The sequence below is a fragment of the Pimephales promelas genome, chromosome 10 (assembly GCF_988280905.1).
Source record: "Pimephales promelas chromosome 10, fPimPro1.hap1.1, whole genome shotgun sequence".
Classification (NCBI taxonomy): Eukaryota; Metazoa; Chordata; class Actinopteri; order Cypriniformes; family Leuciscidae; genus Pimephales; species Pimephales promelas.
In genome coordinates this window covers 17,027,909-17,099,997 of record NC_142778.1, presented here as the reverse complement: position 1 = coordinate 17,099,997, position 72,089 = coordinate 17,027,909, and the positions used below count along the sequence as shown (strand labels likewise).

The window sequence follows — 72,089 nt, the reverse complement described above, 5'->3', positions numbered from 1 at the left end:
ATTGGCCGTCCAGAGCAGTGGACATGTCAGTTAAGACATGCTGTGTTTGGCATAAGCTTTGTCCTGTGCGTCTCCAGCATCCTGGTCAAGACTATGGTGGTAATAGCTGTGTTCAAGTCATCTCGACCAGAAGGCAGAGGAGCAATAAAATGGTTTGGAGCTGTTCAACAAAGATGCACAGTTCTGGTCCTAACAGCCCTCCAGATTGTGATTTGTGCAGTCTGGCTATCAACTGCCTCTCCAACACCTCATAAAAACAACCAGTACATCCGCTCTAAAATAGTCTATGAATGTGCTATTGGCTCAGTGGCTGGTTTTTCTCTTCTGCTGGCATACATTGGACTACTGGCAGCAGTAAGTTTCCTGTTAGCCTTCCTAGCGAGAAATCTTCCAGATAATTTTAATGAGGCAAAGTTCATCACTTTCAGCATGTTGATCTTCTGTGCTGTGTGGATTGCATTTGTTCCAGCATATGTGAGCTCACCAGGGAAATATGCAGTAGCTGTGGAGATATTTGCCATTTTAGCTTCCAGTTTTGGATTACTGATAGCCATATTTGCTCCAAAGTGCTACATTATCCTTTTGCATCCAGAGAGAAACACAAAAAATTCCATAATGGGAAGAGAGACACAAAATAAATAGTTTTCCATTACAGTGATATAGAAATGTAAACTCTTATTTTTACAACTTATCGTTTTAACTGTAATTTCATCTATATGAACAAACGTCCATTTCTTTGCTTTATTTGTCATATTGCCTTTTATATATTGTCTCTGCTTCAGAGGTTTACCCCCTTTACATGTTCAATCTTATAAAATTGTTTTATTTAATAATAATGAAAATAATGTTTGCCAGAAGAGCTTGATTATAGAAAGTCAATTTGACAGCTTGAATCAAAAAGTTTCTGACATGGGTCATTTAATTCATTTGTGTCCTTTCCTATAAGAAATGTATCCTACGGTGGTCCAGTACTGCATAACACAATGAAAATAAAGCTGCAAGCAGTGATGACAGGCCCAAGCCGGTGGCACCGCCACCTGATGTCTTTAGGCTAACTGTGCACAACTGGCAATATTAATGTAAAACACGAAAAATGAAAAAGAACCACATTAAAGTTGTCTGAATACGCCGTATTTACTGAAGCAGCTGGTGCCACTATGACCATGAACCCCAACAGCCACATCCTTGAGCTTGTTTAAATTTAGATGGATACCATGTCATTGAATCTCATAGGTTTAAATTAATGCCTTTTGCATTAGGACAGTTTTTATCTCAAGGTCTTTTTTATATTTGTGCGTGTGTGTGTGTAATAAAATCATTTAGTTCAGTTAGAGAACGGACACCACAATTAAAACTTGAGCTGAATGAGAGTTACAGCAAAGATCTGAAACAGTAGTCCAATTTCATTAAACATGAGTGAAGAGCTGACTGAAAAGATGATGACGGAATATTTTGAGTAAAAGAGCTTATAAGCTCTTTTTTGTTGTTGTGTTTTCTATTAAGTATAATAGGCTGTTGAACTCACAATTCAAGCAATCGGCCCCAAAATTGAGCTAATTTCAAAGTGAAACTAAAAAGTGCATGGCCATTCGGCAAGGAGCGAGCAGAACAGAGTGAATGTTTTTTAGTTCATTCCTTCTTCCATATGAATTAATTGAAAAAGTGCGCTCTGCTCCATACCATTGTCAAGGTCCGTGCGAGTATTTTACTTTCACTTTTATATTAGCGATTTTAAGGCCTCTGCCAGTGTCACATGTTAACTGGTGGGTCATGTGCATAGTATATTAATAAATACAATAGGTAGCTGATTTTGAACACAAGAGTGCAGTATAGCTCTGTGTATAACTTTATTTTTATTTTATTTTATTTGACCAAATAATACTATTACTATTATTAAACTTATAAACAATTCTTAAAAAAGAATAAAATAGGTTTAGTTCTGATAATCCCTCACTATAGCAAAATCGATTGAGATATCCCTTTAGGCGCCAGAGGTTTTTTCCTAAAATGTTCGATTTTGACATCTTAATTTCAAAAGGCTATATCTTAAAAGTGATAAAAGATAGAGACTTTTTGTTAATTTGAGAAATATTAACCCTCTGAGACCGACGGCATCGTCGACGACGCCACAGGCCACCTCCGATAAATGTTTACATAACTCGATGACAGATTTATCGATTTTCTTACCGTTTTTTTTCCAGCAGAAAGCTAACGAGCTAGCCTTCACGGGGGTGTCTTCGGTGTCTTTCTAACCTTTACAGAAGGTTTTCTATCCAGCCTGGAACTTGTGCATCCTTTCAGAGGTTTTCAGCAATAAATCCAATCGAGTATATCAAACTTTGATACTCCTGAAGTCCATAATTTATAAATATTCCGTCGTTTTTGCCGCTAGCTCGATGCTAGCTGCCATTTTGGATATCACGTGATGTTTTCACGTGATGGTTTTTGACCAATTACAGGCTGATCCATCGTAAACATTGGTGTGCGTCATTACGTATGAACCAAGCACTGATATAGTGGAGAGAGATGGGGGGGCAAGATGGCGTCTTGCTGACTAGATCTGTAATTTGCACCTTTTAGGGTTAAGAAGGATTTTGGTGGGGTTTTTTTGGTCAACAGGTCGTTACTTTGTTCTAATGGCGGATGGTTTTATTCGCTAAAGACTGTGAAACAAAAGCTGGAACCCGCATTTGAGTTTAATGGGCAAAAAACGAGCTAATAGGAACCTGCGCGCCTCGTGGAACTTCGACAGTCTGATGTCTCGTTATTCTCTTGACCAAAATATGGATGACTCCGTGCCTGAATCTGGAGAAGCCTCCATCAGATCACAAAATGATATCGATGCTTGTGCTACACCCAGCAAAAGTCCTCCTGGAAAAAAGAAAAAAGCTGATAGTGCTGTATCGCTTACTGAGATATTCGACGCAATTCAGTCCCTGAATTCTAAGCAAGACGCGTTTTTTCAAAAGATAACCCGCATCGAGAGCTCCATTGATGTCACAACTGCGGCTGAGAACTCTTTGTCTGACACCGTCAATCGACTCCTTTCAGATGTTGCCACTCAGGGTGAAAAGATCGGTAAGGCCGAAGCTTCGATTCAACATATGCAACAGGAAAATGTTTCTCTCATGTCTAGAGTGGAAGAGCTAGAAAGGTACAGCCGCAGATGGTGTTTGAAATTGCTTGGAGTGAAAGAACGCGAGGAAGAAAATGTCCGAACGATTACCATCAATCATCTTGCCAGGGTAGTCCCGCGAATCAAAGACAAGCTGGAGGAGGCTGTGGATGCCCAGTAAACAATTACCGTCTTTCAACGTTGAAATATGGTTGAAAATAAGTCGGTCCACCTTGGACTGGTTGACAACGTGATTTCAACTGATCATCTGCTAAAACAACGGAGAAAACATGTTCTCAAATAAATGTAAGAGTTTTACACATTACGTTATAATATATATATATATTATACATATATATATATATATATATATATATATATATATATATATATATATATTATATATATATATAACTGCGATTGAGCTAAGTGCAATACTTGGAAAGAATTCCTACACCCCAGCTGGTGGCGGTAATGCATCATTAAAGTTAGTTGCCAACCGCCATCGAAGTAATGAGGAGGCGCGTGCATGGTGCCTGCGAACATACAGCAGAGAAAGTGCACGAATCTGTATTACACCCATCAAGCCAACCGCCAGAAGCTGTTCACGAGTCGTAAGCAGCAGCTGTGTAATGTAAGTATGACAAAATAATTGGCTATGATGGCAAAATAAGTGTAACGTTGTAAACATTTACCTTATTTTAACAAAACTGACTTTTTTATTGTACTGTAGACATTTTAGGTCGCTATCCGTCGCGACAAAGAGCTAAACTGCCACAGAAGTAGAAATCAGGACTGCTATGGCTGAGACACTTAAACATGCTCCCGGGAGAGCTGGAGGTGGAGGTCGCAAAGTGTGAATTTTTTTTGGAATGTGAAATCTTGAAATGTTGGTTACTGGTTTATTTTAAAATGTGTCGGTTTAATAAAGCTATTCTAAGCTAACTCTTTAAAGCTTTGTTTCATTCATATGTTTATCTAAAATGTTTTTGGCATATTAGTGTTGGGACTTGAGAATTGACAATTGTCAATAGGCATTGGGTAAATGTTGAAGATCGACTTGTTTTCAACGTTGTAAAACTGAACAAATTTGACGTCTTTTCCATTTTCATTTTCAACCTTCAATGGACCATAATTAGACGTTGAAGATTGACCTGTTTTCAACGTTGAAAAGTTGGAAAAATTTGATGTCTTTTCAATTTTCATTTTTAACCTTCAGTGGACCGTAATTAGACGTTGAAGATTTACGTCTATTCAACGTCTAATAGACGACTTTTTGCTAGCTGGGTGTGGTCCATCGTGTAGGCAAACATCGGTCGGAGGGCTCGCCGCGACACATCATCATTCATTCCGCCATGCGTAGATACCGCGACATCATATGGATGGAAGCTAAGAATTATCTACCTCAGAGAGAATGCGCTCTATGTCAAGGAATCCCTCTCCAAAGCTAACATTAAAAGTCGAAATAAACTTTGGCCCCTTGTCCTGGCGGCACGGAAGGAAGGCAGTCCTCCCAGAAAAACGCGGAGTTTTTTTGTGATTGTTGCGGGCAAAAATCCTTGATTACGCGGCCCGTTTTCTTTAAAAATGCGATGGAATATGCAGGATATTTATGCAATTTTATGCGATAAAATTGCGGGAACTTGCAAAAATTGCGGGTACTTGCAAAAATTGCGGGAACTTGCAAAAACTGCGGTTTGATGAAAAAGAGAAAAAAAGTGATTCCCCCAACACCCTGTTCTCACTAGGCTACTACCTTAATGTAAAGAGTAATTTCTTATTACTTCCTTTGATAAGCAAGCATTCTACATCATAGAAAGTGCTGGGAATATTTAATTTCTCATCTTGTTTTATTTCAGACTGTAACGAGTGTAAATAAGGTGTGGCCCCTTTAAGAGCTGCGCGCTCCCTGTTGAACTGTGTGCGCCTCGAACACCCCATGTGTGCGGGTAATTTCTGTTTGATGCTACTTCCTTTATCTTATTTTGTGTATTAAGTAACGATGTGACGGTACAACGTGTGACAGACAGTTATAAGAGTTCGATTTGTGAGATGTCAATCCCCTACGTGAGTCTGTCTGGCCTCTGCAATACAACAACTATAATTAGCCAACCAACCTATCCAAAAAAAAAATATTTTTTACAAAAAATATTGAAACATTAGCCACCAATATATTTTATTCAGAGAATTCAGATTATGCAGCTAAATGGGAGTTATTCAAATTCAAATCCAGAGAATTAGCTATTAGAAGAAGTAAGGAATTAAAAAAAGAAAGAGATTGCATCGAAACAGAAATATTAAACAAAATTGATAATCTTTGGAAAGTTGGGTCGCTCTCTCAGATGGGAGAGCGATACAAGATCAGAGATACAAGTCATCAAATTAAAACTTGATGACTTGTATATCAGCAAGGCTAGTGGAGCCTTTGTGCGTTCAAGAGCTAGATGGATAGAAAAGGGAGAGAGGAATACAGCCTATTTTTTTGCACTTGAAAAAAGGAATTTTAAGAGAAATTCCTTGTCTGCATTATTAACAACACCTTATGCAAGGATCCCAAACTAATCTCAGTGTTTGTCAGTTCCTTTTATGAAAAACTTTATCAGTCTAACTTTAATTATGACTTTTGTAAATCATTTATTATTGAAATTCAAGATTTTATTCCCTTAATTAGTGATGACTTCAAAAATCTTTGTGACTCCGATCTGTCAGCTCTCCAATATATGAAAAAGGGTAAGAGTCCGGGTCCAGATGGGCTTTCAATAGAATTTTACCAACACTTTTGGAAGATATTAGAAGATCCCCTTTTTTATTGTTCAATGAATGTATTAAAAAAAGGATTTGGTTACAACTATGAAACAAGGATTAATTTCCCTGATTCCTAAACCAGATACAGATGCCCAAAATATAGATAATTGGAGACCTATTACTCTTCTAAATATAGACTATAAATTATTTGCTCTAGTGTATGCAAAAAGATTAAAATCTGGATTAAATGAAGTAATTAATGAAACTCAAACAGGTTTTATGAAAAATAGACACATTAGTAATAACATTCGCCTTATAATTGACCTTCTAGACTATTCTGATCAAATTGATTCAGGGGCTCTTCTTGTTTTGTTAGATTTTTGTAAAGCCTTCGACACCGTCGAACACGGCTTCTTACTTCAATCATTAAAAGCTTTTGGTTTTGGTAATAATTTTATCGATGTTATAGAAATGTTTTACAAAGATATTAATAGCTCTATTATTCTTAATATGGGAACCTCTAAAAGATTTGGGATCCATCGTGGCATAACGCCAAGGCTGTCCAATCTCTCCCTTTCTGTTTTTATTAGTGGCTGAACTTCTTTCTGTTCACGTTTTGAATAATCATAACATTCTGGGACTTAAGATATTTGATGGAGAAATAAAAATTTCTCAATTGGCAGATGACACTACTTTATTTCTGAGAGATAAATCACAAGTCAAAACGGCCCTGGAATGTATTTCCAAATTTTCTAAATCCTCTGGCTTAATGTTAAATCTAAATAAATGTGAAATACTATTTATACACAATTCTATAGATATTATTGTTGAACATATACCAGTAAAGGACTCTGTTCAATACCTTGGCATTCATATTTCTAAAAATAAACATATACCTGAACAATTGAATTTTATGCCCAAAATTAAAAAGACTAAAAATATTTTGAATAACTGGTTACAAAGGGATCTGACTTTGTTTGGGAGAGTTTTGCTTTCCAAAGCTGAGGGTCTTTCCAGATATGTTTACCCAGCTCTCTCCCTTTATGTCAGTGATAAAACTTCTAAAGTCATTAATAAAACCTTTCTCGATTTGGAAAAATAAACCTTGCAAGTTAAAAAAGGACATTATTTCCGGCAAAAAAATTGATGGTGGCTTAGAGATGTTAGATTTTTTTTGATATTAACAATACCTTTAAACTTAATTGGTTAAGAAACTGTCAGAGGAATGCAAATTCACTATGGTTCTTTATTCCTCAGTCCATCTTCAAAGAGCTTGGAGGCTTACCTTTTCTATTGAGATGTAACTATATCCCTGGGAAATTACCAATTAAACTATCCACATTTCACCAGCAAGTGTTATTAGCTTGGAAAATTGGTTTCCATCACAATTTTTCGCCTCACAAAATGCTTCTCTGGAACAATTGTCTTATTACCTCTTGGAAAAAATCTTTATTTTTACACAAATGGTTTGAAAGAAATATATACTTTGTCATGGATTTGTTTGATGAAAATGGAAATGTTTTGTCTTATGAAGCATTTATGTTTACCTACAATTTCCCCATTCCAGCGAGAGAGTTTCAGCTAGTTGTAAAAGCAATTCCAGATGGGTTAAAACATTTAATGAAAAGTCACCTTACTTATGGAAGTAACGAAAGGAAACTTCCCGAGTTAATAATTGATGGCATCAAACTATTCTCTCATTCCTGTAATAATAAAAATATAAGATTAATTTTTCAATCCAAGCATAAAATCTCTCCTAGAGGCAAATTTTTTTGGAATGCACTAATTGCTGATATTCATTGGAAAGAGGCGTGGTTAAATCCATATAAATTTTGTGTGCTGAATAAAGTTAAAGAGGTACATTTCAAAATACTTCATAAAATCTACCCATGTAAAGCTTTGTTATCCAAATTCATGGACATTGACAACAAATGTTCTTTTTGTAATGTTTAAGAATTTTGGTCTGATGTTGGTCATTTTCTTTTTGCCCCAAGAAAAATTTATTATAAATTGTCTCTAAAAGATGTTATTTGTTCTTATACACACAGAAGCAAATTGTGTGAATATGTGGTGAATTTCTTTGCGGTTTTACCGCAAATTAGTTCAAATATCCTCAAATCTAGAGCGAGCTTGCATGCGAGACAGATGTTGAGCTCCTAAAGGCGCAAACGCAAAGCCAGCACGCTTTCCTGGAGTGAAAAGGAGTCAAAGTATGTTCCTCTCTGCACTCTAAGCATTCTGTTATCACTCGTGTTCCGTCCACTACAGCTTTTCCAGTCTTATTCACAGGAAAAACAGCTCCGTGTTCAACTGATTTTAAAAGATAATCTTATGTATAAGATCTATATCTATATATAATAATAATAAATATAACAAATAGTTAATAATATATATATTAATAAATATATATATTGTATAGTATATTATAGTATATGTATTAAATAGTTAATAATAATAAATATTATTATTATATATATATATATATATATATATGCCGCACACGCGCACGACAGCAGAGCACAGACGGTCGAAACAGTGAACGAAAGACCTTGCGTATCTTTCGCAGCGACCCCACCGCCCAAAACCCCCTCCCCCCACGCCACGGAGAATTTTCACGTCATGCTAAACTCAAAAGTTGCCAGCTCTGCAGTATAAACATAAAAAGCTTGTTTAACTTAAAGAGGCACTGTACAGACTGATCAGTGTATGACAAAGTACCACAAAAGCGATTAAAATAGACAGCTCTGTATACTCTTGCGCTACTTTGTTATGCATTGATCAGTTTGTGCAGTGCCTCTTTAAGTTAAACAAGCCTAACATCTCTGTTCTCTTCATCAGGGAACAAGAGATACAATTGACCAATGTCTAAGCCATGCCCCAAAACGTGATGAGCCAATCACAGTGTGCAGCTCACCCAATACACTCAGACATTCTTTGCTTCCATGTCCAGTGAAATGCATTGCAGTTAGTCAGTTTTCACTTGTTTTTATGTTTTTTCTTGTGATTTTACCATAATTCCTCAAATAAAAAAGATATTCAAATAAAACCCTGGCCTCTGATAGTGGGCAGGTGCGTGATCAACGCGGACAAAAGGCCAGTCTCAAATTAAGGCCAGGGGAAAATTAGTGTGGATAATCTCCTGAATGCCTTTCATTGAAGAGATGTTACACCTGTCCACTTCATGCGTGTTCTGTGATCTGATCATGAAAATGCCACATATAAATGCCATACGAAGCGCATTCGAGACTATTTAAATCCGATCACTCAAACCACTTCTTCAGGAGGACATCTGAGACGAGATGTGATAATGAAGTCTAAATGTATCTGATTGTTGAACCACATATCTAAATTTTACTCCTCCCAAAAACGCTAAAAAAATAATAGTGTGAGAGCGTGTTATAGGCTGTGTAATGTTATAGCAAGACGCGACAACGCTACTGCAACACGCATCACGGTAGCTGAGCATCTATTCATAAAGCCAACGTACAAACTATTGCAAATTAAAGTGAAAGTCGCAGACAATACTCCTTATCATTAAAGGTAAAGAAACTAAATGATCTTACCAGGGCTGTTGCAGCTCTCTCTCATTGCAGTCTTTTGATTTTGAAATTAGCTGATCTATCAAATGCAGCAGCTCATATCTGTTGTTTTCGGTGACGTGAACTCCATTAAATCTGCATATAGCGCAATTTATATCCGTTTTACGAAAACACATTTGTGAGCAAATTTAAGTAATATTGTTTTGATAGATCAGATAGCTTTCCAATCTGAGAAAACGAAAGAAGTGGGCAGGTGTAAACAGCTTATAATGTAAACGAATCTGACGGTCAGGTGGGTCTGGAGGCTTGAGGGCGGGTCCGCACGGACTCCTTTGCTGTGTGGGGTGCATTCAAGTTCATCGTAACGTACAGCCAATGGATGGTAGAAATAGATGTAACACAGATAAAATTTAGTGTTGCTTGTATAACTGTCTTTTCAACAACTTTATTGAAAACGAAATTGTCTTGAGGACCATGGAACCTCAATTTGATTTAGATTTTTTTTTTAAATAAAGGCCTGCCTCTAATAAAAGCCTGCTTCAAATAAAAGCCTGGTACTTTCTGCAGTTTAGGTAAATAAAGGCCCTGGCTTTTATTTGAGGAATTACGGTAAGATAAAAATGGTCCAACGGTGTGCATGGGGTACATGCAACTCCGACACTAATATAAATCCATCCTACAGTGCTAGTAACAGATGTTTTAAATACTTACCGTGTGTATCAAGCAAACTGCCTACACTGTTCAGGCCCCTCAAAGATTTTAGCATGCTGTATTGCCTTCACCAATAATCGGAAATATTCCCTGGAAGGACCTCCTTCATCTACAGCCCCCTCAGACACACCCTCCATGTCAACGAAAATAATATCCAATTTTCCACTTGGGTCAAAACGGCGTCGCTTAAATGCTTGTGTCACCGGGGTGACAAAAAAAAGGCAGGCGGAACCTTTTATCATAGCCGGGTTTCTGAGGGGAGGGATTTCCGGTGTGGGACCCGGAAGACTCTAGTTCCGGAAAACTCCGAGCGGAGACGGAGAATTATTAGTTAATTCAAAACAGGTGCGGGACAAGACTATCGCGATCGCGATTGGGACACGTTGTCAGTTGGGAAGGATAAAAGGATATCTCATCTTCAACACAACAGAGGGGAGAGCAGAGGAGGACTGACAGCAGGAAGAGGAGGAGAGGATGGACAACACAGGATGAAAGGATGAAAGGAGGAGGGAGAGGAAGAGGAAGGAGAAGGAGAAGAGGAGAACCGTGGTGGATAAGAGATAAGTGCTGTTGATGTTTGGATTGTGATACGAGAAATCTGTTTGGAGGATGTGATGAGACTTCATGAGGTGTAAATCTGTCTTTTTGGAGGAAGTTTGAATGTCCCACGCTTTATTGGAAGAAGTCCAAGAGATTGTAGTGCTGTGCAGTGGACCAGATCCCCTGTCTACGCCCTAGTTTGTGAGTGACAAGACTTTGCAGTGTTGTTCATTAAATCACGTGTGCCGATTTGTGTGAATTACAGTTAAACACGAGTGGAGGTGTAATGCAGTGACATCGGGGAAACGGTTCTGGCTGTGGATATATCGCCCGCATCTCATTGGATGGAGGAAGTCATCTAGTGGTGAAATTCTTCTTTTCTCCTCTTTAATCTCTACGTAGGATTGTGAAGTCCAGTCTGCTGTTGAATTGCCAGCTTGACTCTCTGCCTGCATGAGTCAGCTTCATTGTTGAATCCTCACTCCTCCCCGTCTATCTGCACTCTGTGAGTAGCGCCAGTTATGCTGTTGAACCCTCATCTTTATCTCTCTGTCTGCCTGAGCCCTGTGAAGAGAGCCAGCTTTGCTGTTAAATCCTTACTCCTCCATGTTCAGTTGGATCCTGTGAGTAGAACCAGTTACACTGTTGAATTCTCACATGTACTCTCTGTCTGCCTGAGCCCCGTGAAGAGAGCCAGCTTTGCTGTTGAATCCTTATTCCTCCATGTTCTGCTGGATCCTGTGAGTAGAACCAGTGACACTGTTGAATTCTCACCTGTATTCTCTGTCTGCCTGAGCCCCGTGAAGAGAGCCAGCTTCGCTGTTGAATCCTTACTCCTCCCTGTTCAGCTAGATCCTGAGACTAGAACCAGTTATACTGTTGAATCCTCACCTGTCTTCTGTCGTCCTGGGTCGCGAGAAGAGGGCCAGCTTTGCTGTGGAACCTGAGAGAACCAGTTATGCTGTTGAATCCTCACCTGTCTTCTGTCGGCCTGGGTCATGAGAAGAGGGCCAGCTTTGCTGTGAATCTGAGAGAACCAGTTATGCTGTTGAATCCTCACCTGTCTTCTGTCGGCCTGGGTCCTGAGAAGAGGGCCAGCTTTGCTGTGGAACCTGAGAGAACCAGTTATGCTGTTGAATCCTCACCTGTCTTCTGTCGGCCTGGGTCCTGAGAAGAGGGCCAGCTTTGCTGTGAATCTGAGAGAACCAGTTATGCTGTTGAATCCTCACCTGTCTTCTGTCGGCCTGGGTCCTGAGAAGAGGGCCAGCTTTGCTGTGGAACCTGAGAGAACCAGTTATGCTGTTGAATCCTCACCTGTCTTCTGTCGGCCTGGGTCCTGAGAAGAGGGCCAGCTTTGCTGTGGATTCTGTACTCTTCTCCGTCCATCCGAATCCTGTGAAAAGAGAAACTGTTCTGCTGTGAATTCGAGAGAACCAGTCCAGCTGTGAACCCTCACCTGCTCTGCCTACCTGAGTTTTGAGAAGAGCCAGCTATACGGCTGAAACTTCACCTTCCTTCAGCTGGCTGGAGGCCTTTTTACTTAATTTATTCAATAAAGACTGTGATTTTCTCTAACTGACTTGGCCTCTGTGTCCTCTGTGGTGTTGGCTCCTCGCGGTGGCACGTGTGTCGGGGGGGTTGGGACGGCCGGTCATCCGGCGTCCGGCCTCCCCGGTGACACTTGCATGCTTCCATTTAAAATATTTTCTCTGCACACGTTTATTTGATTGCTGGTGGGACATCTATTAGAATCCACTTTGCTAACCAGCTTCGTTAAAATGGCCTGCAGATTATCACTGTAAAGAAAAGAAAAAGGAAAAAACATCAACAATGACAAGATGTTGTAGCAATACTACAAAGGTTGTAGCAATACTACAAATGGCAATGTCATGAAACATACACAGAATCAGGATCAGTTTCTTCAGAGGAAACAGATAAAGGGGACCAGTTTGGAGGTGTAGGAGACCAGTGAGAACCCGAGATGCCAGGAGATCCAGGAGGTGAAGGTCCAGGAGACCACTGTGCATGCAGGTGTTTATGGGTAGGCGAAGGAATTGACAGGCATAGAGGTGAGAGAGAATGTGAAGGTGAAAGGGCAGACATGCGTGGAGGTGAAGGGGCAGACGTGCGTGGAGGTGCAATAGTGTAGGCCATCTGCAACTCCGATGGTACCTGGTGATGGGTAATAGAAGGTAAAGGCTGGTTTAGAATGCACAAAGAAATGGCATCAATACAGTTGAGGGGCCATTTAACACAGTCTATTTTTGCTGTGCTGCTCAGAGAAGATTTACCCATTTAAAATCTAATTGTTCAGTTTATGATCGGTTTATGCATGAGTCAAGTTGACATTTAGATGATCGTATTATAAGAAATGTATAATACAGGCTGTTTCATTCTCAATATTAAGTACTTTAGCCTCACAGAATATTCAAGGATGTGTATGCAGGTCATGTCATTAACTTTAAATGTCAGCCGGCGGCGAGCTCTGGCGAGAAGAGTTGAAGTCAAGTCAAATTTATGATAATGAGTTATGACGTGGTTCAGCAGCAACTGAATTTAGAAGTGCTTCTCTTAAAAGGATTCCAGAGGACACAGTCAAGTAACTTTCGTTCCGACCACATTAATTCCCAAGCAAAATAGACGAGGTTGATCATCTGAATTTGATAAGGTGCGCAACACTATAGGCAACATTTTCATGCTAGAACACTTGTTTTTCAGCAGGAACACAAATTAGATTAACACTAAACCATGAACAAAAAAGACACCACAAAAATGGCTTTTAATTTGTATTATTTAGTTAGCAAACATGTCACTATAATTGTTAAGTTCTTTCCATTGATCGCTCTTTCCATCGAAATTCCTGCATTTTTTTCTTACTTTCACATTTAAAAGATTCCATGAAGTTAACTTATACCCTACTTGGTCAGTCTGCCAAAATAACGATCAACATGCTTGTTTTTTTTGCGGCCTCTTCAAATGAAGTTTAAAAAAGACCAAGCATTCAATCTACGTCAGAGCATCCACAAATGTTTTTACGGCGGCGTTGACACGGCGGCGAGTGCGAATTTTGCCGGCGGTAGTGTAAAAGCAGTGAGAAAAAGTAGATACAGAATCAATTTGGAATTGACTTTATGCACAGCTGCACTTCTTACTGAACTTAAGCCAGCTCCTTGTTTCCTGCCTGCTATTGGCCAAACTTGATTAATTCAGGTGTGTCTGATTATTGTTGCCATGACTACTGAGGTCCGGCACACCTGAATCAATCAATTTGACCATTAATGGCAGACAGGAAACAAGGTGAGGAGCTGGCTTAAGTTCAGGAAGAAGTGCAGCTGTGCATAAGGCCAATTGGATCGTGACTCCCAGAATTTGATCGTGGGGAGGCTAAAGATTCCCACACCTCATGAAAACCTATTGCAGTACACCCCAAAATCAAGACTTTGTAAAAGGGCTTAATAGGACCACTTTAAACAGGCAGCATGCAACATTTATTCAATCAATGATAAAGACACTGCAAAAAAAACAAACAAACAAACACGTTACCTCTTCCTCAACTGCGGGAGTCCATAAAACATAGAGAGTTGAGAAACCCATTATGTTATGGTCCTCGATTGATCCTGACAGGGCATTACTGTGAATTGTAATGCCTGATGTGGCTTCTCTTATGCTAAAATGTTCAGTGGATGAGTCTTTTTTGCCCCACAAAATCAAACAATGTCTGGGGGAAAATAAATTTACATGGAAAGAAAAAAGAAATATTACCATGGATCCATCAAAATGGATAGTTATTTTTATGGAATGGTATTGTTTTTATTAAAAATGGCAATGTTGAATATATGCAATCAAAAACAGTTATATTTCCAACCCTGCTAAACTTTAATAAATGGATGGGTGCTGAGGACTGAACTAGAGCCCTCTGTAGAGCCCTGCTGTTTTCTTCATCCCACTCCTGCCCACCGAATTTCTGACCATTACCGCCCGCTCCCACAACGTGTGTTAAACTCCCGCCCACACCTGCAATATGCATGTCCACTCCCGCCCACACCCGCAAAACTCTGAGAATTTATTCCCGCACAATAATAGAGATGCATTGATTTTGTGTCTTCTCTCGTCCCGCAGGAAAAAACACGAATTTGTATTGTTGTTATTAAAGAGATTCATTGGGTTGGTTGTTTGTTTCGTTTCGTCACCGCATTTACATTGTTATTAATAGTGGATACTTTCACACGCTTTCATGTCCAAGTATCTGCTATTAGACCCGTTGAAGTGAAGTTTCTGTTCATAAGTGCTATGTGTGTTAACCCTATATAGCTTACCCTACATATAGTTAGGGTGATATACACGACTTAAAATATGATATTGCCCGCACAGCTCTTGCATTTCGTTTGGTCACACAACACACGGTGTCACTGTGGCCTTAAAGCTAATAAGCCTCTAAAGGGAATATGGCGAGTCCGTGGCACCAGACGGCAGCAGTTTAATAAAGCGTGACCGCGCTGGGGCGCTATAAACATAAACATTGACCAACATGGACTGAACATATCTGTTTGTTCAGTCCGTGTTGGTCAATGTTTATGTTTATCCAGTGTTCATGCGATGTGGATGGTATTAACTATTTGAATTTGTACTTTTGCCTTGACTGCCTTCTTCTGCCAGCATCACTCATGACAGATCACTAACAGGTCTTTTTTTTCTGCATCATTCAAAAACTTCTGTGATAGGAGAAAGAGTGAAGGCTGTCAAATTGAATTCCATTTCTCCTACCCCAAGAGGTCTCTTTCCCCTCCCCTATTACGAAGACATAACAAACAAAAAGAGGAGAGAGTAAATTTCAACTCACCAAGCTGTTTCCTCCATTAACAAAGCTTTCAACTATGTCATGTGGATGAGCCCCCAATTGTTACGACTTCCTACAATGCTATTTATTCTGATTTAGTAAATTTGAAAGGTTTTCTGTACAATGACACTAGCTTTTTAAATTTCCTACACTGTGTGTGTCTAGGGTGAATATTTAAACTTGGGTGTGTTAAATTAAGGCGGAATTCCAAAATATTCCTTAGAGTGGAAGAGGTTAATGTATTTTTGTTTAGATGACTTCTTGTCCCATTAACATGGGAGAGAGAGAGAGAGAGATAAAATAGGCTATACAGTGTCATTTGTATCTTTCTTCTATTGTATTTGTCCTATTGTTAGTAATAGTCTCCAATTGTGTTTATTTGCTCTTAATTCTAATAAATAAAAACATTATATGCATTACAATGTGATTAGTTAAAACATTTAATTTCGTGAGTGTGAGTGAGAGTGGGATGATAGAAATGTTATAATAGGAGGATGCAGTAATAACGAAGAGGTAAATGTTGTTGTAATTGTTGTTGTTGTTTTTTTTTTTGGAGTGAATTAGGTGAAAACAAGAATAGCATCGCTAAGAACCCAATATGGCAAACTTATAAACCCTAAACCTAGTGGCAGTGGACAGAAACCCCTTACCTCCAAGCAAAACTGGATCCTCAGTCATCTGGACTTTTTAAAGGCCCATGTGACACACAGACCCTCCGAATCAACTCTGAGAGTAAGGGATATAAAATGTCTGCAAACATAAGTTGTCTTGTCTTGTACTAGGCTACATCCCTTGCCTTAAATTGCACTCTGCACTGTCATCCTCTGATTTTATATTGCATGCAAAGGAGGTAGTAATGGCCTATGATCTGAAATATCATCTTCTGCTTCTTGCAGCCAGCCTCCAAGCAGCCCAGCATTGGAAGGGGAAACCTTAGAGTCTGTGCGTGGTGACACTGCTAAAAGGCCTTGGTTGGGCAGAACCAATTAAGGCAAAGTCATCAGACAGTAATATTGAGATGGCAAAACTCACATTGTTAAAACAGGTGCATTCAACACTATCTGCCACAAATTACTGTCTGGAGATGTTTGACCAGCAAGTAGCAAATGAGCTGAGAAATGTGAAAGATAATGCACTGCAGCTAAGACTAAGGAGAAATATCATGAATATGTTGTATGATGCTTAAGAGGCAGAGCGAGCAAGTCAGTACCAACTACCAACCACCATTTGTGGGGCCACCTTCATCTCAGACAAGGCCTTTCACATCTGTGCCAGTGCAATATCAGGTATACAGGCCCAGCACAACCCTCAAAGTGAACTGGACCAACGGCCCAAGTCTGCCTCAACCACTCTCTTTTGTAAGGATGCTTCCCACTGAGCAAGCGACGTCTGTGGACATATAAAACAGGTTGATATCACGTCCGTCCATCCAGGCCATGATCTGAACATCCATTTACAGCCAGCATTAGTTGATTAATGACAATGAGAAATTATGTCCAATCTGGCCATAATCTAAACGTCCACTGACAGCCAGATCTAGTTGAGAAAAGATGTTCATACTGGCTATAATCTGTCACGTCCAGTGACATCCAGAAACAGTTCATAAATGACGTGAATAAAGACGTCCAATCTGGCCATAATCTAAACGTCCACCGACAGCCAGATCTAGTTGATAAAAGACGTTTATACTGGATAAAATCTGGACGTCCGGTGACATCCAGAAACAGTCCATAAATGACGTGAATAAAGACGTCCAATCTGGCCATAATCTAAACGTCCGTTAACATTCACATTTTGTCAATAAATGACAGAAAATATGTTTATGCCACAAAAACGTCTTTTGAGAGAGCACAAACCTATGAATGAACTTAAATTCTCTAATTTTGTTGGTAGCCTGAATGATCAGTTGAGACTCAATTAAATGGATCAATTGACAGACTCCTCCCAAAACAAGACTATAAATTTATTTTTGTTTTTTTTATTTAGATGAAGAACGAGCAACAAAGAGATGAAAAAGGTTGCTATCACTCTTAGAAAAAAAGTTTCTATATAAAACCTTAAAAGGTTCTATACAGAACCCTTTAGGGTTCTTTGTAACCAGGAAAAAGGTTTTATGGAACCTTTTGCGTTAATTCATAATCATTTGTTTTGTCCTTTACAGATTAAATATTTAATATTATTGACAAACATCAAGACCCTAAAATGTATTTATGAATGCATGTGAATGATCACAAAGTTCAAGATATGGGGGTTAGAAAATGTATAAATTTATATCATTTTATGTAGTTAATCAATATCACACGAAGAGTGCCGTTTCAGTTTTTCTCCTCCAAAAATCAGCATGATTAAAATGTGATGTTAAGTTACTACAACAGTTTAATAAACAAAAATTAATGTAATATATGAATGAATAATAGCCTATAAAGAACCTTTGTGCCAAAAGGTTTCTTTCTTGTCATTATAGAACCTTTTTAGCATAAAAGGTTATTTGGAGTTGAGTAGCCTAAAGAACCCTACGCTTCATATATAGAACCCCAATGAACCCGTTTTTCTAAGGGGACAAAAGCAGACAGTGACACTTCTTCCAGTCTATATGGAATATTCGAAAGTTTTATATAAAATTATATTTATATAGTAGAAAAAAAATGATTAATTGTCTTTCTTTCCGTCTGTTTGAGGGTGATGGGTATTTCATAAATGGACCTTTGAAGGCATGGTTCCAAAAGATCATGTTCTATGCTGACCAACTTGACCTCAGCAAATCTGTTAACAATTTCACCCATATCTATTTGTCCAATTTTTTATAGCTTATTTTGTTGTTATTTATTTATTTATTTATAATGTGTATACTGTTTAGTAAAATTATATTAAAAAGTAATATGGATATTTTTCGGATAATATTATTCTTTTTTCTCTTTTTTTTCTGGTGAAAAAGGCGGTTATTGGTTACTCTTTCCAGTTTCAAGTAGTTTGTGATATACCTCCCCTGTAGAAACACAGTTCTACCTTAGTGTTAATAAATAATAGGGACGGTCAAAAATACATCGTCACAGACTGACTGTGACTCAAGACTTTTATTTTGAAAGGATTGAGACTGGGTATGCGCACTCAACAAACTGTTTCAGCATTACACATACACGCAAACTAAATACTGGCAAAATACACAATTCTTTTTGTGATTGTATGTTGGTAGCCGTTTTGTTTTGTGTTGTAACATCCCATCAGGTGCATCAAGTTTTTAGTTTAGGTGTTTTAAATGTTTAATGATTAGTAGCACATGACGATTAAACATTTTCACAGAAAAGAACACCAAAACACTTTATACAACAAGGTATTATTTAATTTCATTCAGCTACACAGTTAACATGCATTTCAAACAGCTACACATACCTTCCAGTACAACCCTCATTTGCCAAACCAGTACACAAGGAAGTAGCCATTTTTAAACTAGCATGTGCTCATGGAAGATTACTCCATCTGATTCTGACCTCATGGGGGAGGGAGGGAACCCTGTATGTAAGTTTTCTTCCTATATGTATTGTCTTTATTGGTTTGAGCCCTTTAAATTGTACTGGATATAAATGATGTATGATTCAGAGTTGAAATATAATGACAGTTTGTTTGTTTATGTCTTGTCACCTCTTTGTAATTTAGAGGTTTCTCCCTAAAATGGCATTTCCCAAAAATAGGAGGAGCTTAGGCCTATAAAACAGGCAGCCATTTTAGGGGAAGAGAGAGGTGTGGAGAGGTAAAAGCTTGTTTGTAGTTGTGGGCCTGTATATTGGCATAGCCAACTGATAGTGATGGCAAAATGAGGCTTCCTGAACCACTGAGACCTCGCAGCCCATTGCTTCACTCAAAGATTCATTACTCGAAGCTTCATTCAGTATTGCTCACTAGGGACACCTAGCTACTGTGCAAAGAAATAGCAAACAAATTATTTAATTCTGAAGCGATGACCTGAGCAGACTTATGATGTCCCCTGTCCTGTTTTATTTTATTTTTTTTCTTCTCACTGTTAATGTCTGTAACCTTTCATTTGCAATAATACAAATACCTGAGCAGACATTTGTCCATTGCCTGGGAATAAAATAAAATATGTATATTCTGTCTGAACTTACTTCTACAGAGACAACTCTCTCTCTCTCTCTCTCTCTCTCTCTCTCTCTCTCACACACACACACACACAGAGTTAATTAATTATTCATAAATGATTTGGATAGTGACAGTATGAACAATAAAAGTTACACTGTTGAGTGCAGTGCTTATGGTGGAGGGAGTGTAATAAAGTAAAGTGCAACAGAAAAAAGTGTGGTGTGGTAAAGGTTAAGAATTGTTTCTGGTGATTTTGTGTATTGAACTGTTACTATTTTTGTGCTGTGTTGTGCTTATGGGACTGGGGACGTAGAGGACCGAAGGAAGGATTAGAAATTATTTTTATTGAGGAACAGAATTTTTTCAAGTGTGTTCAGGCTTAGACATTAAATATTATACAGCCATATAGTGAGGATTATTAGCTATATCAAGACAGTAAAATAATAATAAGCTCTTTCTTGCTGGCTCCATTACAAGAAAAAAGGATTAGGTCACAAAAATCAAACAATTCCAAAAGGGCAATCTAAATCAAAAACCAGTCCAAATCCAAAGCAATCAAAATCTTATCTAATTAATATAACAATACTATAATATAGCTATAATTAATACTAACAATAAACTATAACTAATCTAACCTAATAATGTAATAATATACAGCCCTTACACATATATTGCACAATAACGACGATGAAACATCCTCTCTAACTCTGACTCCCTGACGCTACTTCAACTGATTCAATTACTCCTGACAACACCCACAAGGTGGCGCGAGATTCGAACAAACGACACTCAGACCGAACCGATGACGTTTTCACACAAACCGAGGCCTCGTTTGTCATCAGTCACGTGATTTTCACGTTAACAACACAAGCCTCGAATCGCGGCTTCATCTGGCACGCCCCTTTTTGCTCGACACAAGCTCCGACGCCTCGCTTCAAATGTCACATCACTACCAACTGACATTCGTTTATGTAAATCAATTTTGATTTATTTTCTTTCGTATTATGATTTTTGATTTGTTTTTCTGAAGATTTGCCTATTCCTGATGGGTATTGATTTATCTTTTTGCACCTTTTGGAATTAAAACCACACTGGACTGTGTTTTTCTGCCCTTGTCACTTCATTTATACCTCTGGCCGTTGGTACATCCTAACATACATTATTTAGATTTTTTTTTAAAAAAACTTTAATAACATGAGACTGAGATTTTTTTATTGATCAAACTTGCTCGGAATACAAAGTTTCTAGTTCTGTGGCGGACTGATATGTGACTGCAGTCCGGTCTGCGCATCAGTCTCCGGCTTTCCGCAGTCCGCACCTTAACTGCCTGAAGGCTGTCTTCGTATAGTGTCGCTGTCTCGCACTTGACAATCAAGAGCTTGTTGTAAGTATGTTTTAATATGGGTAATAATATAGAGAGTGATTCCCGAAATGTTATCATGAAGTTTTTTTTTCATTAGTCGCAGTTGGTCCAGTCAATTCATCAATCAAATGTGTTTTCCTCTAAATGGACGTGCTAGCTAATCAACTAACGTTACTTAAGTTAGCTTAGTTGGCGCCAATCAGCCTCAACCGGACTTTCTATGGCAAGCAGTTTTAACATTTACTAATTTAAACCGGCTAAGTTAGTATTTTAATATTTTTAGATACTATTCCACTAAGTTAGTACTTATTCATTAGCAACTATGCTTATTCTTTAGCTAACTTACTAGTCAGAACACAATTCAATTAAAAATGTAAAATAAATAATCTTGCTAGTAACATTTGGAATAAGTTACTAGTATCTAATATAAAGGTACTAGTATTGAATAAGTACTAGTAGCAAGTTAATAAGTACTAGTTTTACATTGCACTATTAGAAATTACTACAGCGAGAATTAACAAAGCCAAACCAAAAACACTTAAGGTCTGGACTGAATTTGTTACAAAGCTATCTCATATCATAATTCAATAGGTCACACTGATTACTTCTGAGCGTTTTCAAGGAGGAGCAGTGGTAATCCTGGAGCTGTGCTGGTATTGCTATTCCACCCCCTAACTTATTAATATACATGTTTATGTGTATTTTATTTGTTTTTAGTACAAGCAAACCCTGGTTTTGTACATAGTTAAATGTGGTCGCACTTGTGGACCATGTTAAAAAACCTTGAAATAAATAGATAATCATAAAAAAATAAGTACTAGTATCTAAATATGATAGTATTTAAGAAATAAGTCCTATCTTTTGAATAAGTAACATTACTAGTATCTACTGAATAAGTACTAATATCTATTGAATAAGTACTAGTCTATTGAATAAGTGTCTAAGGAATAAGTACTAGTATCTATTGAATAAGTACTATAGTGTCTATTGAATAAGTAATGAATAATTACTAGAGTCTATTTAATAACTAGTGTCTAAAGTAATGAATAAGTACTAGTACTAGAGAGTGTGCTTTCAGTCTACTTTCAATATACTTTTCACATACTTAACAAAATTATACTTAAGTATACTTGGCTTATACTGACAAGTATACAGAAAAGTCTAAGTACTTAATCATTTGATCAAGATATACTAAAGAAAAGTAATTCTTTCTGAATACTGAAAGTTTAAGTGTACTTGGCTTGTACTTGTGTTTACTCTATCTATTTAAATAATTTTCACATGCAAGTTAACATGCAAGTTAACATCAAGTCTGCATGCTTAAAGTACAGTTAATGGTTTATTTCAAGCATAAATACTATAAGCTAATTGGAAACTTATGCATGTGGAATTTTCACTTTATTTCCTTATTTGGAGGACCAATCTTCTTACTGTTGACGTTGCGGCGGCGCGGATTGATAGAAATGGATAGAAAATAGTGCCGCATTAAAACTGAGGTATGAATTTTGCCCGGCGTGTTTTTTGTGTGATAAATTAATCAAGCTTTGAAACGCAAATCATTTTTTCACGTAAAAACGCACAGTTTTGTGGGAGTACTTCATTGAAAAACTTCCAGCGGTCAGAACTCTGACCAGGGGGGTCACAACAGAGTGGGTCAGTGTGTATGCACTATAGTGCTGGTAAGGATGCATACAACTTCATGTCTTAAATGGGCGAACTAACCCTTTCATGATCTCATCTGTTATATCTTCAACTGTTCCATTAATGGCCGTCCTTCCAGTGAGGTGATCGTATAGCATATCTGAGAGGAAGCGAGGACCTGGACCACCGTGAACAATAGAAACCGCAATCATCTGCCCCGCAAGGAAGTATTCATCTTCTCTGGCAGCTATAGTAAATTGTTTTGTCCAGTTAGTATAAAACAAGACAATTATGAATAGGGCAGATGAAAAGTAGTAAACAATTTACCTGCACTGTTGAAGGTGAGAAATCTCCTATTTTCTGGACCATCAAAGATTCTTCGTGTCCTTAAACAGTCCATTAGGAGGATTAGAAACTCACGTTTGGGACCACCTGTGTCCACTGCATCTTCAGTTGTGCCTTCGTCATCCGTGAATTTAACAAGCATGTCGTGTAATGGGTTGTATGATGCACGTCTGAATCCACGAACTGCTCCATCCCAAACATTGGCTCTATTTATGTTGAATCTGCTGCAACATGTTTTTATTATCTTCAATGCGAGATCTGACACAATGTCTGCAGAAGTTAATACATCCGTTCTGTAATAAATAGAGTTTTTGATAGTTAAGTAAAATGATAATAAAATAAAACAATTAGTCAATAAATTTAGAAACATGACATTGAGATGGAATACTTAATAAATTAAAGGGATAGTTCACCCAAAAATGAAAATTCTGTCAGTATTTACTCACCCTCATGTTGTTCCAAACCTCTGTGTTTATTTGTTCTGCTGAACACAAAGGAAGATATTTGGAAGAATGTTTTAATCAAACAGATCTCAATCCCCATTGACTTCCACACTAGGAAAAATACATACTGGTAGTCAATGGGGAACGAGATCTGTTTGATTAAAAGATTCTTCCAAATATCTTCCTTTGTGTTCAGCAGAACAAATAAACAGAGGTTTGGAACAACATGAGGGTGAGTAAATACTAACAGAATTTTCATTTTTGGGTGAACTAACCCTTTAAGTACCTTTCTTCTTGAACATCTTGTCTGCTCTCATCAGATGCTTCCGAGTCACTGTCGATTATTATTGGGGCATAGAGACGCGTGTAATTGCTGTAAAAAGACAGATTAACAAGAATTTACATTAAAGCAAATCATTTATTTTTTTTAAACTCTTTTTGAGATAATACAAGTGGCTTACCTGTAGCACTTTTGTTGGCCATGTGTGTGTTCTTGTGCTTCCTAGATTTGTCAGAAATATAACAATTATTAAAATAACATTATAACTTACCATTATAAAGACTGAATCATTTTTTTCATTCGTTGTAACAAAGTAACTTTGCAAGGTATGAACAATTATGAACTTGGTCCAAAAAAGGCAGAGAGAGATCAGGGGGTCTGAAAAACAACTACTGTGAATTAATTTGAACAACTCCACTCCTAACCACTAAATGTCCTGTTAACTATGCTAATACCTGTTTGATGTGCTTCCTGCATTTGATGTGCTTCCTGCATTTGGTGTGCATGCTTCATCTGGAAAATCCCATATCTGTAAAGAAACAAACAAGCCACTTGTTACAAAGAGTTACAATTAAATGTTATATTTATTTAAGGAGACATGCAGTTAAATGCACCCACCAAAGTGTCACTCTCATAATATGGACTGTGAGAGAGGTAGACTTTACTTGCACTTCACTGTCTTCACTAGAAGAATCCCCAGAGCAGTCTTCAAACAACAATGAAAGTAATAAATTCACTTTGATTTAAACCCATTAGTGTAAATAGTGTTGTATATGTCTTTGTAAGATTTTCTTTAAATTAAATATGCTTAACATTAGCTAAAAAGTCTTGAAATGTGCATATAGACGAATCCGGCGAAACTACCGGAAGCAAGCGGGGCGCCATTACTGAGCTGTTGCTGGGTAGCGTTGCGCCATTGCCTCCTGGTGACCGTGATTTTGCCAAGTAAGATGTGTTCCTGTCCACTGGAATAAACAGCCCGCGATTTACGACTGTCACTAATGTTACAACGTTACCCCTTGTATAATGTCGAGTGGGTAAACAGTTTCCGGTATAAATTGTTTCAATGGTGGCAGTAAAATTTCAATTTTGAAGAGAAAAGACTGTGAATACCCCGGGTCGACTGCCCCTGTCTGGTGCCGTACGGTTTACAGATTTCCTGGGCGAGTACAAGACGTGGACATTCGCGTATAATAACAATTATTTAATGACATAAGTAAAAAAAATATAATAAATATGTGATATAGTGATCAGCAAAATCTCCTCTCTTGCTATTTGTTCTATTCAATTAACATGCTATGGTCATTAAATGGCTTTCCTGAGCTAAATGTAACGTTATGTGACATAATTGTTTTCCTGCTGTTATATTGACCTCTTCCCATGGTTTAAAAACACTAATTGGTCGATATTATGTATACTTTCTAGTTGTAACGTTACCTTACCCTTGCCTGTTGCAGTGTGAAAATGAGATAAATAATGGACACAAATGAAAAACATGAATTTGTTTATTTGATTTCATTCATTTATTTATTTATTGTTGCCAAATGGACAGATCTTTTTATAGTTTCCTCGTTAGCAAACGTTAGCCTAGCTAGCTTGCCAAGCTATTTTCATAAATAACGTTAATCTGTAAGATCGTTTGTACCTTCATCTGTGACTGGAGGCCACTGCAGTCACAGATCAAACCAACAAGTCATTCTGCCTGGCTGTAGCTGTCATCGAGGGTGAATTCGCGTTATCACCGAGGTTTGTTTACATACCGGTGCACATGTCTATGCCTGTGTAACAGCTCAGTAATGGCGTCGCCACAAGATGGCAGCCTACACAGAACGCTCGTCGGATTCGTCTATAAACAGAGTTATTCTTTGATAAGCCTTTCCAATTGCCTCTTTGTACAGGTGTAGTTTGAAAGGGGTGTTTGTTCCTGGAATGTTCTTCACCTCTGAACCATCTGGGTACAGCAATACATAGGGGCCCCTCTTCCATATCCTGATTAAAATCTCTTACTTTCTTTTCAGCAGCAATTAAAAGTTGCTCAGATGACCAAATAGGTTGAACATCAAGAGGCAGGGTATTCCCTCTGATAGGCTTTAAAACACCACCATGTCTCCACATAACTCCAACATAAATCTACACATGAAAAGACTAAATAAAAATGTTAGGTGTTACAAACTGAAATTTAAAATTACCTTTAACTTGGGGCATGTGACAATTTTATAAAATATTTATAAAAACTATTTTGTCATGAAACATAAAACTGATAGATTAAAAGATAATCATGTTTTTGAAAATAGTTAATCTTTTTTCAAAATAGTGACATCTTTTCTCAATTCCACAACTGGGCTGAAATCCATGGGAAACAGGTATCATGATTCTATATCCTTTAAAGTAATTATGAAATGGAAGTTGAAATAGTCTTGATCCCTATTGTGGCATATAAAGATACCTTCACTGTTTTTTAATCCTTCTTAGATTCCTGACTTTTCTTAGTAAAGAAGGTTTTCCTCTCCTTCTCCTCCAAAGCCCTGAACTTCATGAAGGAATCCACTGTGCTTCCCAGATAGCAAACTGACATTGAATCAACGTGGAAATATGACATCGAAACAACGTTGATCTGACATTGTTTTGGTCATCGAATTAACGTCGAACCAATCAACTTGAAATCAACGCGTTGTTTCAACGTTATGAAAGCAAACCAATTTTCGATTTTCATTTACCTTTGAAGAATGCCGCGTCTGACGTTGGTTCAACGTTAATTCGATGAGCAAAATCAACGTTGTTTCAATGTCATGAGAGACGTCATTTCCACGCTGATTCAATGTCAGTTTGCTGTCTGGGTTCTGTCTGATTTCCCTGCTTCAAACACATTGTCATATAAAGTTCTCTCAAATTTCACTCGACAGTTCACCAAGCAGATATTGTTGCCTACCTGCACTCGTGCTTGCCTCATTTTCACCAGGAACTTTATTTTTCAGAAATGTTATGTTTTTACCACATGCACTGCAAAACGCAGGACAGTTTTCCATTGTAGCGCCACAAAACGGACAATACATTGTGATCTGCAAAAAGAATTACTAACCTTAGTTTAGGGAAGAAGCAGTCTGTTAGGGCATTCAGACTAAAATAATCTTTTGAAATAAAATGTTGACTCAAAATCATAGTGACTATACTTTTTTTGCAAGTACACAGTAATTAAAATATCTTCTACAAATATTGTGTTTAACAATGCTAAAAGTAAACATATATGTTAATATTTACTTGCTTTTACTTACATTCACATTCTTCTTGTCGTGTGTCTGTGCGAGTGAAAAGCATCCAGTCCACCAACGATAACCATAGACAGATGGGCGATTGAGAGCAATTAACCATTTACGGAGACCATCTGCCCCCTGGTGGTCGGGAGCATTTCCGTTGTGTTGTGGCTATTTCGTTGTGTTGTGGATATTTCGTTGTGTTGTGGCTTGTTTCCGTTGTGTTGTGAACTTATGTTTGCTTTTTGAATTTCGTTGTGTTGTGCACTACTGGGCCACCGTAGTTCACCCACAAATGGAAATTCTATCATTAATTACTCACCTTCATGTCGTTCCAAACAAGTGAGACTTTTTCATGTTCACAACACAAACAAACATGTTTTTAATGAAATCAGAGAGGTTCCTGTCCCTCCATTGACAATCTACGTAACTACCAATTTCAAGCCCCAGACAAAAGTACATCATTATAGTACTCCATGCGACTCCAGTGGTTTAACATAAATGTTTATTACAGTTTTTCTCAATTGCTAAAACACTAAAATCTATTGGCTGAACAAAGTTCTCAATTGCCTGAACTCATTTAGCTAATTGTGGAGTCTGTTGTCAATCCCACAAACAATTTCACATGGTACAACACAATTTGCAGATCTCACTTAGACTTTTCAGCAAAACTCTGAACACATTCTCATTCTCAAAACACATTCTGCACTCCAATGCACATATCATCCATACTGGTAAACACAAGTGGCAACAATCAAATTCAAATGGAGAACAAATGTCATTTGATTGAACACAACCACTCAAAACTGATTCAACCTGTTTCAAATGATGTGACAACCAATATTAGCCAGTTCAGAGAGCAAACTTACAGTTTTTCTCGATTGTTTACACACATTTTCTGAAAGAATGCCTCATATTCTCAGAACTCTACACACATCTAAAAACACAATTGGCAAAACCCCTCAATTCTCCTGCAAAATGAAACTTTACATTCAAAACAATGTTATTTCTTCTCAAAATGGTATTTTGTTTTCAAATGACACACACAAACCATCATATGAATAGACATTTATATAAACCAGTTAAACACTGATGTGCTCAATGTAAAACACTATGATCAATGGAAAACACTTCTTCTCCATTCATCATAATGACTTGGGCCTTTTTTGTTCAGTGTTACACTTACTACAGACATTACATACATAAGTGTGTTGTAAAATATTTGAGAATATTGTTTTTATACCCAGAACATACAAATACACGGTAACAAATATATTTTATTTTTCCCACAAAATCAATGGGAGATAGATCCCACATTTTGTACACCCCAACCAACACAAAGTTGCACATACAGTGGTCTACATACAAAACAACAGAATTTTTTATGCTGTTACAGTAAAAAAAAGAAATAAAACATATCTATGCTGCATTCTCTCTTTGGTTTTGGTATTTTATGCTAAAGCTCTGATTGCTAATTGTAAAACTGTGTGACGGGTGTTTGCCCATGTGACGAGTCAGTGTGAATATTTGAATGGCAGTGTGTTCCTCGTGAAAACAAGAGATTTTCTGCATGAAAATTGTGCCAAATGCAGAGAATTGTGTGTAGTGTTTTGAAAAACGTGTGTTTTGGAACTGCAATTCGAGTGTAAAGCAGGAATTGTGCTGTGGTTCAGGGGGTTGGTCAATGAGTTACATGTTGTGGTCATTGTGTCTCAAGTACCAGAAAATGTGTGTAAACAATCGAGAAAAACTGTAACTGAGAGGTTGTTTAAGGTGGAAAGGAGAAAGTCTGAGAATGGATAGAAGAAACAATGTGAGAGGACGAGGGCGTATGCGAGGTGGTCGACGAGGAGGAGGAGGGCAAGAAAGAGGAGGAGGAAGAGGATGAGGAGGGCAAGAAAGAGGAGGAGGAAGAGGAGGAGGAGGGCAAGAAAGAGGAAGAGGAGGAGGGCAAGAAAGAGAAGAAAGAGGAAGAGAAGGGCAAGAAAGAGGAGGAGGAAGAGGAGAAGTAGGAGGAGGAAGAGGGGAGCAAGGAAGAGGAAGAAGAGGAGGAGGGGGACAAGGGACAATATTGCTTGTGATGTCGACGAAGTGCTTTTGCCTGACCCAGGCCAAAGACAAGAAGCACATTGATCACGTTTACTCCTTTCATTTGTGTCCCTTTAAATACCGTATACTGTAGTACAGTGCACTGCTGCAGACTGTACAATGAAAAAAAATATGAAATTTGTTTTGAGATTTGTTTTGACATATAGTTCTCCCTGAGAACTATATGTTTTGAACAATGTGTTTTAAATTTTTTGGTCTATTGTTTACTGACTGCTTGATGGTGTATAGCTTTTTGATCACTTTGTTTATGTTTTGAGAGCAGTGTTTGAATTTGAACACAGGTAAAACTGTTTTGAGGTGAAAGTTTCATTTTGCAAGAGGAGTCAGAGGTTTTGTAAATAGTGCTTGAAGATAAGGTTTTGTGTTTAATGTTTTCAGAAAATGGAGCAAGGTTTCAGAAATTGTGTTTTAGCAATTGAGAAAAACTGTAATTTAATTTGACTACTTTAATGACTATATGACTTAAAGTCTTGAAATATTTTTAAAGCATTTCTTTAAATGAATTATGTGAGAACCTTGTTGACTGATGATCAAACTGTATTGGCAAAGAGTCTTTTGGCCTCATGCATTTATTAAATCAAGTGTATACAGTATATTTGATAAACATGGAAATATACTGTATTTCAATAAAAGTCTCAATGAATAATTAATTCACTTCAAACTGAAAACTTGCGTGTTACAATTTTACAAGCAACATGTGAACATGCATGTATATATTGTTTTATTTTTGTTAGTTTTTTATTTTATTTTTTATTATTATTATGTGTGAGGACTGAAATAAATTTTGTTGATTGATTGATTGATTGAAGGATTTAAATGTATAAAATCTGACGAGAGAGAGCGGCGCGAGGCCAGTGGCATGAGTGAAAACAAACGAAACCGGTGAGACGCACCGGTCTCACATCTCTCACAAAGGAGCGGAAGCATTAAGGGGGAGCAATGACAGTGAAGATCGAGAGAGGAACAGGCCTGATTTTATGTTGTGTTTTGTGTCTATTTTGTGTGACCAGCAGTCATCCTTGAGGGGCTGCTAGCTTATACTTTCATTTTGTTGTTGATTTGTTTTATTATTAAAGTCTTGAAATGTTTGCCAGTTCCCGTTCTTCCCATAACAACCAAACCCCATTACAGTAATTATAATTCTACAAAACAGCAGGCATTTCAATATTTTTAACTTTTTTACGCAATTATCAGAATAATATAAAACTATCTCTTTTGTGCTTCTCTTCCCATGATGGCTTTTTTAGTGTTCCTTTCTGGATGTAAAATAATGATGTAGCACTTTGGTGCAAATATGGCTACCAGTAAACCAAAACTGGAAGCTAAAATGGCAAATATCTCCACAGCCACTGCGTATTTCCCTGGAGAGCTCACATATGCCGGAATAAATGCAATCCACACAGCACAGAAGATCAACATACTGAAAGTTATGAACTTTGCTTCATTAAAATTATCTGGAAGATTTCTCGCCAGGAAGGCTAACAGAAAGCTTATTGCGGCCAACAGTCCAATGTATCCCAACAGAAGAGAAAAACCAGCCACTGAGCCAATAGCACATTCGTATACTATTTTAGAGCGAAGATACTGGTTGTTTTTATGGGGTATTGGAGAGGCAGTTGATAGCCAGACTGCACATATTACAACTTGGAGGGCTGTTAGGACCAGAACTGTGCATCTTTGTTGAGCTGCTCCAAACCATTTCATTGCTCCTTTGCCCTCTGGCCGAGATGACTTGAACACAGCTATTACCACCATAGTCTTGACCAGGATGCTGGAGACGCACAGGACAAAGCTTATGCCAAACACAGCATGTCTTAACTGACATGTCCATAACTGTGGCTGACCAATGAACAGTAGCACACACAGGAAACACAGTTTGAGTGACAAAAGCAGCAGGAAGCTGAGCTCTGAATTGTTGGCGCGTACTATGGGAGTGTTTCGATGGTGTGCAAAGATGACCATCACAAGAGCGCAGAACCAGGTGCCAAGCAGAGATGCAGTGGTCAGAGAGATACCCAGAGGTTCCTCATAGGACAGAAACTCAACTTCTTTAGGGACACACTGATCCTTATCTGAATTGGACCAAAACTCATCTGGACATATTGTGCACTCAATAGCATCTGTACGTAAGAAAGTTAGAGAGGGTAAGGTTATGAGGAAAATATTTTTAAATTATATCTACCAACAAAAATCTCATCACCTGTTGTATTAGAAATCTCTCCATCTCTGCATGGCAGGCAGTCAAAACAGCAGACAGGAAGACCTTTCCTCATTGCTTGTCTGGTCCCTGGCGGGCAGCTCTCACTGCACACAGAATGTGGGGGCTGTCATGGGACAAAATATGTTGTTATTTATGAAGAGTGAATGCTCAGTATACTGTAGTATTTTCATGAGGCATTTGGAAACTACATTGTTCTACAGTATGCCAGAAATGTAAAAATGAATGTAAAATGCTGTAATTATTATTTAAAAATAAAATAAAATACTTTTTTCATTTGAAAATTCCAGTATAATGCATCCTCATCCAGTGTGAGCACCTTCCCTGTAGCTTCCCCTTCATTTACTACACCAACCGTTTGGACTCTTATTGACCCATCAGAGTTTGACTGCCAGTTCAAAACATCATAGATGGCCAGAGCATCTCCATTCTTATCAAATGACACATGATCACCAAAGCCTGTTGTGAAGTTCACTTTCTGTAGGTAGTGAACCAGCTGTAGAGTTAAAAATAACAAATATACATACATGATTGCCACACTTTACTTTTAATTAGTAAAGTTCTGATAAAAATGCTTGATTGACTGTTTTTTTTTTTGCTTTCAAATAATATAACATAAATATATCTTCTGTAACTAACAAATACCCATATTATTGTAACAATATCAGATTTATTAAAATATCGGAAAAAAATATTAATATAGAGCGCATATTTCATTTTTCCACATGAGCTCTTCTATATGCCTGGAGAGAATCTGCACTATACCTCAGGGTCTTACCTGCCAGGGTTTTAGGTTGATTATGTTGGCACATCTGTTCCCACTGAATGGTCCTCTACCCTCTTGACACTGCATCAGGTCATGAAGCGCATGTGCCAGGGCATAAACTGCTTTATACACATTATACGCTGCCCTCAACCCTGAAACATCAGAGTATGGTGTGTCCGTGGTGTTTAGATCCTCCTGTCCTGTACATACCTTTTTCACTTGTTCACCATCTATCTTTTTACTCCTAGTTGCAAAACTACACCTGAACATGTTCTCCCAGAAGATCCTCAACAAATTGTTTCTTGGATCATTGCTGGGACAGAGACGTAGGAGAAAGTCTTTAAGTGTCTGGATCTCTCCACGCCTAATGGCGATGCCCAGTGTTCCCCCTAGGAAGGGTAAAAAACGTGGACTGTGAAACACAGGTGAAGTGGCCCAAGCTTCACTTGCAATCCACTGTCTGCCTGTCAGGTTTTGCAACACCACCTCATCCATCAAGTTCATAAGATAGGATGAAGTAGAAAAAACAACCACCACTCTTGCTGTAGAGGCCTGAATCACTCCCATTATACGTTGAATATCGTTGGGGTTATTATCATGGGGCAGGATTTCAGAAAAAGCCACACAACTTCCAAACTGCTGCATTTCCTGCTGGAAGGATATAGAAGCATATATTCCGTAGTCGTCATCACTGTACAGGAAACCAACCCAGGTCCATCCAAAATGCCTCAAGATCTGAACCATAGCCCGCACCTGGAAGGCATCGCTAGGAATAGTTCTGAAGAAAGAGGGGTACTTTTTCCTGTCACTCAGACAGGAGCAGGTGGCATAGTGACTAACCTAATTAGGAAAGATTGAGCGAAGGCATGAAACAGAGAAACTGAGTTATGATACTGTAAACATTCACAAACAGATGAGAAATAAAATGTTACAATAAATAGATTCAGGATATATATTTCTAAAAAAGAACAGAAAAGTGCAAAAATATGCATCTAGTGCAATTTTACTTTTTTCATTCCCATCTTACAATAGGTACTCGAAACAGCCCCAGGACACTTGAAATCGCAATAGATGGAGTTGATCCTGGATCCCCCACAATCCCAATCACCGGAGGAGGGCCAGTGCAATTTAGGTTGTAGAAGGAATCCTCTGTCCCACTAACCAGGGATATGGCAGCACGAAATGCCATTCCTAGCATCACACAGTTGTCATAAAGATGGTAACCAAGAGTGATGTTAGGCAGCAGGTTTGGATTCTTATTGATCTCATTTATAGCAAAAACCATAGTCTGTGCCTGTTGGAAGCTTTCCATATCAAATCTAAGAAAAAAAAAGCAAGAGAACTTATTATAACAAAGTGATACAAAACAACAACAAAAACAACAACTAATAACTAAAATTTTAATTAAGCATCAATACATTCCAAATACATCTCATGGAACCCTCCTATTATGCACACTTTTTTTTAGATATAAAGTAATATTAATAAAAAAAAACAAATTTGTCAAGTTAGCATCATAGCTGTCTACACATTATTTGACAAAAACAGTCATATTTCCAATTTATTCCTTTTTTTTTTTATCCTTTTCTCTTCTTTTATAGCTACATTGTCATTCTGGACCCAGACTCACTTTTCACAATATGGTGGTTCTGGCTCTGTTCTGAAGCTCAGCTCTGGGAACACTGTGAAAAAATGAACTTCAAACAAGCCTCCAAGTATAACATCTCCATCCTGGTACATTCCATTCAACTTGAAGCGTCCCTGGAGCTGACAGGTACCTGATCTGACAATTGATGCTGCAGAAATGCAGTTATAAGACAGATACAGGCAAATGTTTAGAGTGATCCACATCTCTTTCTTTCTGACCCAATCACCCATTCTACTCAATTTATGATGACGATTGTGTGGGGTGTTGCTTTAAAATAGCAGGCGGTGCTTAGTGGGTATCTCTGGAAAACACAATGTCACCTTCCCATTATTTTATCATTTCCCTATCTAAATTTATGTTAAAGGTGTTGTTAGATTTGTTAATGTTAAAATACATTCTCATAACCCTGTTTAAATTATTAATTGATTAATATTAATATTAACTGCTTTAATTCATTACATTAATTAACATTGTTATCATATTAGCTAGTGTCGTAGCTAGCTCATATTAGCTAGTGTAAAGGAGCATTTCACCCCTTTCAACATTAATCTTTATTGAAAGTGGATCATATATGTAGTCGAAATGTAAAAGAATTTTTGAATTTGGTGCCCTCTTGACCGAGAAAAGACAGAAAATAACTGAAGGGGGCATTTGTATGAAAGACTACAAAGAACACTGAGGACCAGATGTACTAATGCTTTTACTTCAGGCGCAATGTGCGCACAAAACCATGGCGAGGTATGTACAAACAGGATGCCCTGAGATAAAAGCACAGACTGCTTGTCACAGGAAATGAAAATGGCAAAATGTGCTTTTCCTGTCATGCATATGTATTCATTGGATGGTCAAGGGGTTAAGTGGGATTGTTACATAAAGAGATGGGAAAGGGAAGCGTAAACTGGGCCTAATTATTTATTCTGCGTTATTTACAAAAAAAGCCGGTGAAAGCGCGCCTCTATTTTTCGCTGAAAATTCTCTGCCTCTTAAAAGAGCATTTCACCCATTGCAACATTAATCTTTATTGAAAGTGGATCATATATGTAGTCGAAATGTAAAAGAATTTTTTAATTTGGTGCCCTCTTGACCGAGAAAAGACCAAGGGGCGCCTATATATGAAAAAACTTCATGTCCCACAATGCACAGCTCCGCAAGCCACACCCACTAATCCGGAACAGCATGTCTATGGGAACAGCGCATTAGCGCAAACAGAGAATTCACTCTTCCATCTACAAGGCTAACATTAGCTGTCACCGGAGTTTGAAATTCATTTTACACAAAATGTTTAGTTGGCTGTGGCGAGCAGGACGATCGAGGGTGGGGGACGGCGGCGTGAGTTATAGCAGAGACTGATAATGACAGACACCTGTGAGGAGCGCCAGTCTTGCGTCTCTCACGGCATAAAACGGGGAGCGACGACGGCAGATCGAGAGAGAAACAGGCCTGATTTTATGTTGTGTTTTGTTTCTGTTGTGTGTAACATTACAGCAGTCGCCAATGAGGGGCTGCTGGCTTATACTTTGGTTCTGTATTTGTTCATTTTACTATTAAAATGCTTAAATGTTCGCCGGTTCCTGCCTCCTTCTTCCCACAACAACAAACCCTGTTAACTTTACATTGGCAAACTCATTAGTGAATTACTCCTCATTTGTATTTATTTCTGTTTGGTGAATTACTGCATGAGACCTGGATGTTTAGTCAGGCGAAACTATCACAACACAAACCTCCGTCTGCTCGTCTGATTCAGAGATTTCCTCCAGGAGAAATTGCCATCGTTGAAATTCTCTGCAGCATACGGGCTGTGTTTCTCCCAACTCAGGGGAAAATAAGGGAATAAACCATGGCCATTCAAAAATTTGACTGTGTTTCTAAAGATACAAAGCTTAATGCAAATGGGTGAAGTGACCCTTTAAAAGCAGGTGTAACTCAGGAAGCGGGTTTACAGGCATTTGCCTCCTGGCATATGGCATATGAGTTTTTTTTTGTTTGTTTGTTTTTTTTTGTTCTTTTTTTTTTGACAAAAACGGGATTCCTGCATAGTTCCCCTTAAAATTGTTGGCTGTAGATACATTTGGAGAGTTGATGATAGACAATCTCTGATTTGAAACAAACTCCAGCGCTCTACGGTTATAAAAGTTTACTCTATCTCTGGGAACTAGCAATAGAACAAGCAATAGATGTTCAATAGAACGTTGATTCTGGATGCTCCGGGAACATATAGTGAAGAGAAGAGTACCTTGCTGCAAGAATAGCGTCTGCTTGATGGTAAACAGCGACTGATGTCATCCACTGCTGTCAACTCGGAACATCTGACAAAGAAGGTGGATTTTTTTTTTATCTCACCAGGACACCGCCTCACCTCCCCCGTCTCCTATGCCGTTTCTTCTGATGAAGTGAACAGATGTTTTCACAGAACAGATGTGAATAAATGCAACAGATGTTTACCAGTAAACGGGCTAAAAGTGATCCAACGGCTTCTGTAAAAAAAAAAGAAGAAGATTTTTCTAAAACCTTCCTTTTCCTCGATTTACAGAAAAGGAAAAAAACTCCTTTTCCTCGATTTACTAAAGCTTTTATGTAAAACACATATTCAGCTGCACAGAACAGCATCAGGCTCACTCATAGGCTGTGCTGCAGCAAGTGCACATCCAATGGCGCGCGCGTCTCTGACATGCGAACATGGAATAATCTGCCCGATCAAACTCTACTTCCCGAAAGTTATAAACTGCCTCCGGAACCCATTTAAGGTACAAAAATCTATTCAACAAAAATTGTGATGCAGTTAAGTGTTTGTTCGCTCAGCCGAGCCCTCTGTGTTGGTGTGTGGCGCTGAGCAGCCTGTGTCAGTCACCTCTTCCTGAATGTCACTCATGCACCTCTCGTGAGGAAACTGAGCTTTTCGATATAAAGTTTTAGAGATAAGTATTCGTTAAAAAAAAACATGTTATTTGTACCTTTCCAAATACTGTATTTGGATTCAGCTCCACCCCTACTAAGCAGGTATTTGCGATCATATATATATATAAAGTGTGGTAACTCTTTCTATGGATAGAAAAAAGTGGAGAAAAATAAACACAAATGCCAGGCGATGGCTTGCCGACAGGTACACTGGCACCATCTTTGCCTCTGCTCCTTGTTGCACCTGGGAAAAAGCCCATGCCAGCACCCTAATGCGTACTACAGGCCTCGGCCTCAAAGTGCCATGGATGAAAAGGGTTATTAAGGGGTCTCTCCCTAAAAGTCACGGTTATAAAAATACTCGTGTCCTTGTGGACATGGCCTAAGTGTTGCACATCATTCAGTCCTGTTAAGTGTCTATTTTTTGTGTGCATACACACAATAAAAACAAAGGGCTGTGCTTTTCACCAAATAAAGAAAAATAAACATAATGGAAGTTCTGCATTCTGAAACGCGCCTGGAAATGAACTGTAAGTTAACTCAGCAAATACTCAGTCACACAGGCATGAGCGATGTTTTTATGAAGCTTTAATTCTCTTCTTTCAATTTATTTAAAAAACAAATATTCGAAGTTCTATGTTTATGTATATTCTAAGTTTATTATCTGAATTAATAAAGAAAATTAATAAAGAAAGAGAAGTTTATTATTCTTGCAAGAATAAGGACCAGTCGCAACACAGCAGTTACACTGTGTCGTGAGTGAGACGCCTTCAAGGAGACATGAGACAGCTCTTATACTGCTGTTTTAGTCTCTACTTAAGAACTGGTACTGGCCAAAACTGGCTTTCCCTAAGGCCAGAGGTCCTGTCCTATATGTTCCTGAAACCTCATCCACAACCACGTAGACATCTATATTTTACTCATGGAATAGGTTCAATAGAAACACATGACTCAGACTACCTAGTAATCTTCACTAATGATTAAAATTTCCATAACAATCCCTCCTTTTTATCATTCAGATTCCCCATAGTCATAATAATAAAAACTTTAAAACAAATTTAAGTCATATCATCATACTCTTCATCTCTGATTTTACATGAATGATCACTCTTCTTAAAGATTTTTGAAAATGACTGTTTATGTAGTGTGGAATATAACTTTAAGGGAATGAAAACATCCTGCAAAGATTTATATCTGAAAGTGCACCGTATATAAAGTTATTGTCTTTCAAAAGTGAGAGTCGACTCTGAGTCTATGAAATGAATTGTTTTTGAAACGAGTCATTACCTGTTATATCGTGACGTAGATAGGTCATTGGCCGCTCCCAACAACTGCGCGCGCATACGGAAGTGTAAACTTGAAGTGACGTCTAGAACACATTCAAATACTTCAGCTGAATCGCATCATGTCGAGAAGACGCTGTGTTCTACATTGCAAAGACAGTTCAGCCACTTGTTTCCATTGTTCAGGGACGAGCATGTGAAGAATCAGTGGTCAGAGTTCATATTTGCAACGCCCGAACCTTGTGTTCTCATCATTTTAATGACGAATCATTCAAAATTCAAAAACCTAAATGAATTCATATGTGGATTTGCAAGCCGGTTGTTCCTGAAGGAGGGCTCAGTATCCAGTGTATATGGATCAGGTTCGTTAGCCTGGCTGCGCCCGCCTACGCACTTCCGCTCAATTTCATTTTCCTTCAGTACTGCGTCTGGGACCGCTCCATATCCTTAGGTTTCCAGAAATCAATTTTTTGTAGGACCAATCAGCGAATAGAGGGAGTGGCTGAGAACGATGACGTTGATGTAGTGCGTCAGTTTGAGTGCAGTAATGGCAGCGGAGAAAGACGTGAGAAAAGCTATTCGGTCCGTTGTTGGAAAAGAAACTGCCGAATATACAGAATTTAAAGCCGGATTGTTGTCGTCTCACCTCTTGTTGCACAACGGAGGACCAAGTGAAGGAGGCAGAAAGGTTGGAAGTTTGTGCTGGGCAGCTCGTGCACAATGACCGTGACATTTTGGACTTTAGCCTGGTGTTCGCGGTGTTCGGAAGCCCCGAGTCCTGGCTGCTAAACTATTGTTGAAGATCCGCTCAGGAGTCATGTCAGTCGCTCAGATTCCCAACAGTAAATTTACTGATTCTTGTGATGAACATTTTGAGCCCCTTTGTGCACTCGTACAGGAGGTTGGTGTGTCAGTTTTACATGTTGTAAATCATACAAATTGGTTGTGATTAAAAAAAAAAATTGTCATAAATAAAAATTTGAAAACCCATACTTTGGAGACTATATTTGATTTTCAGTTTTAGATGTCAATGGTTAATTTGTTTTAATAAAAAAAACAACTAAATGCCATATAAAAATGTACAAACACATAGGCCTACTTTGAATACCATAGTTAAGGTAATTAAGAAACAAAAATACGTAATATGAAAAATTGTTGTTTATTACACATCTGCAGACAGACTGATCATTCACTGTAACTTACAGCATTGACTGAATAATCACTGTCCTTCATGTCAAATATACATTTCGAATTAATAATTGTTCCTAGATTAACAAAACCTGCAGCTCTCGTTGACTGAAATCCTATTGTAAATGTAATCCTCTGATCATTCGGAGTTCGGACTTGTTGTTTCTTTAGTGTCTATGGTTTTTTCCAGCCGTTTCGGCGCATGACATACGTCACTCACGACCACACATTAGCGATTGGCTATGGCAGATCGTGAGTGACTCTGGGCAGATCCAATAGATTTGAACTTTAATAGTGAACCCGCCTACAAGGAAGGAAACGTTTCTCAATTGAGGGAGGCCAGACTCTCTGTACAAATGAAATGTATGTACGAGAGTCTGGTAGAACCAGGCTACAGGTTCGTCCTCCTCCAAATCACAATCTGTAAGTAATTTTAATAATGTTTGCTGTTATGTTTTCTGTAGCATGCACAATATAGTTATATTGTGTAGTGTGTGTTGTGTACACTCCGCGCAGCTTCTTAAGCGGGGTAAAGTTAGTTTTGTTTTTGATATTCACCAGACATTCATTGAAAAATGGCATTTACCTCATAAATGACTTCCAAATATAAATGAAGCCAAATATGACTTCGCTCTATATAATAAGCACTGCCCTTCAAAAGCCCCTGCAATGTGAGTTTCGCTGGGAAAGCTTGCTCTTGACGGAGACGCGAGTAAGTGACCGTGTGGAAAGTGCACTTTTTCTGACACGTTTGTTCAAACACTATGGGGCGGTTTCCCGGACAGAGATTAAGCCTAGTCCTAGAATAAAATGGCCCTTTAAACCTGATTAACATAAATCTGCTTTCTATGTCATGGCTTTAAATAGTCCTAGATTTGGTTTAGTCCAGAGTTTAATAAGCGATTTCCTGGAGGAAGACTACAGTTACTCCAGGATTAAATTGAGTCTTAAATTAAACCTACCAGGGGGCAGGTTTAACTTCAGATTAACTTTGTGCTTCAAAGAAGACACCTGCATTACTTGGATACACACACACACACACACACATACAGTACATATGAAGAGCTCTTTTCCAAAACGCTATAAATCCATTTCAATAGTTTTCAGGAAAACTACATTTTTTACCTAGACCCACACATTTTGTGAATAATCAAATTATCCTGTTGAAATGTTTTATTGGTTCAGTCTGAAAATTTTGAACAATGATTATTAAATCAAACAACAATATTGTTAATGATAAATTTATTATTTTATTTATTTATTTATTTTTTAAAACGCTATACATCCATCCATTTTTTGTATCATTTTTAGTAAAGTCATTTTTAGTAAAGTGTCAAACCTCAAACAAATAGTAGGCTACCAATTTCAACATATGCATGAAAAAACTAATTATTAAAAATGATCAATAATGATAACAATATTCAAAAAAGGGATGGGCACCCCTCCAGCACATGCACACACACATAGCATGTGAGCAAAGCGGAGTGGCGAGACGCTTAAATATAAGTAAAAAAAAAAAAAAAAACATAAAATAAACATAGGCTACATTTCACATTTGTGTTTACTAATATTACGTTACTTATTTTTATTATTTCATCTATGTTGAGTAGGCTATGAAAAGGGAACCGCATGAGATGAGTAAGATATCCGATCAATATCGGAAAATATTTGGAGTGGGTCAGACATGATTTTGACCACTTATTAAGTTTTGTTTTGTCGAAAGCTTGTAAATTTCGTTTGATATAAATTATATCTTTATTTTAATAAATGTTTCATCAACAAATTGACTGGATTAAAACAGCAAATATCAGACAATATAATTAGGACACAGAGGCGCGCACGTGAACCGGAGAGCGCGTCTAATATATTATGAACCGAAACACTGCGATGCTTGCCTCACAGACCTGAGAACTAGGCTACAGAAATCTTTAAATGTCTACTTTTAAACAAAACAATTAAAAACGAAAATAAATTGGCAACTCTCTGCGTATGTAGGCTAATTCGAAGTATCTCTCTATAGGCTTATGCGCGTTCACTGCGAAGATGGCGAGTAGCATCATCAACTTTATCTTTGTTGCTGACACTGACAGAAAACACTAGTTTATTAATACTGTAAACAATTCCAATGTTTCATGCATAATCATTACTTTTGTCGGTTCTTTGTGGCAAGCTTTATGCATGCATTGAGATGCGGAATAGGCAATTAAAAAACGCTCATATGGTTTCTCTCCCATTTAATTAAATCAATATATGTGATTAGCCTACTGATTAGACAAATGGCTTAAATGATCTACTACTAGTCGACTAGAAAACTAGGACTCATTTTGAGGAATGAATGAACATAATAAACCTCTGTTCAGAGTGCCGCTGTGCTGGATTGCTTGTAACGCTCATCGAATTTGAGGACTTATCGCGTTTAGGCTAAAAACAGGGCTGGCACTTATCGCGGTTTGAAAAGAAACTGTATCTTGCAGTACATTTTAAACAAGGAAATATAGCGATTTGGCATGAAACGTTGATGGGGCAGTGAAAGGGTTCTGTCCACAGCAGAATGACACGACAAACTCATTTTTTTTTAAAATGCCGTTTATCGCGTTTTGGAAAAGAGCTCTTCATAATATTAATATATAATTTAAACATTTAATTATGTTTTAACACCATTGAATCTGGTTTCTTGTAAAAATGTGATTAGTTAATGTTAATCTGCACTCTTAGAAAAAAAGGTTCTATATAGAACCTTAAAAGGTTCCATTAGCGCTACATATTTGGAACCCCTAAAAGGTTCTATACACTCTTAAAAAAATGGTTCCTCTGGGTTCTAGAACCCTGGGGTTCCATACTTGGCCAATAGAACCTTTTACCAAAAAAATGGTTCTATATAGAACCATTTTGGAGTTCCATATATGAAGCGGGGGATGGAACCATTTCTAGTTCTAAATAGAACCATTTATTCTAAGAGTGTAACTTGAAATGGTCACTCTTTGACTTCACTTGTTGTTTTAACTTTGAAATATGTTTCAATCTAGTAACCCAGTCATACATTCACTTCCCATCATGCTTTGCACAAGGCTGAAATGTAAAGTTTGAAATTAAGTGCTATTTTATGCAATTATTTAAGTAAGATGAGAAAACGGAGAGAATGTTTAATGTTCTATTATTATGTTGTTATTTAAACGTTTATGTTATGTTAGTATTTTGGGGGGTTACCATTTTGGTGAAGTGTTGAGCCTGTGTTTGGAGCGAGGACCTGCTGCAAAAAATTTCAAGTTGAATACTTAATAAAGCAACCACTATGATACTACTCTTAAGTATTGCTTCTAGTTATGTAACACTGAACACCACATCTGTAAAGTAAACTTTGTTATGTAAATTACAGGAATAAACAAGAAGCATTAATTATAGAGTTGTTTGAATAATTCATTTTAAATGAAAACCATTCATTGTTCAAGAACACTATTGATTCTAGTTGTGCATCATTGATTTTATATGTATGTATTTCATTATATATATAATCTGTTTATACAAACAGATTTCCTGATATTTCTTCTCTTTAATTCCATAGCTGGTGTGTGCAGATTATTTAGCTTGCATAAAAATAATTTTCTCTTGTTAGTAAATGTTTTTTGATTGCAGTCTTTTTCTGATGCCATTGTTTTCCTTGGATTTGTTTCTCAGTTCCATGCAATTTTAAGCTTTTCTTGGTTCATTCCATGTTTTATAGGCAACCTCTGTCATGCTAATTCAGATTAGCACAGTTGGTTTTAATTTATTCTGATTTATTTTAATTCAGGACTCCATAGTCCAAGTGTAACTAATCTGTACTTAATCTGTGTTACAAAAAGCCATTTTTTAAGACACGATTAACTATTATAGATTAGGGCCTACTCCAGGCTTAATTTAAACCCTGTCCGGTAAACCGCCCCTGAATACAATTTTCAACACTTGACAAGCTATAATCCTGGTTATGGGCGTTCCGTTGCCGACAGTCTCTGCCTACGGTTTACCAAAAACTGCCTACGGTTTACCAAAAACAACTGACTGGGTCATTTAACCAATCGCTGCAGATTCAAATGATCAAAGGATGTGTTTGGTAAAATGAATCGTCGAACGAATCATTTGGGAGTCGTTGAGCAAATCAGTTAAAAATAAATGCATATTACAGGACAAATAAAGTGTTTTTTATCCTTGCATGCACGTTAAACTGTGTTTGGGAACTATTAAAACAAAAAAAGGGGAACATTTCAAATGCTATGATAGGGGCTCTTTAAACAATTGTGAAATAATATTTTGAAAAGAAAAAGCTTAGGCTGTTTTTGTGGGGTTAGCCCCTTAGTAATTAGCACGCAAGTAAACATTCCATCTGAAGCCAGGCAAAATGAATAAACACTGTTATTGCAATCCTGACCAGGATCAGACCCGCAGTCAGTCCTGTCATGGTTCATGGATTCATTGACTCTCTCTCTCGCTATGTGTGTGCGTGCTGAATGAATGGGCGCGGCTCATCAGCGGGCTCGTTTCACTGATGAGCCGATCAGCCCCAGCTGTTCTGAATGAGGATGTCCTATATTGTTTGCTCACTCGTCTTGTCTGTCAGATGATTGTGGAGGTTCTCCGAGGCCTGTGCTTTGTGTCCCGCTCCACCCACATGGAAAAAACCTATATAAACATATATGTTTTAATATAGGTTTTGATATATGTTTTTAATATATGTGACTTATATAAAATTGGCCGTTTTCCTATATTATATGTCCATATATGCACATATATTATACATGCATATATGTACACATATATATGCACCTATATAGGTACATGTATGCACACATATATGTGCACATATAGGTGCATATATGAACATGTATGCACGCATATATGTACACATATAGGTGCATATATTTGTGCATATATTAACCTACATGTATGCACGCATATATGTGCACATATAGGTGCATATATACATGCATATATGTACCTATATAAGTACATTTATGCATGTATATATGAACATATATGTTCACCTATACATGCACCAACATGTTTACGTATATTAGAATAATTATTAAAATCCATAGCTACTAGGCAACATAAATAATAGTCCAAAATGTATGCATTTAGATTATTTATTTACTTAAGATCAAATAGTACAAAAACAAAAATAAGACAAAAAAACTGGATAGAAAAAAAAAATCTTTTTGATCTTCTCAGCTCCATGAGCTTTGAATTGATAGACGTGCCCATCTCCCCTCGGCTGGCTGCCGGCCACTTCTTCAATGTAGCATCTAGAGAAGACAAAAATAATAAGACACTATAATAATAATAATAAGAAGAATATAGTACTTCATCAGGAACCCAAAGTGCTTACAGTACAGATGTGATCGGACACATATTTTTTGATAAAAGGTTGATCATTTTAAAAAATGCGTCATGTAAACATGTCAATAGGCTTTATGCCGTTCGTCACGTGACCAAACCGGAAAACGGGTCTCATCGCATCCGCTTGTCAGAGAAAGTGTTAACGGCCGTAAGAACTGACTACGATATCTATGGATATTTATGGTAATCAGCTAACCTACCTAGTTCACTTTGTTATTGGCGTTTTATTACATTTAAATATCTAAACGTTACTGTGAAGAATAAAAAATATAAAACGTTTAAATATCAATCTGCACATGTGAGGGATATTGGTTATGCTAATCTTTGTTCGCTCCTTTTAAGTTATCTTGAGTAAAACCGCAAAAAATTTCATGAAGCACATACAAAAGACCTGGACCGGAAGCGATGCGACCTGTTTTACAGAGAATGCGGAAGTACGTTGTGCATAAAGCCTATTGGAAGATTCTGAAGATTCTGAAAAATCTGAAACGTGGCTTAAGAAAAGGAAAGTTAGGATCAAGAACTGAGCAAGCGATGAATTAGTATTATAGGTTCCAAGCAGATATAGTAACAATAATCCCTTATGCAGTTTCCATTGATGCCTAATAAACATTGATACAAGTAGGCTATGGTTAAAGTGGTGAACTTATAAAATCCTAATGCGTTGAGAAGGGAAAACAAAACTTTTATACATTTACTCACCAATAATGATGCCTTTTTAATTTTGGTCAAGGGCGACCAGCTGCTCCCCATCCCCTCTGGTTGGCTTCCCACCTTAAAGTACAATTTCAAAATTATTATAAAAGGAGGTTAAAATGAAGCTTGTGAAAGCAATACTTTTTTTATATACACATCACATTTTCTTGAGGTGCAAGGAAATACAAAAATGGCAAGTAAAAAAAGCGATGGTATGCCCGCACACAAACATAATTTATTCCACAGAATATTAATTGTTTTTTAAGGACAGAATAGATTTGCCTGGCAAAACACCCCAGAGCCCTTTATAACTTCAATCTGAAAAATAATTTATTCATTTATTGGCATTGTTTCATATTGATTCTTATGCTTAGCTTCCTAATAGTTTATATGTTTTATGTATAAATGCAGATTAATGATAAAGATATGAAACAAATTAATAATTGCCCTAAATGTTCTTAAAGGAGAGGAGGAGGAGGACAGGGTGGGGGGGGGGGTATTTATTAATAAATAAATAAAAATTCAAGGGGGTTACTCATTGGTTGCACTTCTCAAAAGAGGAGGAATCTAAATCCTCCACAGGACTCCTTCCAGTCTTGTTCATAGAAGAAAAATAAAAGTTATTCTCTTCAATAAATTAAAGTGCAAATAACTTAAATCAAATAATTAACACTATCAATCAGCCCAACATCACAAGTCTCTACAGCTCTGCTAGAGAAACAATATTAAAAAACAAAATCAGAGGAACTTACCTTTTGAGCAATAATGGCGAGGTAACTTTTCATTTGAGGAAATTCTAGAAAGAGGTTATATAAAAGCAATTACAATCACTTAATCAAAATAGTAATGCTCTAACGTTAATGTTTACTATTTGAAAGACATTTCCTGCAACTGTGAAGGCAAGCCCATTGATACGGCTCTGGAGAGGAAACCTGGTTGTGAATGCAATTTTCTTTCACCAATTTCGACCAAATTCAAACTCCACAGGTATTTTTTTTTTTTTTTGGAGCCGATTGCCTTCTTGAGCCGTTGGCAGAGAAGTATCATTTATTCTCATGACGTTATGTTCTCTAGGCCATGACTTTTGTTAACCCTCTACGAATTCCTCCAGAAAGAAACAAATAAATACACGTTAATTCTAAATTGAATCTTATCAATGGCTAAGTTATATTAGCACCCACAGTAACGTTACGTTACCTCACCAGCTAACAACATAGGAAGTGTATGGGCTGAAACAGGTGAGTTTGGCAAAAAATGAATGCTAAGTTTATACTTCTCTGCCACCGCAATTTCCCCCCCCCAAAAAAAAAAACCCTTACGAATACTTACGATTGGTGATAAGTAGGACTTAGAGGATCTCCAATGCTGAAATCGCAATTTTTACTCCCAGCCGTTATCTTCCGGCGCGAAACTTGACTTCATCTCATCGGATATGGATAACGTCAAGCGTTAGGCGGGTGACGTCATCAACTACGGGGCGCTGTAGCGGCCAATCGGCAGTGCAGCAGCATTCGAATTTATTAACCACTGTGAATTACTCAGATAGATGATGGGATGGTGGGATGATGATGATTATTTGAATGTACGTTCTATTCACTTTTTTTTTTTTTTTGCTACATTTTGACTGTCATGACCTTTCAGCCAGAAAAAAAAACTGCATTCAGACAATACAGAAAACATTGCAATTTGCATTGCATTTGGTGGATGTATCGGTGAATGTGTGGATGTGTATGGGAAAGTGACTTGAAACTGGAAAAAGGGCTTTTTGGTAAAATGAAAAAACAACAAACCCTTTTGTTATACATTTCCTTCTTTTCCACTAAGTCATTCTGATATGTATATAAATATTTATTTATTTATAGTTGACAAATGGCCAAGAAAAAGTACTTTTTTAGGAAAACATAACTTTTTAAGAAAAAATACATATGGAGTATGAAAACTGCAGTTTCAGAAAATAGTAGTGTTAACTCATTTTGTCAATGACTTCACATATTATTTTCACATTTTCACTCAACGATACTGTAAATATGTTCTATGGTGTGACATTTAAAAAGTACTGAAAAATTATATTAAATAACATTTAAAAAAATATTTGAGAGAATTGTTCACATTATTAAAACATTTTTTTATGAAAGTGATATTTATATTATATGAAAGTAAAAATTTGAATAATTTTTACCATGAATAGATTAACTTGATAAACTTTTCCCTACGAATGTCAATAAAACTTTTTCGCCAACCTTACAAAACTTATTGAAATTGTACCCATCTAAGAGGAGATATTATTGAAACTCCCCTAATGCCAAACTTGACTCTTTTTTAAAAACATATTTTGAAATAAGTATATTTTTCTGTTGTTTTATGTTTGTCACACCATAGGACAAAACGTCACACCAAAGGACAAAGATAGTCACTGCATAAAAAGAGTCAGACTATATAGTGTTTATAGTAACAATTATAAAGGAGGACATTTGTTTTTCATTTTTCTGCAATATAAACTGTGCAAAAACATATCACACCTAAAGTAACTTTGATAGTTACAGATCCATCAAAACATAATATCTTTGAGAAATACAGTAAAATGCTGTTAGGGGTTAACAGTTTAAGGACCCAGAACCAGATATGAAGAATGAAGACCCGGAGTCGGAATTATAAAAATTAAAGAAAGTTTTACTGAACATAGTTTGCCATTTCATCAGCAGAAGTCAGCTTCAAGACTCACTCAGGAGTTCGTAGGCCGCCCCCTCCAGTTACAACAATCACAGCAGTTATACCATTTTCAAGGTCTAAGCTACGTCATTGCTTACACGTTGAATGATTCTCATTGGCTACGATATAGATAAACATAGTAATTTTCCACACATATACAGATAGACGAAACATATCTCCATCGATGAGGCACGTCATGACCTTCCAGGTCACAGATTTGGGTTGCTGGCGCCAGTGTGTCCAGAACAACAACTCATTCAATCTCCAATAATGGCAGTGGTTCCTTAACCTGCAACTAAGAAGACTAGCACTAAACCTTTGTCTAACTGTAGTAAGACTTTAACAAAGAAATAGTGCCTTAAACTGTTGGCTTCAATGACCCCTTTGTTTTAACACTCAAACATAAACCAAAATCTCTATTTCTCTATTATTTTCACTGTTAACGCATTCACATAGGACACTAGCAAATAAGAGCTCCTATCAAGGCTGAAGAGAGTCTGAGCGTCTTATTATCAGTTAAGTGTACCAAAACATAACGGTAAAACATTCACTCGTTTGGGAGAAAAACAGATAACATTTGCTTCTCAGAAAGCAAATATAATAGAAAGAATACAGTTTAATATAACAATTAAAGTTCAATAAAGCAATGCTCAATATAGCTTGACCATCTGTACAGAGAAGTATCATATGTGTTGGACATATGTGTTCACGACGCCTTTATGATCCATAAACCTTTCTCCTGAGACCAGAGAAAGAGACAAATGGCCTTGTGCACCTAAAAGAAGCTGGTGACTTGTGCATGTACATCAGCATACATTTAAGAATATTATTTCACAAGCAAAAGCACAAAGAATACATTTATGTCAATAAATGATTAAGTAACCATGAATATACTTAATTATTCATTTTATAAAAGAAATACATAATCATTCAAAATGATATTATGAAATATATACTGAAGAGGCAAGGGATTTTGACCACCCCTTCAATGCCATTTCCAAACAATACTGTGACATTGTCATTGTTCATCAGTTAAACAGAAACAATAGTTATGTTTCCATCCACACGTTTTTATGCGAATAAAGTGATATCGAATGAAAAATGCATTATGGAAACAGTAAAATTCAATTGAATTTCATGAATATTGACTCAAATGAACTCAAAGGTAAAAATGAAATTTCCAATTCCCTGAGAGCCTTCTTTTCATGATATCTGTTTGAAATAATGATAGATGAATGAATCAACAGAGAAATTAATGTAATGAGTACTCAATTATGAACTCATGATGACCTACTGTGTTTTCCCAACAAATGTAACTACTTTCTTATAAAACAGAATAGATTATTACCCTGTAATAACAAGCTTATTATGTTGAACCTGAACCTCACACGCACGTCTATTCTGATAAGTCATTCAGTCACTCAGCAAAATCCCTGAATTACTTTAAGATGTAGGCTATAGGAAGAATATGGAAACATTCAGTTGGATTTACTTTCTCCATCGTTTGCTTAGGATCCTTTTTAATTCGCTCCCTATACTGTCTGGTCCCCTCTTTTGCACTCATCTCTCCCTCAGTTTTTTTTTGTTATAAAAAAAGGTAAATAGCATTATAAGTAGTAGCACTGTATTTATGAACTTTATATTTGTTTATAGTTGTTATATTATACATTATAGTTGTTTTAGTAACACTCCAAAAAAAACGGCAATAAACATTAAAATTTAAGTCATTATTGAATTTAAGATCATCAAAACTGGTCAAAAAAGAATGAAAAGAACGTTAACAAACTTTATCTGTTTGTTTTAATAGCTTCTTAAGGAGGTCTTGTCCTATGGTGTGACATCTGTGTCCTGTGGTGTGACAGGCCAATGTCATGGTGCAATAATCACAGGGAGCAGATGCGAGTGAACAGGGATTTATTGAAACTCAGTCCAATGCAGTAAGCCAGAAACAAGGTGACGCAGGGACTTCGACGGTCAACCAGATGATGTGAAGACAGACGGTGAAATCCACAGGACACGGTGAACAATACTCAATACACGATCGACACTTCACGGAGGACGAGACGATCAGGAATACAGGGACCAGGAACAGAGACACACCAAACACCAAACAACGATCTGACAAAGATGAGAGAACAGTGGTGAGTATATATGCAAGGTGGTGATCGACTGCAGCTGGTGATGATTGATGATGAGCAGCTGGAGTGGATCAGGTAATGCCACACAGACACGCCCCTCACACACGTGCATTCATACAACAACATAAACACGAGACTAGAAGGAAACAGAGGAACTGTCCACCGTGACAGTACCCCTCTCCCTAAGAACGCCTCCTGGCGTTCTCAGACTCCCTTACCTGTCGATTGTAATCATCGATAAGAGAGTGATCCAGAATGTCTCTAGCAGGAACCCAACTTCTCTCCTCCGGACCGTAACCTTCCCAGTCCACCAAGTACTGGAATCCGCGTCCCCTCCGTCTAGAATCCAGAATGCGATTGACCGAATAGGATGGTTCCCCATCTACGAGTCGCGGCGGTGGAGGAACCGGGACTGGCGGATTAATGCGAGCATAAAACACGGGCTTGACTTTGGATACATGGAACACGGGATGAATTCTCTTGTACGCAAGAGGAAGTTGAAGGCGGACTGCCACCGGACTAACGATCTTGGTGACAGCAAATGGGCCAATAAATTTGGGAGCAAGTTTATTCGAGACGGATCGGAGAGGAATGTTCTTGGTAGAAAGCCACACTTTGGAACCGACGACGTATACGGGAGGCTTCCGCCGGTGGCGATCGGCTTTGGCCTTGGTGCGCGCTCCCACTTGGAGTAGAGTCTCACGGGCTCTAGTCCAAGTGCGATGACACCTCTGGATGAAGGCGTGGGCGGAGGGGACCGCGACTTCGGATTCCAGACTGGGAAAGATTGGTGGCTGGTAACCTACACTACACTCAAACGGAGATAGGCCCGTAGATGACACTGGTAACGTATTGTGGGCGTACTCCACCATTGACAGTTGCTGACTCCAAGAGGAAGGGTTCTTGGAAACCATGCACCGCAACGTTCTTTCCACATCCTGGTTGGCTCTCTCAGTTTGACCATTGCTCTGGGGGTGAAACCCAGAGGACAGACTAACAGTCGCCCCCAGTAATTTACAAAATTCTCGCCAAAATTTGGACACAAATTGGGGACCCCTGTCGGAAACCACGTCCATCGGGAGGCCATGTAACCGAAAGACGTGATCTACGATCGTAACCGCTGTTTCCTTAGCTGAAGGTAATTTGGGTAAGGGGATGAAATGTGCTGCCTTCGAGAATCGGTCCACCACAGTTAAAATCACTGTGTTACCCTGAGAGGGTGGGAGGGCGGTAATGAAATCTAGAGCGATATGGGACCAGGGTCTCGAAGGCACCGGCAGCGGTTGAAGTAACCCATCTGGAGGTTGATTGGAAGACTTACCAATAGCACAAACTGAACAAGCCAAAACAAAATCGTGAACGTCGCGAGCCATACGTGGCCACCAAAACCGTTGCTTGACTGAAAAACCAGTGCGAGTAACTCCTGGATGACAGGCTACGTTGGAACTGTGACCCCACTGAATAACGTCAGACCGTAATCCCTCCGGCACAAACAGACGATTCGGTGGGCAACCGGGCGGAGGCGTTACCCCTTCTAAGGCTCTCTTGACCTTCGCTTCGATCTCCCATGTGAGTGTTGAAACGAATATGGTTTCGGGTAAAATACACTCGGGAGAAATCCGGTGATCGAGGGAACGGAGGGGAATTTGAAAAGTGCGTGCAAAATTAAAATCCATAAAGTTACCTTCCGCCCCGGAGTCCAGTAGTGCAAGACAGTCGTGTTGATTAGTTGACCATCTCAGTCTTACCGAGAGGAGAGTGGAAGTAGATGTTGCTGATGAGGTCTTCCTGGCGGAGATCCCACCCGACAGTAGCCTCACGTTTACTGTCGGGCTTGGCCTTTTACCGGGCAGCTGTAAGCATAATGACCAGTCCCTCCGCAATACAGGCAAAGGCCCTGGGACCTCCGCCTCTCCCTCTCCTCCCGGGAAAGCCGAGCTCGACCCACCTGCATAGGCTCGTGATCGTTGACGGGACTGACCACGTCCCTGCCGCTGGATCGCTGGACGTCCATCTCTCCGAACGTACGGGTGGAAGTTGTTCTGCGCTCGACTCTGGACAGTCGAGCGTCCACCCGTAAGGCGAGGTCAATCAGGCCGTTGAGAGTCGTGGGGAGATCCAGGGCGTAGATCTCCTTCTGGACGTGGTCAGCCAGCCCATGCAGGAACATGTCCCACTGCGCCTCCTCGTTCCAGCCACACTCCGCCGCCAGGGTCCTGAACTCGATTGAGAACTCCGATACTGAACGTCTTCCTTGGCGAAGTTCCGCCAACGTTCTGGCCGCCTCTCTTCCTGATACTGACCTGTCGAACACTTTCTTCATCTCGTTCGACAGGTCCTGGAACGAGGCACAGCATGGGTTCTGGTTCTCCCACACCGCCGTTCCCCAGAGTGCCGCTCTCCCAGTCAATAAAGTCAGTACAAATGCAACCTTGGTCTGTTCGTTGGAAAAAGTGCGTGGCTGCAAGGCAAAATGCATAGAACACCGGTTTAGAAATGCTCTGCAAAATGAAGGCCCACCCGAATATGCTTCTGGTACCGGCAAACGGGGTTCCGACTGGGAGGGGCTTCCCGATGGTGCGAGAGGAACGGCAGGTGTGGGGGGCGCAGCGGGAACACGTAGGCGCTGGATCTGCTGGGTGAGCTCGGACACCTGCGTCACCAAAGCTTGGACTGCGCGACCCGTGTCGCCGATCTCCTTCTCCTGAGAGTTCATTCTCTGAATGCTGTGATGTACGAACTCCTCGATGGATGTGGCTGCCGCACTCGCTGCTCCCATTTGAAGGTCAGATCGTTCTGTCATGGTGCAATAATCACAGGGAGCAGATGCGAGTGAACAGGGATTTATTGAAACTCAGTCCAATGCAGTAAGCCAGAAACAAGGTGACGCAGGGACTTCGACGGTCAACCAGATGATGTGAAGACAGACGGTGAAATCCACAGGACACGGTGAACAATACTCAATACACGATCGACACTTCACGGAGGACGAGACGATCAGGAATACAGGGACCAGGAACAGAGACACACCAAACACCAAACAACGATCTGACAAAGATGAGAGAACAGTGGTGAGTATATATGCAAGGTGGTGATCGACTGCAGCTGGTGATGATTGATGATGAGCAGCTGGAGTGGATCAGGTAATGCCACACAGACACGCCCCTCACACACGTGCATTCATACAACAACATAAACACGAGACTAGAAGGAAACAGAGGAACTGTCCACCGTGACAGCCAAAGTGTCACACCGAAGGACATTTCCTGTCACACCAAAGGACATTTGAGCTTTTTGTGGCATGTTAATAACTATGGTAATGCTAGCTGAACTGTCATTAGCAATTGGCATGATACATTTGCATAATATTACATAGTCCTGCTGTTAAAAATACAAATTTAAATTAAAAAATAAAATTTAGGGGCGTCACACCAAAGGACAAAAAAACCTTAACAACTTCAGTGGTCTGAAATCATAGTTAAATATTTGAGCAATTCTGAGAGAAATAATTACTATGTGCACTGCTCATGGGCTTCATAGGGGTCTTCAGTCACATGACCTTGAATGGGGTCTTTCTACTAAATGTAGTTGTCCATGATATTGCCCAACATAATATCAGATTATTGCGTAACACCAAAGGACATTTTTTTTTCTGTGACAAACTTTATGAAATTCCCATACATTTAGAAATGTATGTATAGGAAAATGATTGGCCACTTAGTGAAATAGACACTTGCACAATTATGCCAGGAGTGCCCATTAAGATTTTTAAACATTATTTTCTTTATTTATTAAAGGTAATGTTTATGAAAAAAATGTTGTCTCCCGTCACACAGGACGAGTTTGAGATTTGGCTCAAAGTTGTAAAAAAAAAAAAAGTAACTCTGGTATTAAAACAATAAATTCATGTAAAACAAGAAAATGCTTAACCATTTACAGTTTTCTAAATTATGAAAATGTGAAATAAATGATTTTTTATCTTCTATGACGGTGAAAAAGCCACGTCACGTCAACTACCCACATACACTCTAAAAATGCTTTGGGTCAAACATGGATAAACCCAAATGTTGGGTTAAAAATGCAATTAAAAAAATTTACAGTTGAAAAAGTGAAAGTGAAAGTTGAATTTGGGTTAAAATTTGAAATTACATTTTTAACCAAACATTTGGTTTGTCCATATTTCACCCAAATTTGGGTTCAAACAACCCAGCATTGTTTAGAGTGGATGAGCTACAAATGAGCAGATCCTGCCATGAGCTACAGTATAGGATACTCGTGTATGCATACAAGATATAGTATGCTATATATAGCACTTATATGTGGATATAAAGAAGCAATGCAGGAGACCTATATGGCCTGTATATGCACCTAAAATTGCCTATATGTGCCATATATACACACATATGCAGCATATATCTTATCATATATGTGCATATATGCACCTAAAATTGCCTATATGTGTCATATATACACACATATACAGCATATATATTATCATATATGTGCATATATGCTGTATATATGCAGCATGTTTCATATATGCGCATATATCACTCAAAAAAATATTTAACCCCAAAAGTTAAAACTTATGTATTTCAAATACATATCAATTTTCCATCCAATTTGATCACATAAATCCAATGTTTAAGTTAACATTTTATTTAAGCTTCACCATCATGTTCAGTTGACGTGAATGAATTAAATAATTGTTTTGTGAATTGATGAACTGTGATTTAAGATTGTGTATTAAATAAACTTTACTCATTTCAAATGAATTGTAGTTACTTGCTTTATATAACTATATTAAGTATCTTACATTTCCCTAAATCTATTGAATGAATGGTCAAAAACATGTTACATTTTAAAACATTTATTTTGTGCAATTGCTCCATTCTGACAAAAGAAACAAAAACATCCAAGCAGGATATAGCATAATATAGGCATAGTAAAACTTTACAATTGAATGTTTTAGTTTTATACATCCTCCCAGAGTCAGACTATATACTTTCTGTCGTTATTACTTGTTACTCTTTTAGTATTAAACCTGTTTTAAAGTTTTAAACCTGTGTCCAAATTTCACCATCAAACATTTTTAACTTGAAATTGGTACAGTACCAATCTTCCTAAATATTTGTTAGAACAAATAAACTTTGTTCTTGGAGAACATGGTTTTTTATATATAAATAAAAATGTGAAATTGAAACACAAAAGAGAAGTAACCTTAAAGGGATAGTTCACCCAAAAATGAAATCTCTGTCAGTAATTACTCACCCTCATGTTGTTCCAACCCCGTAAGACTTTCAATTTCAATTTCAAAAAACTTTATTTATCCCCATGGGGCAATTGCAAGGCCCGTGGATTAGTGCAAGTAATATTTCATAATAAAGATAAAAGTAACCTTTTAAATAATAAGAATAAAGGTAAAAATAGATAAATAAGTGAGCAGATGGGCAGATATATATCAGCATTAGCAACATAGAGATAGTCCGATCAGTCCATAGACAACATAGTCCAATCTTGCAGGTGTCCATAAATCACTTCAAAAGTGTGCAAGAAGTAGAAAGTCATCAGGGTAAGAAAGATTTCAAAGATGGTTGGGAGTTTAGAAGCTGGACAGCCTTAGGTACAAAGATTGCCCTTCTCCTCTGAGTTCTGCAGTTTGGACAGCGTAGCCGACGTCCAGAGGGAAGCCACTCAAATGCAGGGAACATAGCGTGTAATGGGTCCTGTAAAATTCTGCCAGCTAACCTCAACATCTGCTGATCACATACAATCGGAAGGGCTCTGACCGGATGTCCTATTATTTTGGAACAAACTTTGACTGAGTTTTCGAGGCGGTTTCTATTTTGTAGAGTGATGGAGTGGAACCAGCAAGAGATGGAAAAAGTCATAACAGTCTCTATAAACGAATGGTAAAACGTTTTGAGGATGACCTTGCTGACCCCAAATGAGTTGAGTTTCCTCAGGAAATAATGCCGCTGCTGGCATTTCTTGAGGATCTCCTCCGTGTTTGAATTAAATTTCATCCGATTATCAAAGATTGTACCTATATACTTGTATTCCTCAACGATTTCTACAGGAGCTCCCATTGATAGTAGTAGTACTTTGTAGACTTTGTTCACCTTCGGAACACAAATGAAGATATTTTTTTTATGAAATCTGGTAAACTTTTTATGAAATCTAAAAATATCTTCATTTGTGTTCTGAAGATGAACAAGTCTTACGGGATTGGAACAACATGAGGGTGAGTAATTACTGACTGAATTTACATTTTTGGGTGAACTAACCCTCTAAGGACTATATTTTCCTTTACATGTAACAGGTTTTCAACACTTTTTACATATAACAGGGTTTCAACAACAATTTGTTTTGAACATGTAACACGTTTTCACATTTCAACATTTAGGCCAGAACTAAGAGGCCTACTCACTACCTCAGCTGCTTGATCAAGCTATCCATGGAATATGCAGCATACCAAAAGAAGATCTCCCCCAAGAATGTCCAATATAAGTTTTAGTGTTGGCATATTAGACTGTTTCTGAACTCTGTGTCAGGTCTCTGAAGCTGAATTCCTTAGAGGGTTTTTCAAAACACTTTTTACATATAACAGGGTTTCAACAACAATTTGTTTTCAACATAACACGTTTTCACATTTCAACATTTAGGCCAGAACTAAGTGACCTACTCAGTACCTCAGCTGCTTGATCAAGCTATCCATGGAATATGCAGCATACCAAATAAAGATCTAAGAATTTCCAATCTTAGTTTTAGTGGTGGCATAGCATTACACTGTTTCTGAACTCTGTGTCAGGTCTCTGAAGCTGAATTTAAGCAGAACACAGAAATGAAAAAACCTGAGGCCAAGAACTGTTTCTGACTATAACAGTTTCTGCGCTGCTGCAAAACAAGTCATCAGATAAGTTCCTGGACTGAATCAATAGCACAAGGGCTTAAATCTCTTGTGTCAAGAGTATCAGAGCTTCAAAATCAAAAATGGTGCAGTAGGTACAGTCTCTTGCAAGCTGGAGTTAGTGTCATCATCAGTCCATCGCAAAATTTCTTTCAGTGCATCAGTCTTGAATGTTGAAAAAGTTTTCAATCTCCCTTCAGATGTTAGAAACATCTAGACAAGAAGTGAATGTTCTATTCACTGAAACATTTTAATTTTAAGTGCCTGAACCTTTGGGGAAAGCTTGCTGCCATCCAAATTCATCAGTACCTTTTGAAAGAATTCAAACGTGAATTTGAGACTCTGAGGGTAGCTTAAGTTGAGAGCGTAGATCAGTCCAAACAGCATTACCAATCCAAAAGAAACGCTCTTCAACTGCTGTAACAGCTGCACACCCTCTAACACTACTCCAACATCCTCTGGCTCTTCCTCAGCAACAGCACCTTCTTTACGGATCACAAAAAGGCCCAGAGTGGTCTCAGAAATTACTTTCTCTGCTTCTTCAGAATTGCAGTCCTAAGCCAAAACAAAAATCAAAAAAAAAAAAAAAAAAAAAAAATCAAAAAACTTTCTTTAAAAAAAAATAATTAACACCATGTTCAGGTTCACTGAAAAATTGGTAACATACAGGCTGGCAATATGTTTAGGTCATAACAAAAAGTACATATACAAACCTCAAATTCTTTGACGAGTGTTGTAATGTCCTTATTGAGGTATACACACAGACTTTTTATAACACAGTCTCGTTTGATGTGTATGTCATCACACTGAAAATTACATGACAATCTAAATTAATCAATTAAATGACAATATATATATTATATACAATATTTGTAATTAGTTAAATGTAAATAAAATAAATAAAAAATGAAATTCAGTTTACTACACCTTGTCTGCAATTGCCATAATGCGTGATATCTTCTGTCCAGAAGCACCACCTTTGCTGCTGAAAACCTTGTGTAGATTAACAGTGTATCTGTCAAGCTGCGCCAAGAACTTTGACAGAAGTGGTACAGTTGTTATCCGCATGAATTCTGCATTTATCTTAAAAAAAAAAAGATAGAAAAGGGAAATAAAGATAGCCATTAAATATAGGCCTACTGTGGAGGAATTTATGGTAATTTACAATTTATTCTTGTGTAAATATCAATAAAACTTACTTCATTTACTGTGAACAGCGCAGGCCACCTGCTTTGTAAATCAGACATGACTGCCAAGTCTTCAACCAACTCTTGTCGTCTATAGGAGAAGGTCAATTGCATTTTTTCCTTAATGACTGCCTCATTATTTTTCTTTTTCACTTCAGTCAAGAGAGCAATTATTTCCTTCTCCATGCTCTCTGCTGTTTCTCCTTTTGGGAGACAAGGAAGGAAATTTACTTCAGCCTTTCTTGGCTTTTTGATGTTGGATGCTGCTTTACCCTGACCTTTACGCTTGTTCCTAAGAGAATTCACAGAGATTTCAGGGTGTCCAATCTTGCTGAGTTTTGAGCGAAAATTAGACATCTTAATCTTTAGATAATGTTTTCATCCTTCATGGCCAGTGCGAGTTCCCTTTTCCCTCAAGCGAGGATGTGCATTTATCAGGGCTTCAGCTGCCTGGTCATGCTGACTATCAGTGGGGTATGCTGCATACCTAAAGATCTCCTCAGCCATGCCTTCAAGAATGTCCGATCTTAGTTTTGGTGGTGGAATAAGTAGCGTTCCACTGTTGCTGAACTCTGTGTCAGCTCTTTGAAGCTAAATTTCAGCAGAACATGAAAATCGAGGAACTATAAAAACCTGAGGCCAACAACCGGTTCTTGACTCGGGAGACGACACTATGACAGTGTCAGCGGTGCTGCAAAACGAGTCATCAGATAAATTGACTTCCTGGACTGAGTCAATAGCACATGCGTTAACATCTCTCATGTCAGGAGTATCAGAGCTACATGTTGAACCGGGTGAAGTTACAGTAATGGTGGAGCAGGCAGGTGCATCAGGTGCAGTCTAGACTCATCAGTTGATAGAAAAATCAGTTTCAGGGTATCCCTGTCTTCAATTTGACTGGTTGACATGAAAATTCATGTATTCATTCCCAAAGTCCTTATCTTTGTACTGGAGCCTGAACTTTTGCTTCACCCCAAAAACAGTCATAATTTCAAGGACAAGGTCATCCAGAGACTTTGGGATTCCTGTCTTAAGTGCAAGTTTCCTTGCATCGTCATCCCCACCAAAAACAATCCTCAGAATGGCCGGACTTGACATTTTTCCCTACTTTTCTAAAAGAGGAAACAAAGCAGAAAAAACAGTCATCAGTAATACAATTTTTAGCAGTTACTTGTTTTAAATAAAAACACTTTACCTTAGACATAAGGTAAAGTTTACATAAACACTTTACATAAACACTTTACCTTAGATGAGGATGTGCCTCTTCAGGGTTACCATTCGTCTTCCTCCTACCATATAATCATATAGTGGATAAGCATCAGTTAGCTGTTCAAGATCAACCAGGGCAACCTCCCTATCAGGAGAGACAGTCAACTGAAAAGCTCTAAAATGTTCTTGATACCATGCACACAGTATCTTCACAACAAAATGCAAACTGTTTTTGACGATACACATCTGAAGAATTTCAGCAAACTCTGGCAGGCCTCCAGCAGACCCAAATGAAATGAGCATACCAGTTCGATAATTGATCCCATTGTTTGTGACATTTTTTGCAACATGGACCTCACTAATTCCTGGATATTTGTGTCCCAAATCTGCAACTACTTCCTTGTTTAAGACATCCACAGGAAGTGTGGAGACACGTATAACTTCTAGTGTGAACTTCTTAAGCCTACAGGAATGGATTTGATATGCAATCATTTGCTGGTGTTTGGCAGCCAGTGTGAGCATTATGTTTCTGAAACAGTTTGTGTGGCGAGCAACTTTCTTAAAGAAACTATGTTTCGCCTCAAACCTCATAGTCCACTGCCCAACAAGAGGTCCAAAATATTTAATCATTTGTGGATAGTGTTCCACAAAATGATGTTTCGGTAACAGTCGTGATGGAAAAAGTTCAACAAATCTGTGTCTGTGCTCTGTAATTTTGCTGTTTAAGTAGGCTATCGTTTCTTCGTTATAAATGGGGGCGACAGCAAGCTCAACTATTTCTTTTAAATCAAGAAGTACAAGCCAGCCTGGCTCAGACTCTGGTATCAAGTCTCCAATAATAAATGGAAGCAATCTCCGTAAATTCCAATTTTCGTGTGCATTACCTCCAATGTTACACTTTGAGGCATATGTACACGGAATAATGTGAGGTCTATTGGTTCTATCACCCCACTTATATGGAAAGTTCAAGATCAATGTGTTCAGAGTCTCAAGAGATAGATACTTCTTAGAAACAAATTCTCTTAAACAGAGTGCAAGTTCCACTGGCACAATGCCCTCAAATAGGTCATGCACAATATCAGGAGGGTAGCCTTGAGTTACATGAAAGTGAGATAATTTCTCTGTTAACACACACCCCCTTTTTACCCCACAAATTATGGCAGAGTTTTCTTTTGCAGATGTAACATGTGGATCATGAATTTCCTTTGTTCTAAGCGCAAAATCACCTGTCTGAACAGATTCAGCCTGGATCTCCAACCTCTTGCCTACACAAAACCTGCAAAAGTACTCACCAGAGAAGCTTTCTATGAAGCCAGCTAAACCGTGGGCCCCTAGATTATCTGCAATGACAGACTGGACTGTACCTTTCACAAACCGTCCAAGTTCTGGAACATAAACTCCATGATTCTCTAAAGTAATCAATTCCTGTAAAAGGGGCTCTAAAATTGTGTCATATCCATATAACTTTACATGTTCATTCTTGCATAAAACTGCCAAATAGATAGATGAAAGAGTTGAATTTGATCCAGGTGGCAAGTTATTCAAAATCCAATAGACCCCACAAAGTTTGTGTTTCTTACGTGAGGTTCCAAGAGGGTTACAGAGCTCAAAATCGTCAATGTACAATGATAAAGATATTTTCAATTCCTCTCCACAAAAAAAGAGTTTTCCTTGCAATAAAGACCATCTCTTATGGACCTAAACTGCTGTTCTTTCTCTACCCCTGAATCAGTTGTCTGTCTCTCGTGGTCATCCGTAACACACTTTAAAATAATACTGCAACTAAATAGCAGCTGTAGAGAAGGCAAAATAGGTATATACTGATAGGTCTTTCTAGTTTTATGATCAAGAATAAACTCAACTGGCTCTACAACACTTACATGCTCCTTGTAGAACTGCTTCCGCTTAAAAGCTGTGGCAAGGGGACCACCTTTTCTATGGCTTTAACCAAGGGATTTGAACTGCCCACTGCTTAACACTGCAAAAAATAAAATCTTGCCGAGTTAAAAAATCTTAAAATAAGGCAATAATTCTTCTTTTTTTCTTCTAAGATAAATTAACTAGCCTAGAACTAAAAGCCAAAGATTATTTTGCTTGTTTTGAGAAAATTTTACTTAAATTTTCTTACTTAGAAAAAAATGCCAATTTTGGTGATTTCTTTCATTTAATTAAGTATCTTTTTTAAAGTGAATGGTATATTTTGACACACTCCAATGTGTCCAATTCCAATTTCAAGACATATGTTCTTATTTTAAGAGCACAAGGTTTCTTATTTTTAGAAAACAACGTTAGCACATTCAGACACAAATATATATATTTTTTAAATTGTTTCCAACTTTACATTGAATGAATGCATGAGGCTTTTAGCGCTTTCATATGAACTACTGTCCACCCAAAGTGCTTTGGAATCATGTCAGGGGATCTCTCCTCAACCACCACCAGTGTTCATCATCTACTGGGATGATGCGACGGCAGCCACAGCACCAGTGTGCTCACCACACACTATAGTGGAGAGGAGAGAGAGAGAGAGTGATAAAGCCAATTCAGTGAATTAAACATTATTTAGTTTGGACCATAACATTTTTTTCAGTGCTGACAACTGTCAATATCTTGTACATCAACCTAGCAGTAACTTCATTTTAAAAGATTTTTCCCCCCAAAATGAAAATTTCCTGATAATTTACTCACCCCACTGCCATCCAAGATGTTCATGTCTTTCTTTCTTCAGTGGAAAGGAAATTAACTTTTTTGAGGAAAACATTTTAGGATTTTTCTACACACAATGGACTTGAATGGCAACCAAAATGTTGAATCAAATCTACCAATCAAATCTAATTAACATCCACTGAAAATTTCCACTGAAAAGACACACATCTTGGATGGAGTAAATTATAAAGAAATTTTCATTTTTAAGTTAATTGGGGAAAAAGTAGTGAAGTAGTGAAAAAGTTAGCAAAGGTCTTTTGATCACTAATTGTTGACAGCAGTTGTTTTCATCAGGTTCTTATAGACGGCAGTTGCTTAAATTACAATAATTTAAAATAATTGCTCTCTTTATTTTATATATATTATTTATACTTTATTTTATTATTTTATTCAATTTCTCAGTGATGTATGTGTAACCTTGATGTATGTGTTAACTTTACTCAGAAATAAAAAATACATCATTTTTACTAGGTTTTACAAGCAAGTAACAATAAAGGACGCAATGACGTTACTAAACCAGTGACAGGCAGCACTGCATTAAAGCGTGCCTAATGCGCAGAAGAAAAAAAAACAAAGAAGAAGAAGCCGCACTCGTGACGTGAGAGCATTCTCGATAGGCGCCAATTTCTACGTGGATGTTAAAATCTCCAACAATTATTGCTTTATCGACATTCACCAATAGATCTGAGAGGAAGTCTGCAAACTCTTTTAGGAATTCAGCACATGGCCCAGGAGGTCTATATACAGTAGCCAACAGTATAGATATATACAGTATAGATTGTTGCAACACCACCGCCACGACCGATCAGACGGGGCTCATGCTTATAACAGTATCCTGGCGGAGTAGACTCATTTAGACCAAAATACTAATTTGGGTTAAGCCAGGTTTCAGTAAGGCAAAGTACAGAGAAATTATTATCTGTGACCAATTCATTTACAATAACCGCCTTAGGTGTGAGCGATCTAATGTTTAGAAGACCTAGCTTTAGAAATTGTTTTTGTTCACTGATATTTAGATTTTCTGGTTTAATTACAATAAGATTTTTGCAAGATCCTGCACTAGATTTATTGTTTGGCTTCACTAAACGAGGAATAGACACAGTTTCTATATAATGCTCTACACTACGTATATCAATTAAGTTTGGACAGCAAAGACTGTGATTTGGACTTTGACTTACTAGTCATCTGGTGTGTAACGTCTTGGAGATGTTGTCCGACAGAACAGCCTCTCCGATTCTGCTGGGGTGAAGTCCATCAGCACGGTAGAGCCTGGGCCTCTCCCAAAACAGATTCCAATTATTTACAAAGAGCAGTTTCTGTTCATTACACAATGACATTAACCATTCATTTAGTGCAAATAGTCTACTGAACTTTCCTGTCCTTGTCGGTACGCGGGAAGTGGTCCAGACACGATGATCGTTGCTTCAGGCGCTGTGGTGCGTACCATCTCGATCAGGCTCACGTAGTCCTTCTTCAGAACCTCCGTCTGCCGCAGCCTGATGTCGTTCGCTCCCGCGTGCAGCACAACAGCTCCGACATGCTCGTCACCATTTAGGATCTCGGGAACACACAAACACAAAAACCTGCTTTGCTGTTAAAACAGCAGTTGAGAGCTCAAAGCTCGCGACCACCGCGGCATTGCACTGTAGAAATCACCAGCACTGGGAGAGTCTTTCCAAAAGAACACAGACACACTCGATCATTGAAATCAATGGCACTCTTCAGAGACATCAATACGAACGGTTCAGAAGCTAAAGGCAATTAGTGCATGTATCCACTTCCGTATTTATACCCGCACATGGGGGCGGCGTGTGTGATCCAAAATGGGACCTTCTTTGTGACGAAAAAGTAAAGGATGTAAAAACCGGATTCCCTGTCGGAGAGACACATGCTATGGCCCCTTTCGCCAGCAGAGTTTCTACTTCCTGTTCCATAACCAGAGCCTGCTCTAGGGCCTGAATGGTGTAACCCTTTTCGACTGTACGCAGGACCCATTGAGATATATTTGACAGTAAGACTCCAGGATGGTGGCCATGGTGGAGCCGGACAGCTGGGCTGGATGGAACCAGCGGTGAAGAGGGCTTTGAGCTGGATGGAACCAGCAGTGAAGGCTCGGCTGGATGGAACCAGCGGTGAAGGGGGCTTTGAGCTGGATGGGACCAGCGGTGAAGAGGGTTTAGAACACTCTGGCTGGGTGGTCAGTGGCTGGGCGGTCTCTGGCTGAATCAGTGGTGAAGGTCTGGGCAGGTGGTCATGGCATGCCACAGGAGGAAGCTCTCCAGACCTCCAGAGGTCTGGAGCTCCCTCAGGTCTACGTTTTCAACCCCCAGCAGGTAACATGCCCTAATGGCCTTATCGTATAGAGGGCTGGAAGCAGCCAGAGGAACAACCCCCAGGTGAAGTTGAACAGATTGCGGCTATCCAGAGCCAAAGCCGTGATCTGTCCAGCGAGCTCCCAGCTCATATTGGTTAGGTCGTTCTGTCAGGCATTGTGCAGGATGCAGAAGACGTGGACAAGAGGAACTCAATGTAGATGCTTTATTAACAAACTTAAACTTAATCTTACAGAAATGAAAGGAAAACACTCCAGGACTCACACAACTATACATGACCGATCAAGCCTAACTGAACAGAAGGAGACTAAATACAGATACAAACGAACAATAACAAGGCAATGACAGGTGACAAAGATGATTATGACGAGAAACAGGTGGCTAATGAGGAAGTGAGTTCAGGTGAGGAGACAAGCGGGATCCTGGGAAGTGTAGTGATGACAAAGACAGACTGGTGCAGACGATGACTGTGACAAGCGCTCCGGGAGCGGTTAAGAGGTTAAATAAGGTGCACGTGTCACATTTGGAGATAGGGTGGACCACCCATGGGATTCCTGCTCCTACTGAAGGTGTGTGTTGCATGCAATTGTTATTTCCCGCAAACAAGGCATTTCTTGACATATTCATCAGTTCTAAGAATATGCTGTTTCTGACGTCCACACTGTGTTTAGTGTGGCAAGTGAGTTCAGGAATAAAGCCATCTTCTTTGTTTGTGGTGAATTTTGTAGCTGTGGGGAGCTTGGGGTGGAGTGTGTATTTTCTCTGATAGCTGGTAGAAAAGAAACCAGGGTGCACCTGTCGTTGAATTGGCTGGGGAGGATGCTGTAGACAGAAGTTCCACATAACCAAAAAAGTGTCAGTTGGTGGAGAAATCATACACAACTAATTTATTGCAAAAAAAAAAATTGCTAGGGATGGGTTCCTGGAGAGACACTTTCATTCATTTTCAAGTCATTTTCCTCTTTCTCCTCTGTTGTAGTAACATACATATGGGATTCTTCTCCTCTTTCAATCACAAAGCTGCAACATTTACATGGAATTTCCCCGACTGGAGTCGATGCTGGAGCATAATTTTCCATGCACCAATAAAACATCAATGGCAGAAGTAGGTCTGTCATGATGGGGGTAGCTGAAGATAAGTTGCAAGATTGTAGTCCTGGAATGCAACATGAAGAAACTGTAGGAATTGTTATGTTGTGACATGTGTCCTTGTTGTATCTACTGGTATGATGATTAAGTGTATTTGACAATACAGCACATTTGCTTCAACTGTGTTCCAAGTGTTACATGAAGCCTTGGTCTGCCCACCACTCCTTAGTATATCAGTAGTCTCTTTAAAGCCATTTTTAAAGGTTCAGTCTTCTGTCACAGGTGGTTGAAGAAAGGCAGACAAAGATAAATAATAAAGTTCCAATACAAGTTTTTTGTTTGTTGTTGTTGTTGTTGATGCAAAATAATAATTAGTCAGGAAGGGCAACACACACTAAATTCTGAACAGAGAATGAATGTGAGGGAACAATTTATATAGAAAACACAAATGAGGATAATTAATACAACACGCTTAAATCAATGCACACAAATAAGGAGCAGGAAAACTGAACAAAGGAATATATGAGAATGAAAACAGAACATAATGGGGACAGTTACATAATACATATTAGGGAAGCATACAAACTTGGATACAACCTAAGCAAAAATAGTAGTTTGTCTAAATTCACAATATTCATAAAACTGTACCCAGATGACCTACAACTAAAAAAGTACCCATATGACCTACTACTTCCAGTAAGATACTGAATGGGGCGTCCAATGGACTTCACAATCCAATGAGGCCACAGGCGAGGTTTTCTGAATTGCAGTAAAGTGACAAACTGACTCTGGCAGGTCAAATGACAGTGACAACCTGATGAATGTACTGTAGTCTGCCCAGACAACTTTCATGATACTACATGTTAAGCTCATGTGAGATGAGCAAAATTGCACACGGATGATCACAATGGATGTAGGTTTAGAAATGTGTGGTCTGATTTGCTCTGATGTCATTCTAATTTCTGCAAAACCAAAAACAAACAAACAAAAAAGGCTACATTCACATTGTGTTTGGGAATGACAAATGCATTTACTTACAGGTGTGAGTCTCGAATTTTGCTGATCACATAGCAGCTTACAATATCAGACTGTCTGTATTGTACATGCAATAGGAGTCAAGCTTGTTTTCATTCACCAGGAACTATAGCACTTGAATCTGGTATAGTACTGTTTAATTTTATTAAATCCAAAGTCACTTTGAAATCTCTGCAAATTGCTTTTTTACAGGAACACACTGAGGTGTCACTCTATTCGATTGGTAATCATAACTCAACATTACAATACTTGACAACTACAATACATTCCAGCACCCCAAGTTCCTTTATTTTAAGTTAAATTAATTTCTAGATTTAGCAAGTTCAACATTTTTCAAGCAATCTTTTTGCTTTTTGCCCTATACATTGAGGACCGCTTGTGGGTATAGCTAAGTAGCTTGTAATTGGTTTGTTCTTAATATGTTGGTTTTGTCTTTAATTACTAATTTAAATTTAGTTGATCACTGATTATATCATCACATTTTGGGCAGCAAATTTTACCACATGACATTATTTCAAATGTCAATATTTCAAAACATTTGTCACTGAATGACATTTTAAATAAAAAATGTGGGAAACATTCTCTTTTGGCAGTGTTTTCTCCTCATTTGTTTATTACATCAAGCGTAAATTACATGTACATTACATTTCCGAGCACATTGAGTATTAGAAATATTATTATTATTATTATTCAATAAATGTATTGTTTAATAATTATGACTATATATGGGAATTATAAAGATTTCTCCACACAGATACAGCAACTTATTCAAGTCGATTACAAGGATTTGTCACTTTGATCAACAGAATGCTTCTTAAGAAAGAGGCAGGGTTAGGAAAACTCAATGACTGGAAAAGTCTGACATACGTAATCAGAAATAAGTCAGATGCTTCATCGGAAGTTTGAGTTATGATTAAAAAAATATGAGTTCAAACAAATAAAGAAATAAAATAATACACAAAACTTCGCATCGCATCAGGGTTATTTTAAAACAAGCAAATGGATAACTTGTATTTGAATAATTATAGTACTACAAGACATACTATATAGCAAAAACAAAAATGTTGCTTATTTGTTTAGGGAAGTGAAGACCAAAATAAATTTAGACAGTTTACAATTTTACAGTAAGGTAAACCTATTTGTTCTTTGATTCTCTTCCCATGATGGATTTTTTGGTGTTTTTCTCTGGATGTAAAAGGATTATGTAACACTTTGGGGCAAAAATGGCCACCAGTAAACCAAAACTGGAAGCAAGAATGGCAAATATTTCCACAGCCACTGCATATTTCCCTGGTGAGCTCACATATGCTGGAACAAATGCAATCCACACAGCACAGAAGATTAACATGCTAAAAGTAATGAACTTTGCTTCGTTAAAATGATCTGGAAGATTTCTGGCCAGGAAGGCTAACAGGAAGCTTACTGCAGCCAATAGTCCAATGTATGCCAGCAGAAGAGAAAAACCAGCCACTGAGCCAATAGCACATTCATATACTATTTTTGAGCGAAGATACTGGTTGTTTTTATGGGGTGTTGGAGAGGCAGTTGATAGCCAGACTGCACAAATCACAACCTGGAGGGCTGTTAGGACTAGAACTGTGCATCTTTGTTGAGCTGCTCCAAACCATTTTATGGCACTTTTGCCCTCTGGTCGAGATGACTTGAAGACGGCTATTACCACCATAGTCTTGACCAGGATACTGGAGATACACAGAACAAAGCTTATGCCGAACACAGCATGCCTTGACTGACACGTCCACAATTGTGGCCGGCCAATGAACAGTAGCACACACAGGAAACACAGTTTGAGTGATATCAGCAGCAGGAAGCTGAGCTCTGAATTGTTGGCACGTACTATGGGAGTGTTTCGGTGATGAGCGAATATGACCATCACAAGAGCGCAGAAGCAGGTGCCAAGCAGAGATGCAGTGGTCAGAGAGATACCCAGAGGTTCCTCATAGGATAGAAACTCAATTTCTTTTGGGACACACTGATCCTTAGCTGGATTGGACCAGAACTCATCTGGACATATTGTGCACTCATTAGCATCTGTGAGAGAGACACAAACAAACAAATAAATAAGAGAACATTTTAAATGATATTCAAATTTTGGAAAGTATATTTTTATTTTCTGTCAATCACCGGTTGTATTAGAAATCTCTCCATCTCCGCATGGCAGGCAGTCAAAACAGCAGACTGGAAGACCCTTCCTCCTTGCTCGTCTGGTTCCTGAGGGGCAGCTCTCACTGCACACAGACCGTGGGGGCTGAAAGAAACATAATCTGTCATCAGTTCTGTGTTTGTCCTCTGTTTTACATTATAACAAGGTTGGTCTTTCCATTAGTTTTGCCTCATTTCTCCTATTATGACTTAATATTTAGAGCATATATCTCCAGAATGACATTAACATGCATGGTTCTTACTTTTTTTGTCTCAAAGTTCCAATATAATGCATCTTCATTCAGTGTAAGCACCTTCCCTGTAGCTGCCCCTTCATCTACCACACCAACTGTGCGAACAATAATTGAGCCATCAGAGCTCGGCTGCCAGTTCATCACATCATAGATGGCCAGAACATCACCATTCTCATCAAATGACACATGATCCCCAAATCCTGTGGTGAAGTTCACATGATGTAGGTAGTGAACTAGCTGTAGTTTGTAGAAAGGATAGGGGTTAAATGCTGCACTTTTAATTTTATTTTTGTGTCTAGTTGTTACTTCTATGTAAAATGATTCAGCACTGTGTATTTGAACCTTACTTGCCAGGGCTGTAGGTTTGTTATGTCAGCACATCTGTTCCCACTGAATGGTCCTCTGCCCTCCTCACACTGCATCAGGTCATGAAGCGCATGTGCCAGGGCATAAACTGTTTTATACACATTATATGAGGCTCTCAGCTCTGATACATCTGTGTATGCCGTGTTTGTTCTGCTCAGATCCTCTTGCCCTGAACACATTTCGTCTCCTCTACCTCCAGTGTTAAACTTGCACCCAAACATGTTCTCCCAGAAGATTCTCACCATATTGTTTCTTTGATCATTGTTAGGACGGAGGTGTAGTAGAAATTCATGAAGTCCTTTGATCTCTCCACGCCTGATGGCGATGCCCAGTGTGCCCCCCAGAAAGGGCAAAAGACGCTGAGTATGAAAAACAGGTGAAGTAGCCCAAGCTTCACTTGCAATCCACTGTCTGCCTGTTATATTCTGGAGTACCACCTCATCCATCAAAGGCAACATATAAGTTGAAGTGGAGAACACCACCACCACCCTTGCTGTAGAGGCCTGAATCACTCCCACTATACGCTGTATTTCTTTGCGGTTGTTATCTAAAGGCAAGATTTCAGAAAAAGCAACACACCCGTCTAACATATGCACATTCTGGAGGAAGGACTGAGCAGCGTAGTTTCCGTAGTCATCATCACTGTAGACAAGACCAACCCAGGTCCATCCAAAATGGCTTAAAACCCTAATCATAGCCCGCACTTGAAAGGCATCACTGGGGATTGTTCTGAAGAAAGAAGGGTATTTTTTTCTGTTACTCAAACAGGAACAGGTGGCAAAGTAGCTAACCTAATAAGGCAAAAGCAAAAGGAGAGACAACAAATGAGAAAAAAAAAATAGCTGTACAAATTTGTTTACATACAAACATATGAACATTTTAAGGAATACAAATCTTCTGCTACTTATGAAAATGAGTTTACAGAAACAAATGCTAAAAAGTACAGACAATGTTGTAATCATTTTATTCTAGCTTACTATAGGTACTCGAAATAATCCCAGAACACTAGAAATCGCTATAGAAGGAGTGGAATTTGAGTCCCCCACAATCCCAATAACCGGAGGAGAGCCAGTACAGTTGAAGTTGGAGAAGGACTCCTCTGTCCCGCTAGCCAGGGATATGGCAGCCCGGAATGCCATTCCTAGCATCACACAGTTGTCATAAACATGGTAACCAAGTGTGATGTTAGGCAGCAGGTTTGGATTCTTATTGATCTCATTTATTGCAAAAACCATGGTCTGTGCCTGCTGGAAACTTGCCATATCAAATCTAAGAAAAAGCAAGAGACATATTCATATTTAACAATTCTAAAAATGAAACACAAAAAAGAAGCATGTTAGAAAATTCACACTAGCAATTAACAGTGACTTGTAGTGCATGAGTTGTTTTGTAAAGAACAGATTTTTTTAGGTTCATTTTTAAAATAAATTTTCTTTCTCATCCAACTTTTTCTTTCTTTCTTTTTAAGCCTTGTGTAGCTGTTCATATCCACTGTAGACTCACTGCTCACAGTAAGGTGGTTCTGGCTCTGTTCTGAAGCTCAGCTCTGGGAACACTGCGAGGAAGTGAACCTCAAAAAGACCTCCAAGTATAACATCTCCATTCTGGTACATTCCATTCAACCTGAAGTGTCTCTGGAGCTGACAGGTGCCTGATTGGAGGATTGCAGCTGCAGAAATAAAGTTAAAGGACAGATACAGGTAGATGTTTAAAGTAGTCCACATCTCTCTCATTTTCTGACCCACTCACCCACTCTGCTCATTCATTTATGATGAAGGTAGTGGGGGTGTTACTTAAAAAGAGCAGGCGGTGCCAACCAAGTATCCTTGCCTGGAATTTAGAGTGTCATTACATGATTCCCTCAGATTTCCCTATTTAAATTAATGTGAAGAATTGCTATTTAGTTTGAAGTTGCACTTTTTTTGTATTGATCATTCAAACCAACCAATTTGATAAATCTCAGCTTCAAGAGGGTTAGGACATTCAAAGTGAGTGCACTTGATACACACACTTTTCTGTGTTTGCTCCATGCAGTTTATGTTCATGGTTGATATCTCCTTTCTTAGCAGAACATTGATGCCATAAAATGTTGTAGTGTGTCATAATATGTGCTATAAGATTTGACATAAAATGAACTCATGAACTTAATTAAAGGTAAAATGAGTCCTTTCTCAACAGAAATAAAAATGGATAAGAGCACATACATACATTGTGCACTCTCACAGAGATTCCCTAAAGAATTTACTTATTGATATATTGTCTTCTGCTTTACAATGTCTTTCTCAAAATGTCCTCTAGATGACAGTCATGTGGCTTTCTTGCTTACAATTTAAGATTTTGTTTTGTCATTTCCACTCACTTTCTACAAGTAGGATGCAGTGTAGCTTTACGTACCAGATTTCACAGCACCAAACTTATTAATTGTACAACGGTTTACAAATATGTCCTTAAAATCAAACATTTAAATGTATTCATATTTAAAATGCCCTCATCTCAAAATGCACATTGTATGATTTCTGCAGTGTACATTAAGTATACTTGCAATAATTCCATTTTAGGACAATCATATACTTATGTATATCTGTAATTGGACCTCTTTAAGCATTCCAATTTAGTATACCAAAAGTACAATTGCACGGTATTTATATAAAGTACATAAATATGCAAATGTATTTGTAGTATACTTAGCATAAAATATGTATTTCAAATAGGAGTGTCCGATATTGACAAAAAATGTCAATCTTAATGTTTTCTGCGATGTTATCGATAACAATAATTAGAAAATATTGTGTTGGTTCTTTTGCAGGTTTAGGACTGCTGTTGACAGCTGACTCCTAAAATTTTTGATATCCTTCATATTCTATATGGTGGTGTGGTATCATTGAATAAGAGACACACATTTCCAATTGTCT

At 38.3% G+C, this 72,089-nt stretch overlaps 4 protein-coding genes, 1 long non-coding RNA gene and 1 pseudogene across 5 annotated transcripts in view; 1 reads left to right on the top strand and 5 right to left on the bottom strand.

The window, feature by feature from the left end:
• LOC120486051 (extracellular calcium-sensing receptor) overlaps positions 1-642 on the top strand; it is a 3,709-nt gene extending 3,067 nt beyond the window's left edge. Inside the window, exon 6 of the mRNA XM_039681895.2 lies at positions 1-642. This exon is cut by the window's left edge and continues 272 nt beyond it. Within this exon, the coding sequence (XP_039537829.2) occupies positions 1-642 (642 nt within the window).
• Positions 643-12,301: 11,659 nt separating this feature from the next.
• On the bottom strand, positions 12,302-26,707 carry LOC148977376 (uncharacterized; annotated as a pseudogene).
• Positions 26,708-30,220: 3,513 nt separating this feature from the next.
• On the bottom strand, positions 30,221-33,849 carry LOC120486009 (extracellular calcium-sensing receptor). Its single transcript, XM_039681845.2, has 6 exons — positions 33,629-33,849; positions 33,026-33,317; positions 32,011-32,838; positions 31,501-31,728; positions 31,215-31,338; positions 30,221-31,134 (listed from the first exon to the last, which is right to left on the bottom strand). The coding sequence occupies exons 1-6, from the start codon at positions 33,847-33,849 to the stop codon at positions 30,221-30,223; spliced, it is 2,607 nt and encodes an 868-aa protein (XP_039537779.2).
• An 11,745-nt stretch (positions 33,850-45,594) lies between these two features.
• LOC120486067 (uncharacterized) lies at positions 45,595-46,894 on the bottom strand. The gene is made up of 3 exons (XR_005624097.2): positions 46,411-46,894; positions 45,834-45,877; positions 45,595-45,676 (listed from the first exon to the last, which is right to left on the bottom strand). It is a non-coding gene; the product is annotated as an uncharacterized LOC120486067 (long non-coding RNA).
• Positions 46,895-56,815: 9,921 nt separating this feature from the next.
• LOC148977375 (uncharacterized) lies at positions 56,816-58,824 on the bottom strand. Its single transcript, XM_089116647.1, has 4 exons — positions 58,038-58,824; positions 57,766-57,921; positions 57,552-57,644; positions 56,816-57,393 (listed from the first exon to the last, which is right to left on the bottom strand). The coding sequence occupies exons 1-4, from the start codon at positions 58,380-58,382 to the stop codon at positions 57,076-57,078; spliced, it is 912 nt and encodes a 303-aa protein (XP_088972773.1). The 5' UTR covers positions 58,383-58,824; the 3' UTR covers positions 56,816-57,075.
• An 8,708-nt stretch (positions 58,825-67,532) lies between these two features.
• Positions 67,533-70,901, bottom strand: LOC120486023 (extracellular calcium-sensing receptor-like). The gene is made up of 6 exons (XM_039681863.2): positions 70,681-70,901; positions 70,155-70,446; positions 69,159-69,968; positions 68,821-69,048; positions 68,540-68,663; positions 67,533-68,446 (listed from the first exon to the last, which is right to left on the bottom strand). Exons 1-6 carry the CDS (start codon positions 70,899-70,901, stop codon positions 67,533-67,535), a joined length of 2,589 nt encoding a protein of 862 aa, XP_039537797.2.
• Positions 70,902-72,089: the final 1,188 nt, after the last annotated feature.

What these genes read in the sequence shown, in the direction of transcription:
- LOC148977375 (XM_089116647.1), bottom strand. Translation starts at nt 58,382, where the DNA reads ATGTCTAATTTTCGCTCAAAACTCAGCAAGATTGGACACCCTGAAATC. An exon ending in CGCTGTTCACAGTAAATGAA is followed by an intron (nt 57,922 to 58,037) that starts GTAAGTTTTATT and finishes TTTTTTTTTAAG; the next exon opens with ATAAATGCAGAATTCATGCG. An exon ending in CACTCGTCAAAGAATTTGAG is followed by an intron (nt 57,394 to 57,551) that starts GTTTGTATATGT and finishes GTTTTGGCTTAG; the next exon opens with GACTGCAATTCTGAAGAAGC.
- LOC120486023 (XM_039681863.2), bottom strand. Translation starts at nt 70,901, where the DNA reads ATGTGGACTACTTTAAACATCTACCTGTATCTGTCCTTTAACTTTATT. An exon ending in CAAACCTACAGCCCTGGCAA is followed by an intron (nt 69,049 to 69,158) that starts GTAAGGTTCAAA and finishes TACAAACTACAG; the next exon opens with CTAGTTCACTACCTACATCA. An exon ending in AGAGATTTCTAATACAACCG is followed by an intron (nt 68,447 to 68,539) that starts GTGATTGACAGA and finishes TCTCTCTCACAG; the next exon opens with ATGCTAATGAGTGCACAATA.
- LOC120486009 (XM_039681845.2), bottom strand. Translation starts at nt 33,849, where the DNA reads ATGTGGATCACTCTAAACATTTGCCTGTATCTGTCTTATAACTGCATT. An exon ending in TCAACCTAAAACCCTGGCAG is followed by an intron (nt 31,729 to 32,010) that starts GTAAGACCCTGA and finishes TTAACTCTACAG; the next exon opens with CTGGTTCACTACCTACAGAA. An exon ending in AGAGATTTCTAATACAACAG is followed by an intron (nt 31,135 to 31,214) that starts GTGATGAGATTT and finishes TCTTACGTACAG; the next exon opens with ATGCTATTGAGTGCACAATA.